Below are 72,089 nucleotides of genomic sequence, written 5' to 3'. Positions count from 1 at the left end.
ACTAGACTAGACTAGACTAAACTACACTGTACTACACTACACTACACTGTACTACACTACACTGTGCTACACTACACTACACTACATTACACTACACTACACTAGACCAGACTAGACTAGACTAGACTAGACTAGACTAGACTAGACTACACTACACTACACTACACTACACTACACTACACTACACTACACTGCACTGTACTACACTACACTACACAGCATTATACTTCTTATACAATACCACCTTCATTACCACCACAGGCATCTTTTAAATTGACCCAAGCAAAACAATTTGTGCACTATAAATTACTCACCAATAGTAAAATTCTCTAAACCGACCTCCAGGTACTATAAATGGTTGGTCGACATAAATCAATGAATACTGATCTTGGTTGTTTTTAACATCTTCTTTTATTTGTCTACCGAGTTGTTTCCATAGTGCATGTAAATCTGATGCAAACTTACGATAGTCTTCATCTACGATGTCGTCTAGAAAGGCAGGACTAATTTAAAACAAAATATGTCAAAATATTAATCATAAGACGTATAGCAGACGAATGGAGAGACGAACAGACAGACAGAGACAGATAGAGACAGACAGACAGACAGACAGACAGACAGACAGACAGACACAGAGGCAGGCAAACAAAAAACAAACACGGACAGACAGACAGACAGACAGACAGACAGACAGACAGACAGACAGACAGACAGACAGACAGACAGACAGACAGACAGACAGACAGACAGACACAGAGGCAGGCAAACAAAAAACAAACACGGACAGACAGACAGACAGACAGACAGACAGACAGACAGACAGACAGACAGACAGACTCGTGTTTAACGAAGTACTTTACCGAATTTAGTTATATTCGGCCGAGATTAAAACTTAACTTAATTTCGAAACGTTCAGTAAAGTAAAACAAAAAAAACAAAAAAACGAAACAAAAAACAACTAAAGAGTGTTATTGCAAATTTACTCATCTGTCCAGTCTGCGGGTTCCCAATCTTCGAATTCTTCTCCTGGTCCTTCGTAATGTTCCTCCACAAAGTCTGGCATTAAATCATCACCAAGTGGATCGTCTCCCAGTCTTTCATAGGCACTGTAAACACCCTCTGTGATAAAGAAGGTTACACAAATGATGACGTCACAACTGATATGTTGTTATAGTAACATCGTTGAATTCCTTAAATAACGAGAGTTCGGTTTACCGTGGCTAGTTGTGTAGTGGAGGTTAAATATAATGTGTAACTTCCGGATAATCAAGAAAATTACTATTACACGACTTTTGTTTAAATAACTTCCCTGTAATAAAATATAAATATTCATGCAGTCATTGTACAAGTAATTTACATACCTGGGTCATGTGCATCTTTTAAGTTCAAATCTACGTATGATTTAGAATCTGTGTAGATTTCGGCCATTTGTGCGTCGTGGAGTAAATCACCATAGCAATAGATTTTATCTTGAGCCCACCTGAAAAATATGATAAATGATATTGTCACTTGTATTGGAATAACCGAGGTTGTAAACAAAACGCTCAATCACAATCATGATTACTTATCGTGTTTAAAAAGTTTCACACATTTCGAATAAATTAAATGATTTTACATCGCCAATGTGATTACAATGATAACAAATTACAATTCTATGACCGGACACAATTTATTTACACATGTATTCCGTAATTTCTAACTTGCCTTCAGCCACAGGGGTGTGTAATATTTCATAGATTGTTGTTTTCCAGGTCTACAGACTAAGTATAACAACATTTTGATTAATATATATTCCTACATGTAAGGGGAAGAGACTAATATTTCTTCGTAGTATAGAGATTGATACATTTGTAGCAGCAAGATTCATACGATATTTTCCTAAGAAAACGACATTCTAAGCAATAAGAAAACAACAATCTATGAAATATTACACGCTCCTGTGCATTCAGCCACGCGCGCGCGACCCCCTCATGATATAATTACCTTGTCCGCCATTTGTAATTACGTCAATCATGGTTTGGGGCATGTGATTACTGTGATTACCAATCATGATTGTGATTGGTACTTATCACACGCGAAATCATGATTATGATTGTGAAAATCGAACTCGCCCCAGACATTTGCTTATTCTTGCCAGAGAGGGCGCTGTCAGCAAAATATTTAAAGGACGGGCGAAATTTTTGTGTATGTTACAGCTGAAATTTGGGTAGGTCGGGTAATGAAAAACAGGAAAAAATATAGGATCACCGTAAGCTAGTTATAGTATTTGTCTAAAAACATTAGTTACCGATGTAAACAAGGCCTAGCCCAGTATTTTGTATTCAATTCTTGGACGACCCCATCACTCCTATGGCCTTTATCAGACGGTATCACTTCGTCACATTCGGACTTCTCACATTTTGTTGATGGTTCCACAACGATGTTGACGTCTTCGTAAGATTCGTAGATTGGCAAAAAGACCATGATGAGCGATATCACCATGGCAACCAATAAACTGACTCGTTCGAGACTTCGCAGGTGCGCCATGAGAAGTCTACTATGCCTCAAGTATTGTAATGCGGAATATAGAGGATTTTGAAATCGCCGATTCCAATTGGCAGTTCTCAGTTCCGAAAAAAAAACGTTATCAACTTTCTCATTAAATTTTGATATCAAGTCATACAAAATGACTATTTCTATATGCCTCTATTCTATGCTAAGATGTTGACACTCTAAAACCATGAATGTTACGTCATCAATTGTGTCCACAAAAGACGTGTCGCGCGAGACTGCCGGTTGTTGTGTCTTCTCACGGAACTCAGTCGGTGCATAGGGTCTATCGTCGGTGATACTTCCACTCTCTCTCAAACCAGAGCTGTCTTCCCCGACACTGCAACGCGATGGTGCCGTAAAAGAGGCTGTAGTTCACGACAATGTATTTCCAGGCTGTAGTTTACGACAATGTATTTACATGGCGCACCAAACACGGAAGTAGGAAATATATATGTCGTTTGCTGGACAAAATACGATTGTTTTCAGAAAACAGAACATATACTTGCCACGAAGAGATTAGATGTCCAAATTCCTACAACGAATAGCAATAAAGTTGTTAAACTTTCTACCCAGTGTATCTCAACATCCATACATATCATTTACTCGGATATTACTGTCGTGGTCAAGCAATGCGGAAGAAGATACGAAGATAGTAGCTTCGCACATACAAACAGACACGGAGCGCTTACATATGTGTATCTATCAAACACATTCCACCCGAGTAGGCCTTCAGTTTCACGACTTATAGGCTTAACATCGATGTTATCTCCGGTTCTGCGACAAATGTTCCAACGTTTTCTCAATCCATAGTCCATAGACAACAAAAATCTCCTGTCCTTCTTCCGATGTGAAAGTGAACGCGAGATGACACCGTTGAGGGCGCCCATTATCAAATTCTGTGGACGGGGCACTCGTTTGGAGTAGTTCTTTTGTCAGAACAAAAAATCCACTTCAACGCCACTCAATCTGACTAAAACTTACGGCGGCCCAGAGATGACACAGGAACAATACATTTGTGGAAGAAATGATTAATTTTTTGAGAGCAAAATATTCAGTACAAGGATAAAAAATTTCTTTCATAGGACAAATCATTATTTTTTTGTTCAAAATAGAAATATCAAAGCAAAAAGTTCACATTTGTGAGACAAAACTTCCTTTTACAAAGCAGAAAATTTATTTGCATAACAAGATTTTTTACTTCATGAGCCCAAACAATTTTTTTTTTACAGATCCAAATTTTTTTTTGAGGCCAAAACTTTTTCCAGAGCAGAATTTCTTTTTGCATAGCAAGATTTTTACTTTGTGAGGCCAAAACTGTTATTTTTACAGATCAAAAAATTTCTTTTGAGGCCAAAACTTTTTTTCCAGATCAAAAATTTATTTGCATAACAGGATTTTTACTTTTTGAGGCCCAAACTTTTTTCCCCAAGACAACTAAATTTGATGGTATGAGTTATATTTAATTTCAATATGTGCAACTCTCTGCCTCTGAGGGTGCAATTTGGTTTGAACTGCCCAATTTATTCTGTTGAGGTTTATAATATTAACTATTTTGCATAGAAACTCTCTCTGGACATAAAAGAATTTTCAATTTTCACACGGCAAACTTATTTTATTGGCAGCGGAAGTGAAGTTATCCCACAATTCCTTGGACGATACCCACAGGCGCTCGTGAAGTTGCTAGATGACAGAGAACTACGGTAATGCAGTACTACGACAGTGTCAGGCTGAACAGTGAGCAACGAAGCTGATTGATGGACCCTGCATGCCTGTCACACCACCATTCGTGGACTGAGATAATATTAGTATGGCTGAGTCTGCTTACAGTATGCTATAGGAAATGCAGGGAGGTGCGTCAGCGCCAAGCTGTATCCCTACATATACCACAGTCAGTATCGTAATAGACACCGGCTGGAAAGATAAACACATCGCATACACGATAAGAATGTGTCCTCAGTCAAACACAGTCAGTAACTAGTGATCTAGGAAACCCTGGATGGTACCATAAGTCTACCAGTGAAAAGTTATGTGTCCCTGATCAGGACCGGAGACTGTAGTGATGTTATTACAACCTGATTTGACCTGTCATCAAAATGTTGTCAAAACTACTTATACCGCCTTCCCGTTTTAATATGACTACACGGCTGCGGCAGGGTAACGATCACAAGTTCTCAAATTCATTATCTTTCCAAAAATTACACTAGCACAGCGGGTGACGTCGACGCGTCGCTGTATCGTTCATCAATTTGATAGAGTTGTGATAACAGGTCAAATCAGACAGGCCTCTAAGGACATCGGCAGAAGTTTAACAATTATTTAATACATTACTTACAGACAGCAATATATATTCAGGGCACCTTCTATGTGTTTATAAAGTTGAATTAATAAAAAGAACTATTACGACAACATCATGAAAAATACAAAGTTATTTTAATTTCAGAGGACAGATCATTGGCAGACGGGATGACATACATATTTCCTGGGCCAGTTTTTAAAGCACAGTTTCGACTTTGAGCCCAAAATGTTGTGGATTTTTTGGGCTGGAGTCAGACTTTGCGGCAAGGGGTGCTTGGGGAGACATGGGGGGGGGGGGGATAAAACCCTGAGGGTTCAAAGGGGGCCATGAAAAAATTATGGTGTGAAGGGGGGGGGGCAAATATTTTGTTCATAATTTGAACCAAATTAAACCTCCTGAGCGGTTTATCGAGCAAATTAAATAATCTCTCTCTCTCTCTCTCTCTCTCTCTCTCTCTCTCTCTCTCTCTCTCTCTCTCTCTCTCTGACATGGAAGTATATCACTAACTTGATACTTCCATAATTTATCTAACTTGCGGGGGCCTAACGCATAGTCCTGCTTGCAGACGGTGTACAGTACGCAATGCTGACTATGTCCGATCCCTCAACACCAGAATCGAGTCCCAAATCATTCCGTGTGCAAGCAGGACTAGAGAATGCCTAACATGTACAAGATCGAGTCATGAGCCCATTATTAATTACTGCTGAAACACAAAATAACTAGTACTACAGTAATCGACTGGGTGATTCAAGTCTTATCTACACTTAAATCGTATTTGTTTCAAATTTTTATGTCAATAAGCTGCAGCTCAGATAAATGAACGAACATGACCGATAATGTGATATATACAAAATGTAAATTGTCGTATCTCATAATTATAACACCGACTTCCTATTTGGGCAACACCAGAAGTCTCTAAACACACAACCATAAAAAAACTGCCCAGGACATAGAATTTTTCCATCCTGGATAAACTGGTTTGATAGGGCACAGACAAGTTTCCTTGTCACGTGGTTAGGGTAATCAATCAGAGAGAAGATGTATATGTACAACCATCTATAAATAGCGACGAGAAAGGATATAATGTACCATTATCTGTACAGAAAGTTTAAACATATCTGTTAATAGATTACAAAGTAATACAAGTTAAGGATGTTGAAATAGTTCGCACTTTCAAATTTCTCGGTACGCTCCTTTCTAATGACTTGAAGTGGAAAGGCAATGAAAATCACATTGCCAAAAAAGCTCAACAACGCCTTTATTTCCTTCGGCGTCTGAAGGGTTTTGGTATTAGCAAAGTTATTTTAACGAAATTCTACTGGGCTGTTATTGAGAGTGTTCTTACATTTTATATTACAGTCTGGTATGGTAATACCACTCAAAGAGATCGTTTTAAACTTGATAGAATAGTTAGGACAGCAGCTAGGATTATTGGCGGAGAACTTCCACCAGTAGAGTCATTTTTTACAACCCGCACTACCAGGAAGTCAAAGTCTATCATTAGTGACATTAATCACACGGCTCACCCATTGTTTGACATGTTACCGTCCGGTACATGTTACAGGTCTTTCAAAACCAATCGTTTCAAAAACAGTTTTTATCCATCAGCTGTTCGTATTTTAAATGAGTCACAATGTTGTTGTACTCTCCTGTGTTTGACTGAATGTATTTATTTTAGTAATCTGTATATATTGTTGTTGTCATGATATTCTATCTTGAGTGCTTTTTCGCAGAACCATGACAAATTTCATTGTACATTACATGACAATAAAGTATTATTATTATTATTATTATTATTATTATTATTATTATTATTATTATTATTATTATTACATTCGTAGATCACAAAATAATTAAAGATACGATTGACTTCACGACACTTATCTTATCGTCTACAGCTTGGGACTGTCAGGTAGATTATTTATAACAGCTATACGTAATGACCAGATGCTTAAGTGGGTCAATAGATAAACCATTTGATATATGGATTACAAAGCAAACAATAACCAACTTGAGACATTTTATGTTTCGAATTTATGGCGTTGTTAAGCAAACAAGAACATGGCTACGTGTTATTTAACATGGCCATTATTTATATTGTACACCCAATATGTTAATCTCTAGCTTCATCACAAAGTCAGTTATGTTGCAGCTACATATTGTATTGTTTTTGCTAAGTTTTCGCCAAGGTTAACGTTCTGTGGTGCTAAATCCAAGTCATTATTTTAATGACCCGACTCTGATTGTAGCAGTATTAAAGTGTATTATTTTATATTACTTGGTATTAAATAACACGGATACATGCATTATCGAATGGTAACCGAGTGGTACGGCATTTCTGATAAGATTACATTTAATTACCATTTAAATGGTGTAATGGTGTATAGATAAGGAATCATGGCTTACCCGTAACATGGTGGCATATCTTTCAGTTCTTGAGATAGACTCTTCTCGTTGGCCAAGATAACAACAAGCAATACCACTAACGCGACATTGCTACGTCCCATGGTAATAGTTGGTCGGTTTGACAAAGATTCGAAGACAGTCTCTGGCGTTTAAGATACGATAAAGCACAGTGTCCTAATGCTTGTGATCTTCACGTATTCGGATTGTAACGCAGTACGAGTAGTGATGATTGTGCGCAATTCGTTGAATATTAACAAAAAAAATGGTGTCAGCAAAACGGCAATGATAACGGTCAGTACGCGTACGAATGACAGTGCATCACTACCATACCTCATGTATGTTGCGTATCTGAAAGCAAAAATGACCAAAATTTGACACAATTTATCACCTCTGAAGTTCTTCAACTTTAATTGGTTGAAAGAACACATGTTCTAATTTTTTCGGATTAGTTGATAGTGATGAGATTATGCCAGTTTTGGCATGGCAACAACGAGTCAAGTGATTTGGCAGGATTTCAAATTGTTTTGTTTATATATCTTGCGCTCTCTCGTCTGCACCGCTTCTAGATTTAGACACGTTTCTTTATCAAAACCAAGAAAAATGACGAACGGCAGATAAAAATCTATCATCCGCTAGTGGCCATTACCTATCTACGATCGCTGCGCGCGCCACATTTACAAGCGCCACCAACGACAATATAGGAATAATTTAGGAAGAAACTGGAAGTCTACAAGTGCACATACCTCAGACCACTAAATCTATTTAGTGGTCTGAGCCATCACATACCATTACATGTGGCGATTAGCGGCACATTTATCTAGGCAAATTATTCCTAAAAAGTCACCATTTTTAATCTCTAATGTGCAATAATTAGATGGTACTAGATAGAACGTATTCAAACATAGGGCTCAAAAAACATTTGTTGTAGCTTTTTTACGTAACGCGTACGCGTACGGGAGCATTAGAGAATAAAGAGTTTCGGCTACACTTTCAACGTGTACGCGCACGTGTGACGTAGGGGATTTTGTGCTACTACGTCGCAATTTTGACCTACTTCTCTGCGTACTGACAAGTTTCGCGGGCGTTTCGAACGTGGCGACGGCTGTTTACACGTAAGTAAACAACGTGAAATTTCTTTTAAAAAATGTTTGTAAAATTATCATTAATATAATAAAAAATTTTGATGCTTTTAGTAAGGTTGACCCTTCACAACATAATACAACTCAGTAATTTTGTTTTCCTTGATAAAATATTTAAAATGCAGCCTTGAATCTGTGGCTGCCTTCACGTAACTGATTTTGCACAGAAATCACGATGCATGATGATGACTGTCGCTGCAATCGTCAAGATAATACAGGGTGATTTTATTGTGAACATACGAGATTATTCAAATAAATATATCGCCAGGGTTAACGTTTTGTGGTGCTAAATCCATGTTATTATTTTAATGACCCGACTCTGATTGTACCAGTATTAAAGTGTATTATTTTATATTACTTGGTATTAAACAACACGGATACATGCATTATCGAGTGGTAACCGAGTGGTACGGCATTTCTGATAAGATTACATTTAATTACCATTTAAATGGTGTAATGGTGTATAGATAAGGAATCATGGCTTACCCGTAACATGGTGGCATATCTTTCAGTTCTTGAGATAGACTCTTCTCGTTGGCCAAGATAACAACAAACAATATGCAATACCACTAACGCGACATTACTACGTCCCATGGTAATAGTTGGTCGGTTTGACAAAAATCTGAAGATAGTCTCTATCTCTGGCATTTTAGATAGAATAGAGTACAATATCTTCTAAAGCATATGGACTTCACGTATTCAGATTGTAACGCAGTACACCCTATCTAGCGATTGTGCGCAATTTGTTGTACATTCATTGCTAGTCTAGTTCCCATACAGTATCTGTCGTCACCGCTCATTAAATATTCATTTGGTACAGCTGTTTTGACGATGTCCAATGTGGTTGTACGTGGTTATAGGTTAGAAACCACGTGCTCAGTCATGCAGTCTGGTCGTCCAGACTAATTCATTGCGGGTCTGAAAGCAAACATGACCAAAATTCGACACCACTTATCACCGGTGTCTCTAGTTCTTCAATAGTGATGAAATTATTTGGCAGTTTTGGCATAACAACAACCAGACAAGTGATTTGGCAGGATTTCCAATTGCCTGGTTTATGTATCTTGCGATCTGTATCGTCTAAGAATCTTGATGAACGACAGATAAAAAGCTATCGTCCACTAGTGGCCATTATTAAATCTACGATCGCTTCCTCACATCTAGAAGCGCCACCAACGATAACCTAAAACATTCAAAAATGTATGCAAATACCCCTAGCAACCATGACTACGCCCATAGTAACAGCCAAATGGTGTATTTCACAAAGATAACAACAGGGATTCGTAGACAAGTGAACAAACATTCAAAAATGTATATGCAAATATGCCAAGCAACAAGACCACGCCCATGGAACAGCCAAATGATCATGTATATTATAAAGATAACAACAGGGTTTAATAGACAAAGGAATAAACATTGAAAAATGTATGCAAATATACCTGGCAACAAGACCACACATGGATCTGACACTGAGCATGTAATTTGTGTCCAACACTGAGCATGTAATTTGTGTCCAACACTGAGCATCTATTTTGAGTCTGACACTGAGCATCTAATTTGTGTCCGACACTGAGCATCTATTTCGAGTCTGACACTGAGCATCTAATTTGTGTCCGACACTGAGCATTTATTTTGAGTCTGACAATGAGCATCTAATTTGTGTCCAACACTGAGCAACTTATTTGAGTATGACACTGAGCATCTAATATATGTCCGACACTGAGCGACTTATCTATGTCCTACACTGAGCATCTAATTTGAGTCTTACACTGAGCATCTAATTTGTGTCTGACCCTGAGCATCTATTTTGTATCTGACACTGCGCATCTAATTTGAGTCTGACACTGAGCATCTAATTTGTGTCCGACACTGAGCATCTAATTTGAGTCTGACACTGACCAACTTATTTGAATCTGACACTAAGCAACTTATTTATGTCCGGCACTGAGCATCTAATTTGTGTCCAACACTGAGCATCTAATTTGAGTCGGACACTGAGAATCTAATTTTTGTCCAACACTGAGCAACTTATTTGAGTCTGACACTGAGCATATATTTAGAATCCGACACTGAGCATCTAATTTGTGTCTGACACAGCATCTAATTTGTGTCAAAGTTGTAGCGAAACATGTCACAGTAGTTTTACTGCCCACTAGGGTACAGTGGCATAATCGGCTTCACAGGGTTTCAAAGTCGAGAGAAGACATCCCTTCCCCTTGCCGAGATTTTGCGATATCAATATTACAAATAATCATAATAACGGCGTAGTATAAAGTTTCAGTTTATTTGTATGTTTTGTCAACCATATCCATATTTATGACGTGTCAAATGGCTAGCATGTCATCGCATATGGACGAAGAACCATTGGTAATATTGGCCACACAGAAGCCGACAGATAGACACATGCACCAGACACACACATACATACATACATACAGACAGACACACACACACAACACATGGAGTCACACACTCACACACATGCTGTGATAACTTGCCTGGTGATACCGCTTAGGTGGCGACATTCAAATATCAGAGAGCCGACAGAAATACAAACCTTATCAAACTTGGCATTCTAATCCATTTCAATAAGTCAATACACTAGTAAATATTTTTTTCAAAACATTTTATTTTGGTTCTGAATGAATTCAACAATTGATGAAACTGTACAATTTGAAGTTCATCTCCACAATAAAGTCCCTATTATTCACACAATTCCCCCATAATCCTGTACAGTACCATATTTGTGGTCAAGACTGAGCACAGTAAAAATTCAGTCACAAAATATTACAGAGTAGTAAAAGTTACAACCCAGTGTGTGCAACCAGCCACACATGACATCACTGAGTGACTTACGACCTTTGACATACACATATTAACATATAGGTACATTAGCATATCTGTTGTCATTTGACCTTTAAAATACATATATTAACATATATTGGCCTACGTGTTGCCATTGGACCATTGACATAATATTAGTATACATTACCATATATGTTGCCATTGGGCCTTTTTGACATAATATAATATTAAGATACATTACCATATACATTGCCATTAGCCATTTGACATACACATATTAACATATATTAGCATATCTAACATAAGTATAACTATCAAAGGTCCAATGGCAACAACACACATATTAACACAAATTAGCATAGCTGTTGCCACTGGACCGTTGACATACACAATAATATATATTAGCATATGCATTGCCATTGGACCTAATATATGATAATTTATGTATATCAAAGGTCCAATGGCAAAAGGACACATACATTAACATATATTAGCGTAGCTATTGCCACTGGCCATTGACATACACATTACATTACCCTATAAGTTGCCATTATACAAACAATTATACTAAGTTAGTTTGACAATATTTCATTTGTATCATAGCTTGGTCTCTTCATCATAATAAAAACACTGGACTAAATTGGATGTACAATTGAACGTAGACATTTTATGACCTAATAAAAAATTATCTTTTCTCCAACACATTCAAATTTTTAACCAATAAATATACATGATGTGCAGTAATTTTAATAAATATTTTGAAATACTAACATGTCACTTCTACAGTAGTCTAGTTCCTGACATGACCGTATTATACGTACACAATGTACTTCATCACTATCCCAGTCTAGTCAAGGTCCTGACAAAAGGCGTTAATTATGGTTCAGCCCCAAGGTGAGCGAAGTACACACGGCGCATGTCAGTAGTAATCCACAGGTGTCGTCATCACTCATTAATGTTCATTTGGTACAGCTGTATTGATGATATCCAATGTTCAACCAGGACTCAACCACCAATCCATTTAAATTAAAATCAGGTGGGATGTTTATATGAACGCTGTAGGAGGGAGCACAGAAATCTGTGCGATCAGTCAGGACCTTGACTAGACTGGGATAGTGATAAAGTACATTGTAGTACGTAATACAGTCCCTGTCAGGAACTAGACTACTTCTACAGGTGTGTAGGTTTATTTTGCTTTAGAAGCCCTCTCCATTCTAATTTGGAGCCAGTATGTATTGTGTATGATCACAGGAGGGTCTATGGTATGATTTCATTCCAAAGTATATGTGGTTTCATTTCAGAAATGTTTACGATACCGAGTGGAAATTAAAACAGATATATATATACAAGTAATAATAATTTCACTGATAAAACTTTACTAGAAAGAAAATTTCCCTTGAAGTGAAGTGAAGTGAAGATGAGAATTGTGTATATATTTGTGACATTTTTTGTACTTATCTTGATAAGGTGAAATGAGAAGTATATTACATTCACAAGTGCTAATGTACAAAATGACTGCAAGCCACACACTAACATAGCTGCTGTAAAGAAAATGGCTGCCAACATAAAAACGCATTTACTTCTGACATGTTACGACATCTCCACATATAGGATATCTGTCGACACAACTAGAGCCCAAGAAATTCATTATTGTCCAGTTGTTCTCCTATAGCTACTGGCTATGACATTAATTGTGCACCTATGTACACTATACAGAGAATACATAATGCTAGCCTAGAGTCAAGTCACATAGCAATTTTGATGATAGTCTCCCCTCTCACATACCTACAACAATGTTCAATCAACTGTAGCTCTTAGTCTGTCCCAAGTTGTGCTGCAACTACCTACTAGCAAGTTTCTCTATTGATCACAGTGTTTTCTTTCACTCCTTGATGTATAATTAGTGTACATTTCACCAGTGGTGTTTAACTTAAGTTTTAAGTAGAGTCTTCAGCATAGTGACACTGTGGGATATCTAACCTGATATACCAAACAAAGTTGCAATGTTGTATTGTGTTCTAGTTGCTAATTTAACATCGAATGTTGGAGTTGTTTGTTTAAACACAGAGCTGCCCTATATAAAGAGGATTATGGCTAATCTATGCAAATGCGGGAAATTCAAACTGCTGTACAGAGTACTAGCTTCTGGGTCTTGTTTTCAGCATTTTTTCTGTGCTCTGAGAAACACACAGGTCATGTATCATGTACAAATTGTTTGTGAATGTTGTAGGATGGTAACCTGATACACAAAATCAAATTAGTTGAAAAGCAATCTGTTTCATAGAATGAAAAAAAAATTTCAAAATGAGACAAATTCTCCTGCAAACAGCTGTTTAGATTGTGTGTCACTCAGGATTATTCAAATATGCGGTATTTGCATGTGAACAACCCAGATAGGGAATGTTTATATTTTTGGTGATTACTTGCCAGTGAGTCATCACATGTTCTCCACCCCTAAACATACAGTCAGTCATATGCAAAATAGGGTGCCAGGCCCAGGCAGTCGTACCTTTAATAGTCTGAGTGAAATGAGAGTGTGCATGCGAGTCATATTATCTAGGTAGTGACTAACCAGCCTTAGTCGTATCAACAATTTGTTTACAATTAAACATCAGGGAGTGAAAGATTACACTGTGATCAATAGAGAAACTTGCTGCTAATAGGTAGTTTCAGCAAAACTTGAGACAGACTAAGAGATACAGTTGGTCGAACATTCTTGTAACATTTTCCTAATGGTTTATTTTAGCTTTTAATGAAGCTTTGGCTAGAAAGCAGGTGAAAAATCTTAGTGGGTTTGTAAGTTTACCAGCAGTGAATTGACGTCGATAACATGTGATTAAAAGCAAGTCAGCGATTGGAGTAGTTAATTATAAACATATTATAGACGTCACTGTGTCTAATTGTAGGTTTGAATACACACCAGTTACGGAAATGTTAGTCGAGACGGGAGACTAAAGTGAAAATCCCACGAGACTTGACTCTGGGTTAGAATAATGACAAATTGTGAAATATACATGTATGTACATATATACCCAATTACAAATAGTATTAAAAGTGAAGTATAAAGTGATATACCGAGGCTAAACAGTTGCCAAGAAGTTTGAGATAAATTAGACTCTTCCCTGTTGCAATTTTATTACTACACAACTCCTCATAGAAGACATACTCCTCACCTATTGGTACATTTACATATGTGTGTTCTGTTGTGCAGTGTGGCGACTCAAAATCGTTTCCATGGTAAGCAGTGAATTTAACATATCTTCATTGAAATCTTTTAATTCAAAACATCAGGTTGAAAAAAGATAATTTGATATTACTTCTTACCAAGACATTAATATCAAACCGTAACTGGAAAATCTCAAATACTCTCAAATGTAATCTTTCAAATAAGAAATCTCCTGTAATTGACTAAATACAAATCTACATATACCCTGTTGAGGTGCAATACATAGAAAGTACAAAATATGCCAAATATTTTTAAAATATTACTGTAGTATATTGTACTGTATCCATGCTGATTGATATTTGGCTATACTGTGACAGAAACCCTGTGAAACATATTTTTATATACCAGTGTGGTTTCCTCAGAGTATTTGCTCATTTGATTGTGTTTTCTTCGCCATCCTTTCATAAGTGAATTAAAGTACAAATACCCCACCCCTACCCTGAAATTACAAATACCCCATCCCTACCCTGAAAGTGTAAATACCTCACACCCACCCTGTACCCACACTGGCACTCGTGTCACTGGGTTCTGTTGTAATTACATGTTTATATGAAATAATAAATTTGACAAAAATAAAATTGTGCATTCACTTACTGTACATTATTACATATGTACCAGAGATTACTGCATGGCAATACAGAATACATTATTCCATACCTGCATGCAAATATTATGCAAATGAGGGCATGGTCGTTCATTGTACAAAAAAGCTATCACCCATTATCTGTTTCAGACAAACGTACAGAACTCCATTCCGCATGAGTTCCAGTGTGGGTACTCTGGGGTATTCATGCTTGTGCTTGCAGTGTTTTCTGCTGCACTTTCACTCACTAAAACTCATGAATATTAACGGCTGTAGAGAACACTGCAAGCTCTCATGCAAATAACCAAAGTACACCACACTTACAGTGTACACTCACATATCATAGGGTTCCGTCATAGTACAAATCAGAACATGTATGGAGAGGAGCGCAATGCATCTTGGAACTGACAACAGGTCTATTGATATGACTCCCAAGCAAAGGAACACTTTTGGTAATGTGCATAGTTTTGGGGTACTTTCGAAAATACATCATCTATGAAGTATCCAACAATGACCTTATAGTATCAATACTATCTTTTACTGTGATTTGAGGAGTCACATTTTTTCCTGTTTGGATCAATTTCAAAATCCCCAGTATTCCTTGGATGACTTCACACCATCACATCTCTCTCAGAGTCTTACTTGTACCATTATCTCTTTGCTATGAAGTATGGACATCACATATTCTCATTGAATGAACTTGACTTCACATGTTACCATAACCTGTTGAAGTAAAAGAAATGTGCATTATGAAAGTTTATATTTGGTAATACCTATACGTAAGAAATATAATATTTGACGGTGATCACTTGTAAAGGTTGTCTATGGTCAAATTTCCAATTCCAACACACTGCACGATACGTCGCTTATGTTGGTATGTTTACGCAAATGCAAATAGACGGAACCGCTTCAGATCTGAATCGCAAAGTTGGGCAGACTTTTCTGCTAAATTACGCCTTACCTGGCAAAATATCGGACATTTCCTAATGCCAACATTAATTACAGAGCCTTCAAGACCCAAGAAGTGTTCAGAGGTACCCCAATTCCGTCAAAATCGACAAATGTAGCAAGGCATACAGCATTTTGAAATGGGCAGTACGCTGACGCCTCGCTTACAATTCATTTGAGTTAAACATTGGAACGAAAAAAAGCACGAAAACAGAGGATTCATTACCGACCAGTGACTCAAAAATGTTTCGAAAATTGTTCAAATTGCAACATAATTGACTTAAATCACTTGCCTTTCAAACCTTGTAGGAAGTATTACTTCTTGTCGTTCTGGTTCTTTTAGGTGATACCACTTCTTTTGTGCAACCTCTGATAGGATATTTATTGGCACCATTACTGGGTGAAGAAATACTTTTCTTTCCTCTCTCAGAATTTAGGCTTTTCCTGCTTTTATCCATCCCTGTCCTTTTTGCTTTGATGTCTGTATGTTTGGGAGATGAAATGCACATTTTCCGTCGAAGTGTTCTTGTATTTTTGACATCTATTTCATCCTCAGTTTTTTCATCAGAAGTGTTTCTTATTTTAGTATTTTCTGAATTTGAGTCTTTTTGTTGGGATCTCCTTCCTTTGGTTTCGGTTGAAGTTTCACAGGAATTGTGTTGTTCAACAATACTTTTTTTCTCACTATCTTGCCTCTTATTTTGGCTACAACTTGACATATCTTGCAGATCTGTTACCTGGATACCGTCCTCTGGCATGTCTAATTTTCTCACTTTGACAGGAAACTCATCTCTTTCAGTATTAGAACATCTTTTTTGCACAGATACTCCTTTTATGTTCAACTGTCCCATATTTGATTCGCTGGAGTTGATACAACGACGTGTTGTTCTTTGGCGTTGATTCATTTCACTATCACCTTCACATTGCACTGGTAGTAGTCCACTTTTCTTCCCTTTGGCAACTTCTGGAGGACTCTTCACAGCTTTCATATTATCATTCTTTTCGTTAACACAATCAGCACCGGTACTTTTCTGATGATTTCCATCCCTATTTTCTTTCCTAGCCTTCTTCTGTTCTGGAGATTTTTGACTTGATTCTTGATGTCGTTTCACCCCACTTCTTGTTGTTCTCTTCAATGCTCTTCCATCAAGACTCTCATCACCACTAACATTTGGTTCACTCCTTTTTTTACCCATCACTTTGGTACCACTTCTTGTAACTCTGATACAGTACTCATCATCACTACAGTCATCTTCATCTGGGGTTGCAATCATCTTTGAAACTTCTGACTCATTTTTATCCTTAGTTGACTTGGATTGATGCAATGGTGACTGAGATACACTACATGTACTTCTAGTTGCTCTTTTTGTGAATGTACCTTCATTTTCATCATCTGCATCTTCAACATTTTGCCTACTCTCTTGCAACACCTCATTTTCTTTCACTCCATTGCGTGTCACCCTTTCTGGCCTTTCACAGTCCCTTACCTTACTATCAGCTGCTGTTTTCTTTGACACATATCTATGTGATACGTTTGGTATTACTATACCCCGATTACCTTTTCCTTGTATACTACCCTCTTCATCAGTATCATTGTTCTTATTTCCACTAACTACCTTCTTCTGTGTTTGGTCTTGCCTACAGGTAGATATCTGGATAACCCTGACACCGCTACGTGTTATTCTAATTGCAGCACGGTCACCACTGCAGTCACTATCAGGACCATCCTTGCCTTCATCTTTATTTCTCTCTTTATCACTATCATGTCTCTTTTTATCAATTCTAGTCTGTGATTGACGTTCTCTTTGCAGTAACTCAGACATTTTCCTCCTTTCTTGGGCTTTTGTTCTGTTTGATGTTGATGTTATTTCATCTTCGCTGTCACTGCTATCACCCATACTTTGTCTCAGTTTTCTTCTTTGTGCCCTCTTTTCTCGCTCACTCAATTTTACCTTAGTAGCTGGTGTCTCATCTGTACTACTGCTACCCATCCTCCTCTCATTACTGCTTTTCTGTCTCTCCTTGTCATACTTCCTCTGATTTCTGGAATTTTCTTTGATCATTTTTGGACTGTTTATTTTGAGATATTTTGAGCCGTCTCGCATCTTCTCTTCTGCAACTTTCTTTGACTTTCGTTCTTGATACACATAGAGCGAAAGATTTCGCACATCCTCATCTTCCTTGTGAGTGCTTACATTCCCTGTTGTTACATCTCCTTCTCGATCCAAGGCTTCACCTCCTGACCTGGTCCTTGTTTTGTGTTTATAAGATTGATTTGACTTTCTGAGCTTTGGTGTGTGTTGTTCAGAACCACCCTCTTCACAGCTTGAGTCACGCATTCTCTTTTTTGTTTGTGATGTTTGTTTCTTGTATACTTCTATCATTTTTCCACTAGATGTTTTCTTAGATAACTTATTTGCAGGTTTTGAAATCTCCCCTCTGTATCCCGTCTTTTGATTGCATGTACCCTTAAGAGTGCTTTGTTTGCTGATGGTATGACTTTTCTTTCCAGACTTCTGAGCTTCCCTGCTTGTACTAATGACTGCCATAGCTTCATTCTGTTGCCCCGACAATAGATTCTTGATAGCAGACCATGTCCCTTCTTTGGCGTCAGCTTGGGAACTTGACCCAGCTGAATTAGCCAGTTCATCCAGACCAATACCAGTTCTCTTGGTTATAATAAAGTTAATGATTTCAACATGATGTAACTTGTCCTTCAAGGACGCATATGGATTACAGATGACTTGACAGTGAGGTGAGATTTCCTGGCTCAGTTGCTGAGTAAGTTTACCCTCTCTAACTAAATGTTGAATCTTACGTATCATATCTAAGGTCACAACTATAGACCGATCCAGCATTGAGGCATCTGGTGGTGCATTTGGTGGTTGTTGATTAGATCGTTGGGTAGACAGATGATGTTGTTGAAGCAATGCTAATTGTTTCTCAGCTTCACTTTTTAAGTCTAGTATATCAGTTGTACCCGTATTTTGCGGTAGTTTATCAGTACTTTTCGTCTGTTGGGTTTGCATGACTCCCTTAGTGTTATTACCTGCAGTGATAGCAGCACCCCTTTTGTTGCTGGTTTTACTAGTTGCAGTAACAGTGGCACCTTTTCTGTAACTGGCAGAGTTAGCTACAGAGACAGCAGCTAACGGGACGGACTCTTTCCTCATTTCCTCCAAACTGTAATATGTCCATGGTTTTCTTCGTCTAAGGACAGTCTTTGCCTGCATTAGCATGGTACTGTCCAAGAAGAAAGACAGAATAGCAGCATGAGACTTGGTGATGAATGCTTGCGTCATGTTTTCGATATCTTCCAAAGGCATTAATGGAAATGGTATCTGGTCCCGTTGTTCTTTGGACTTTCCATACTCTGGGAATAGAGGTAATCCAAGTGAACTTGTCAGGAACATACCTGGAATCACCAATGGCTTTTGCTTGTGTTGGTTAATAATTGCTGGTAGGGAAGGAGCCTTTGGCATGGGTCCAGGCGTTACTGTTCTGTGGTCAATTGTGGAAAATGGTTTACTATTTGGAATTTCGTCATCATCATCTTCTTCTTCTTCTTCATCATCATATTCCTCATCATCTTCCTCAGAGCCATCATTATCATCATCACTATCATCTTGTTCCTCAAGCATTGCTAAGAACTCCTCCTCTTCTTCATCATCTAAGGAAGAGTCTGAATCCCCACCTTCTTCAATCTCATCTTCATTCTGACATGACAACTGCTTCTTCCTGACATGAGCATTTGGATTTTGGTACAATTTTCCAGGTTTCAAACGAGAAGGGAATCCTTTCATATGCACTGGTATTGTACCCTTCACTAGGCCCTCTGAGGCTTTCTGCCTATGACTGCCTTCACTTTGCTTATGTTGAATTTGGCTACCACTTTTTTGAGACTGATATGGCTGTTTGAATTGTTTCATTTGATACACACCTTTCTGAGGTTGACCTGATTCTTTTGAGTACTGCATTTGCTTTACAACCTTCCGAGATTCGCTAATGTCTTTTGATCTCTGTACTTGGTTATCAATCTGGGATTTACTAGTATTTCCCGATTGATGCACCTGGTTCATATTTTTTGGCGTCTTATTTGTTTGCGTATGTGGTATAACAATGTTAGACTGTTGAGTATTTCGGTGATCAGGTTGCTTCAAATCTAAATGTGAATACTTGTGTTTGAAAATAATTGGATGCACAAGACGTGTATGGTGAATCAAATCTTCTTCTGATGTACATGTTGCATCACACATTTTACAAATGTGGCCATGATACTGTTGTTTATGGCGTTCTAAGTCGCACTTCGAAGAGGCTGCATATTTACAAACATGACAGCGACAATGGTACCAGTTGTCTTTAATTTCCTTCTTGTGATGAGCTAACTCATAGGTTGACTTGAAATGACTATGACAATATGGGCATGTAAATCCCCAGTAGTATTTCTTGTTTGCGTTATCATCAACATCTCCGGATTGATTTCCACCTTGCGTAACATTAGGGATGACAATTTTCTTAGTACCTATTCCTTTCCCATAATTTTTCTCTATCCCATCACGATAAAAAGTTGACCCATCACGATAAAAAGTTGGACTTAGAGCAGGGGAATCTTTGTTAGTAGAATCTGCTTTTCTGACCTTTGATGTCTTTTTCTTTCCCTTCTTCCCCTGCCCTGGCTCACTTTGATCAATCCTTGTTAATTTGATAACTGGGTTTGAATGACCTTCTGGTATACTCACGCTATTCACCGTAGGATTCATATGACTCTGTGGTACACTATGTAGGAGACTTGTTGATGTTGTGACTTGAGACCCCTTCTGTGGATGCATGACCATTTTATGAGTATTGTAGTCTGCCTGTGAGGTGGAGATAAATTTACAAAACTCACAGATAAAAACAGCTTTCTGTTGAAATCCAAACTCTTTGCAGGTAGATTTAGGCAGTCTGTGTTGATCAAATCTGTGCTGCGCAAGATCAGTGATGACAGTTGTGACAAAAGTACACACTTCACATCCATAGACGACTTGAAGGGTCCCTGATGTCTGTGACGACGGAAGCCCCTTTGGTGCATGTTCAGTTTGTCTATGCCCCTCCAACTCAGACATTTTGACAGCTATATACTCGCAACTATCACAGCCATAGACAACACGATGTTGACAACTGATAAGATGATGAGTAAAGGCACTCTTTTGTGTGAATCTTACATAATTACACTTAATACAGGACCAGTATTTTTTACCATGTGAATCACTCTTTGGTTTCAATTGCAGCATAAATTGCTCACTAGATGTCAAATTTGTTGGTTGCGAGACAGCAACTCTCTCACTGCGATGCCCACTCATGTGATGCATGTAAGAAGTAATGCCATCACAAGTATAAGAACAAACTTCACATAAATATACATTGTCTTTCATTTTGTTGTCTTTGCTGTCTTCATCTTTGCTGTTTTTGTTACTAGAGCTCTCTTCTTCTAGTGTCTTTGTCTCTTTACGGCTCAAGTCCTTTGTTTGCTTCCTATCACCTTGCAAATCTTTCGTATTCTTCGTCTGCGCACGGACATTAATTTCCTTGTTCTCTCGGACATTAATTTCTTTGTCCTCGGTAGATTTTGATTGTTTTAAGTCCTGCTTGTTTTTCTGCTCATGGATTTGAAGATGTAATTTTAAAGTGGCTTCCTTTTGGAAGGATTTGCCACACTCTGAACATGTATACTTATTGAGATTATGAGATGTTAGTCTATGTGTCTCAAGTCCAGCTGGTTGTGTGGCTGTGAAATTACAATGTTCACATTCATACGGCTTCTCTCCTGTATGACTGCGTACATGATACACCAAAACTTGTTCATATTTAAAACCTGCATTGCATATAGCACACATGTATGGTTTAAACTTGTAACTGCGTCTCTTGCTAGATGTCTTGCCAAACATACTTCTCTTAGAAGAAAGAGACACAGCCTTCTTTCTTGACTGAAATCCATATGAAGTCTTTTTCCCATTCCTTGGTGATGCTGACCTTTGATATTTCCCCGATTTTTGACCATGAGGTTCCTTATCATTTGTGATTGACTTTTGACCATAACGTTCCTTATCATTTGTGGTTGATTTTTGACCATGAGGTTCCTTATCATTTGTGGTTGATTTTTGACCATGAGGTTCCTTATCATTTGTGGTTGACTTTTGACCATGAGGTTCTTTATCATTTGTGGTTGATTTTTGACCATGAGGTTCTTTATCATCTGTGGTTGACTTTTGACCATGAGGTTCTTTATCATTTGTAGTTGACTTTTGACCATGAGGTTCCTTATCATTTGTGGTTGATTTTTGACCATGAGGTTCCTTATCATTTGTGGTTGACTTTTGACCATGAGGTTCCTTATCATTTGTGGTTGATTTTTGACCATGAGGTTCTTTATCATCTGTGGTTGACTTTTGACCATGAGGTTCCTTATCATTTGTGGTTGATTTTTGACCATGACGTTCCTTATCATTTGTGGTTGATTTTTGACCATGAGGTTCCTTATCATTTGTGGTTTGATTCTCCACGCAATTTTTTTCCTCAGTTGGCAAACATTTTGCAGACTCTGACTTTCTGTCAGATGGTTCCTTTTCTGTACAGGCAGCCTCAGAATCTTTCCCGCTGTTTGACATTGTGACAGTATATATCTTTGTAAGCTTCTTTTTATCAAAAGATCATGTATAGCAATACTTTAGAACTTTCTCTCATCTGAAAAAAAAATAGAAAATGACCTACTGGTAAGTCAAGTACTGCTATTGCTAGGCAGCGAGCATACATACTTATTTATTCCTCAGGAATTTTAAACACAGAACTGTCCTATATAAAGAGGATTATGGCTAATCTATGCAAATGCGGGAAATTCAAACTGCTGTACAGAGCACTAGCTTCTGGGTCTTGTTTTCAACATTTTTTCTGTGCTCTGAGAAACACACAGGTCATGAATCATGTACACATTGTTTGTGAATGTTGTAGGATGGTAATTTGATACACTAATTAGTTGAAAATCAATCAGTTTGTATCATAGAATGTAAAAACCTTTCAAAATGAGACAGATTCTCCTGCAAACAGCTGTTTAGATTGTGTGTCGCTCAGGACTATTCAAATATGCGACATTTGCATGTGAACAACCAAGATAGGGAACGTTTATATTTTGGTAATTACTTGCCAGTGAGTTACAACAAGTTCTCCACCACTAAAACATACAGTCAGTCATATGCAAAATAGGGTGCCAAGCACCAGGCAGTTATGCCTTTAAAAATTAAATGCCAATATTTCAATCCCAGATTCTTGCATTTGTGTTATCTTATCAGTGGAACCTTAAGGATTACATGTGATCTGTCTTTCGTTCTTGACTAACTTTGCAGCTGTGTCAGACAACTGTTTTTCACAACTAAATTGTAATCCTAATTCAAACTGAGTCTTTGTAAAGAGTTTACTTCCAAGAAATTGAGGTTTCTGAAAAATATGGAAATGGATTTTAAACCACAAAATACTGGTCAAGCATTTAAACTTTCTATGTCCAACATTCTGGCATACACAGAAAACATCCTATTCTTGGTGAACACTTAAAGTAATGATATTTAGGCTCGAAATGCCAACCTGTTCCAGATATGCACTTGCAGTTTTGCACAGGTACTTTTCAGGAATACTTGTCCACATGGACGGGGTAGTATTATGTGGCATTTTACTTTCAAGTGTTTTCTTGCTTGTTTATGACATACAACCACACAACGTGTGAAGCTTTCAACACTGGACCATAAAACACATACTCTGGAACACGCCATATTTCTGATTGAGACAGACTTTCATTCTTGAATTTGTCTCGTTGACTTATGAATTTTATTTTGTATTTCAAGCCCTGAATGTGATTGTATACTCATAAGAATTAGTTGAAATACTCTCTCTCTGCTTTGTAGCGATTCATAAAGATTTGAAATGATACTGGTGAGTATATCAGATGAATTTTAGTAGTACACTTCTCAGATTTTTTCATGAATTCAAATTTAATACTTGTACCCATCATTATACAAATTTACCCCTTTTAACCTACATTGTATTGGCCACAAAAGTTCTAAATGTATATAGATTTAAGAGTTCAATACAAAAGTTCACCATGGATACGTTTGGACAGATAGAAACACAGCCAAACCCCATATCTCTCATATTGAATTCTAACAGACTTAGATGTCTTAACATCGGTTGGTTTGACTACTGGTAATATCAAAATTGTTACTCAGGGGTGCAAATATGGATGAAGGCACAAGTGTCAGTATCAGTGGGCTCTGTAATAACAGTGAAATTTGTTGTGAGTCACGATGATAAAAACTGGCATTTCCTTTGAGTCACCATATAGTAAGAGATAGGGGAACACCAAATTTTGGTGCATCACTAGAGATTGAGTGCATCAGTAGCATATCAAATTGGCTTAGAGGGCACACTGGTTAGTATGTTTGAGAGGAAAATAGTAGCAAACGGGGTTGAAAAAATTCTTTTGATCAACACAGTGGGGTTTTATCTAGAGACTATACGTGGAGCACTTTTAAAACTATTTGAAAATAATTTCAGTGTCGGGGCAACTATTTTGAAAGTCTACATGGATGATATGAACTTTTACTAGATAATGACAGCCTGTACTATTTTGGGGCATGCTAACATATCAAACCATGAAAGAGTTCTATAAAGATACAGAGCTCGAAATTAATGGTAGTTCCATGTCCACAGACTACCAATTCTTCTCATGGCGCTACCATAATTTGCAGCTTGGTAGCCTACTCAGGCTAGCACTGATTAATTATGTTTTGATTTAATTAAAGGATGGCAGATTTACAGACATAAAAGTATTTTAATAACACACATATTTCCAATAGAGGAACGCTGTTTTCAGTTCAGGATTATGGGACTATTGTCACCATCCTTTGGCTACCACTTTCTGAAATTGGTAGCGCACTGGAACTACCAAAGTGAAATGTTAATTTCGAGGCCTGAGATATTGTAGATATTGTAAGAATCATTTGACTAGTCAAGATGAGCAACACCATACATTACCTGTTAATGTCTGATGAATGGATCATCTGCTTGGCCATAAGTCAATGCAACTTTTTACAAATATGTTTCACAAGAAATTTCTTAGATAAAAGTCATTACTGTCAACACACCTGTGGAGGAGAAATTCAAAAAAGTTCAGCTTTTCACATTTATTCATTCACTTACAATTGAAAAACAATTGAAAAGATAGCCCATCCCAACAAAATATATCTGATTTTGCATTTAAGCCCTGTCAGGAAATGTTTCCCAAGTTACTGGATAAAACTGTATATCTGTTACACCCAATCCATGAAACTGCCCAATTCATGAAATGTGCAATGTAACTTTGCCCAGTTCATGAAATGATCAACCTTATGCAAATGAGAGTATAGATTACAACTTTACTATGTTTCCTACTGCCAAAAAATAATGTGAAAAAACTGCATTAACTAAGTTTATACTTGTAACTCAATAAATGCAAAACACTAAGAAGTTTGTGAAAAGTTTGTTATCATTTGCACAATAACAAACTTTTTGCACTTTTTTTTTTTTTTACAATTTATTGAGTTACAACCAAGGACTTGGTCCATCGCTGTTTGACTTCATTTTGTATGTAGGAAAACATAACAGGTTATTTTATTAGTTAAAATCTCAAATAAATGCCAAATTCTCATCACTATCATGGCCACCAGTGTGCCCTCGAATGATTGCCAAATTTTGTTGTTGTGGGTCAGAATGATAAAACCTGGGATTTCTTGTGAGGCACTACAAAGTAAGAGTTTGGAGCACACCAAATTTTGGTGCATCACTAGAAATTGTGTACATCAGTGGTGCATCAAATTGGCTCAGAGAGGGCACACTGATGGTCACTATAAAAATGTAATCTTACAATAAATAATAAATACCGTTTGTATATAAATTCCACAGTCCCATAGCAACAACATATACACTATACTTTAGGCAGTAGAAACACTATATGGCCATGCACGCTCTTCAAAATGAGAAGAAACTATATATGTTTCACACAGGAAACAACTTCAACATGATGTACAGTCTGTGTAGTCCCTCAATTGACCTTCACGGCTTTCACCCCCACAAAATAATGGTATATCCCAACTACACTGGCGGTTTGATTTCCCTCAATTCCCAAAAAAATCTTTTCCGAACTCAGTCGTGATGCCCTCTCAGAGATCCCACGACCTCACTACAGATGTTGAGCACTTTATATTTTCGGACAAACACAATATCGATGGTGGAATAAACCAAATTATCTGGCGTAGGGTTGACCGCCATGTTGGAAATTGCAACGATGACGACGACTGTTTCATTTGTACACAGGGGTGTGTATACCATTTCCTTTTCCACTAGAAATTATAACATTGGCAACGGTTTGCCATACCATTTATTCTTTAAAAGGGGAATACATGTTATATTGTCTAAAAATGCAACATTTCAGGACTTATCCACATCTTTAAACTAAACAGACCACCTTGCCTTCACATGTCGATTACATGAATGTCCTAACTCCCACCCTTTTTCAGTCATGGAATCGCCCTTACCAAACAGGCGATCGCGATCAGACCGAAACTTGCTATAAAATTTCACAAAATCTCATATTTGGGTAATATTTGTTGTCGTACACGAGGAAGGGATTACCACATGACAAGACAAAACAACATGTCACGTATTTTTCAATGTCTTTTTTAAAATTTCCGCCAAATGGGACAGCCAGAGCGAAGAAAGTTTTCCGGATACAGGCATTTCATTTGCTACGATACACGAAGCTCGTTGAGACAGCGCTAAAACCGGTTATACCATGAGCAAAATTATATACTAATAGATAAAATAACATCGAGATGATAAATTTACCTCGAATAAAACTTCAACTTGCATACAATATTATGATGTTGTCAATCGAATCGCAGAAGTTGTATACGACGACAGCGTCCCTGGTTCCTGGGTGATCATCGTCTCTCTAGCTCAGCAGATTGATGATATATGCAAATTTAGGACCCTCTAACTAACCCTAAAGTGTTCCGAGACGGCGTTTACAGTTCGCGACATATGAGCGATGCTAGAATTTGAAGGATTTTACTTCAAATTTTCAAATATAATCCACATATTATACGTAATCGATTGCTCTTATAGTCTTAAGACTACGAAATGTAAACCATACAGTACTGGTAATTAGAACTTCAACAGACAAACCAGATAGAATTATAAATTAGATGATGTGTTGTTAGAGGGCGCTATTTCCGTCACTAGTGTGACGGCCAAAAGTTGACAGTAGGATATTTGTGAGCGTTTAGTTCACCCCCCCCCCCAACCCCGGCCCTGAGGCTACTCGCCCTAATCGGCTATACGTATATGTGCAGTGCTATGTGATTTGTTTCCTAGCTCTTTGGTCTGGCATTTAATGGGCCGGGCTTTGCTTGTTTCCGAATTGAAGACTCTAACATAGGTAATGTCGATGATGACATTTATTCTATCGTGATTGGTATGTTTTGAAAGTTGATCCGAAATTCTGTTCAATTTGCCACCCTTTATATCCATTCAGACAAACCTTCTGACCGACAGATCTACATTAACTCATAGCCCATGACATTTATTCTATAGTGATTGGTATGTTTTGAAAGTTGATCCGAAATTCTGTTCACTTTGCCCAAAGGGTCACGTATTATTGCTTAGATTGCCATTTTCTTAGGAAAATATCGTACGAATCCTGTTGCTACAAATGTATCAATCTCTATACTAGTAGAAATATTATTATTTTCTCCTTACAGGTAGGAATATATAGTCAAAAGATTGTTATATTTAGTGTGTAGACCTAGAAAACAACAATCTATGAAATATTACACACCTGTATGTATGTATATATATATATATATATATATATATATGTGTGTGTGTGTGTGTGTGTGTGTGTGTGTGTGTGTGTGTGTGTGTGTGTGTCATACCTTTGCTGAGTCGTCGACAACATAGAGGTTATGTCTTTGCCCCTTCAATGACCCAATCCGGAATAAAGTTTGGAGGTGGGAAACATGGCGCACCAGACCGGCCGGGGTCCACTCTACATTATTTTTGATGTATTGGTATAATAAATTATCAGCTGATTTTCCATCCAGCTGATATCATCATATTGGGTATTATTTACATATCCGTCTTAATATCCAATGAAATGCGATGTCGGATGGATGGATGGATGGATGGATGGATGGATGGATATGGATGCATGGTGGGCCAGTTTAGTCGGTTGGTTGGTTGATTGGTACGGTTGATTAACTGTGTACTAAGTATAGAATACCATTGACATAATTATACGATATCGTAGACACCGTCAATTGTTTTCTTGGTTATTTTCTTATTTCTCAACATTCTCACGTAAAGACAACTTCAGTTTCTAGAAACACAGTAATTAAAGTTCAACTACGTCAATCTGCCGATTACTATCTAACTGGGGTCATCAGTTTATGACTTCCCAACGTTTCCCTTACCTAACAGATGCGTTACTTGATGACATATCTTTCTTTCCCAACTCTAAAACCACTGGCACGTACAGGTACTTTATTCATAGAGGGCTCTGCTCTATTTATAGGTTTGATATCAGGTCATGACAGGACAACATCCTGTTTATACATTTTGTATATTAATTGTTGTGCAGCCATAATGTCTTCTGTTCTTAACCTAGAAATAAAAGACGAAATTACAAATTGTTGAGTATTTATTGCAACCATTCTGATAATCATTAAAGTTATAAAATGTGGCATGTTTTTTTGTAGTCTCTCTCTCTCTATCTCTCTCTCTCTCTCTCTCTCTCTCTCTCTCTCTCTCTCTCTCTCTCTCTCTCTCTCTCTCTCTGTCTCTCTGTCTCTCTCTGTCTCTCTCTCTGTCTCTCTCTCTCTCTCTCTCTCTCTCTCTCTCTCTCTCTCTCTCTCTCTCTCTCTCTCTCTCTCTCTCTCTCTCTCTCTCTCTCTCTCTCTCTCTCTCTCTGTAAAAGAACACAAAGAATACTTTCGTTTTCTCTTAGACTTAGACAACCAACAGACCAAGGTTTCGTACACTATGAACTGATCATGATGCATAGGTCTACGAGGTACACAAAAGTACGCTTTCACATACGGTATCAACTCAAAGATCAAAGGTTGTTTGTGACATTAATTATACAGTGTCCTCATTTCCTGCCAACTTAATCAAAATACAAACAACTGACGACATACCCAGCAAATGAGCATGAAGCAAAATGAAAACATTATCGACAAACGAAGATAATTGGATGAGATGTTTTATAAATAACAGTGGAGGGGTTGATATCAGATAGTCTATGACAAGATAGATCAGATACCATTAAGGCAGATACTGTTACTGACTGGCGTACGCGTATCGGTGACAGAGCGTAATACCATTTTCGTATTGGAAACAAGACATTCTGCTTTCGAAAATGTCTCTTCAAGTGCTAGTGCTAGTTGCACTATTTGTAAATCTCGGTGAGTACTTTCCCATTGGGGATATAACTATAAGGTTTTTTTTTAATTTCAACTTTCGAAAACGTCATCAAAGCGTACTTGTGTACAAGTCAGCGGGCTTATTAACTCGTCAAAATTATTGCTTGAATGTTCGTCAACAAATCGCCATTTCTCATAGATAATGCTGCGGATAGCTCCCACTAACCTCGTACTATCATGCTGTGTTATTTACAACGTACGATCACACATATATACCTCTGACTAAACCGTGATTATCAAACCGTTGTGAAATAGTATGTAGATGAGCTGTGGGTCACCTCTGATCATTGGTAGTAATAAAGGCATGATCGGTAGGCGTCGATCTATGCGTTATATGACACCAATTAATGTATAAAACGACATTATATTTGCCTGGAACACAATACGAACAATGTTCAGCTTTATTGGTAAATTGACAAATTTGTGGAGTCATAATGGTTGAATGACTGTATAGGACCTGGAATATGCCGCAAGTTGTCGGTTCAAGCTTTGTTATGCACTGGTACTGCCATTGGTTCTGGTCCAACTATCCTAGTAAACCCAGTTGCGTAAATAGAGGTCGCACAAACTTCAATGATTCTCCATCTAAATTAGATGGTACTCTACCCTGATAGTATTCCTTGAGCGAAACGAGTGCACCGTCTGCAAGCATGACTACCGTGATATTGACTCTTCAGAATCGCAAGTATCACAATTTACGACCTGTTCTCTTGGTCGCAGTCCAATGGATGTTTCGTATCTCGTCGGCCATCTAGGTCCGTGGAATCGTAAAAAGGGGATACTTTTTCAGATCACCCTCCGAGAGTATGGGTAGGATGCCCCTTTTCTACTCTCTCTCGGAAGAAACTTCCCCGACGATGGCCCGGGGAGAAAGGTCCCGTATTGCAAAACCGTGTGCAGTGTATGGATTAGGTGTCCTTGAAGGTAAAACCTCCCGGATTTCGGAAAGAGGCCTAGGGGGATTTTGCAGTGATTTTCTCCCAGATTCACAAGCATTGTGTGTGTCTCATCAATCACCCAAATGCTAAGCTCTTATGACAAAGAGTGTAGTTACTCGGATATGTGGTCACTATTGATTGGGAACTGGTGGTATTGTGCGAAAGAAACGTTCGCTTCTTTTCTTTCATATATATATATATTAAATGGAACATCGTACCTCTCTGTACTTAAACGGGTCGATATCCATATTTACTTCCTCACTTTTGACGTGCCTAGACAACTTAGTAGAGATAAGTATAACCCGGTTATCGGTAGATGAACTCCGCTTAAACTTTTCATATTTGGAGTGTCCAAATACGAATGCGGATGATGGACCGACGATCGATGATAACGTGCAAGCGTAGGCGTCGTGCATTCCTCCATCAATTCGTTACTCTTAGCCCCCAATTCGTCATTTCGCCGGAACTCGATGGCACGTACCCCTTCAAGTCGTTACACGTCTTTACGTCCGAACTCTATGGGCGTTTACTTTAAACTTTGACAACCAAAAAGGTGACAAAATAGGGTGTTTTCGCTCATGACTTGCTTTAAATTTGTGTCGATGTCACGTATAGAAGGAATGGATCGGACGGAAATTATCACGGATTCATTGAGTTTCAGTGATCGGCCGCGTAGATCAGATTTCTGAGAAAGTATGACAGAAGTGTAAAATATATAAATGCCGCCATCCTTTCCCACTACAAAAAAACGTGTCTGTTCATTATACATAATCAGGTATATATGTTCAATGTTCATGGAAAAGTACGTATGTTGGATTTTACAGACAAATTAGTTTGATATGATAGATGCAGAGGAGTAATTACAGTACATTATAATCGTCTAATGAATGTTGCTATGGAAACGTTTTCACCATGAATTTTGTAATGCAGGTACGAGAGCTTGTTTTAATTGACTTTTAATTATTGGTGGTGGAAAGAAAAGAGGAATATTGTACGTTTTGTTCTTCAGGTGCCGCTGAGGGCGCTCCTATTGTCGTTGATGTTGGTATAAGGTACATCACTCGAGAGGTACAAACAGCACACCAAGTAGAGACTGGTGTATACAGAGCAACAACGTGTGGTGCATATCAAAACAATGCAGTCAATGTTACTGTCCTACTAAACAACAACCCAAGCTGGTTTCCTCCTGCTGGTGTGGTCTATTTCTATGTTGTCGACGACTCAGCAAAGGTATGACACACACACACACACATATACATACATACATACATACATACATACATACATACATACATACATACATACACACATACACACACACGCATGCACGCACGCACGCACACACACACACACACATACATACATACATACATACATACATACATACATACATACATACATACATACACAATATCTGGTTATGTTTCTTTATTTTCATCACAGAATGAGACCGAGGCTTTATGTCATAACCATCCGTCTGGTGAACCGGTGACACCATACTGTGTTATTCCTAAATGGACCTCAAAATCTGACCTGTATGTTATGACGAGAGCCGGAGAGGTTGAAGCTGTCAGTTTTACAATAAACGTACAGTTCCAGTCCAATAAAGAGGTAATTTGACAAATACATTCTACCTGTGTCAACTTATAAATCTTATGATTGTTTATTTATGTGTAGAATTCAATTTTGAATTCGTTAAAAATCCAATTCAGATTGAGGTGCATGCTTTTCGAAATGAAATACAATTTGATGCGAATGCAAGGTGAAAATTTTAATACATTGAGAATTTTCTAAAAGTGTGTTTTCTCTTTCTCCCACTCTGTCTGTCTGTCTGTCTGTCTCTCTCTCTCTCTTTCTCTCTCTCTCTCTCTCTCTCTCTCTCTCTCTCTCTCTCTCTCTCTCTCTCTCTCTCTCTCTCTCTCTCTCTCTCTCTCTCTCTCTCTCTCTCTCTCTCTCTCTCTCTCAGTCTCATCAAATAAAGCCGACCCGACTTCCAAGAAATCCACACGTGAAGTTTCCTTTCCGCCAGGCTGTCGAGTATAATCTAACACAGATTGTCCACCTTATGGAAAACCAATATCTGCAATATCTTCACGAAGCGCTTCTCGAGTTCTCCATTTGCCCCAACACCCAGACTACGCTACGCTACAGCATCGAAAGTACAGTGTTTGGTGTGGATACACTCAGCTCCTACACTCAATATATCTGCAACAAACTTCCATGTGACGTTGACGGTAGAAATGTGGTCAAGTACAACGGTAATGAGTTACCAACTAATACAGCCGAGTTGACGACCGTCATTGGAGAATGGAAGAAGCTCTACGTACTGGTGGTTTGCTGGGGTGGTAACTACGACGACACTATAGGCAATTATGTTGGCGCTTTCCAGTATAGCGCTACCCTCAGTGGAAATCCGTAGTCGGAAGATATAACCTGCCGCTGGTCTTGAATGTTTTACAACAAAAGTGTGAATAATAATAATTGCCGTTTGTAAAACTTTGCATTTTTGATGACTTGATATATTGACTGACGCGTATCTCGTGATGAATGGTCAACATTATTGTGATAATATGTGAGATTTGTGTCGGTAATTTCTGATGATTAAGCAGTTTTTACTGTGGTGTAAAAATAGCTTTCCATATCAAATAGAAGATAAAATCCGTTAAGATTCGCAGTTGCTAAGTTACAAGCTTAAGTCAGGCTGCTATTAAAGCTATGTTCAGTATGTTGAGTGTGTGTACAAGTGTTTGTAAATGTTAGCTATTATTTCCGAAATACAATTGCAACGTCCTTTGATGTTCAGGGACTGAGCTTAGAGGTAAGAGCTAGTCCTTTAAACCGACTGGGATATATTTGTGTTAGCGTTTCTTTGCTTATTTCTTCTTTCCCCAAATTTAACATCGAAATAAAAATTGACCGTTTTTAAAGGAAAACTAAATTATGAAATATCTTTATAGCTACCATATATTCTTGAAATGACGTCATCACTTTTGCTTATCAATAATGTGTTGTAGAAATGCTACTATTTACTGGTATCAAACTTAAGAAGATTTGAACTCAGAATATTTCAATCTCCTATACTTTTTTTAATTTGCGTTTTAAACACTCAACTATGAAAAGAAACATTGACTTCGTCAACGGAACCTTTTTGGTTTTTTTTTCCATAACGCCATTTCTATTATACTTCAAAGAAAGTAGCTGTTAATAATGTCCTACTATCGAAAATATTTATCAATAGTTTCAATCATCCAGGTACTAAAATGAGTACATGTAATTACAATCTATTGACTTTCTATTGTTATGGCAACATTTTCACGTTCTGTCCTGGACGCTTCTCATAGGTGGTTGATGACACGTGACAGAGTTGAACTGTCATGTGATATCACTTATTTGTGTTGAGACAGGCTTTGATGGAGGGTCCTATTGACTTGGTCTTGGGTCCAATTGTAATTGATGCCGCCGGGTCCAATTGTCCAGCTTCCCGAGTTTGCTTGACAAATATAACATTGCATTTCCATCAATCATCATCATTAAAAAATAAACACGTACGTACATGTCAGTGAAATAATGCACATGGTCCTTCATCATCTTTCCCAGATAGTTGTTTTCATTTGACTTTAATAGTAATACACTGTCATTGATCAAAAAAATCTGAATTTTTCCGGACAATCGTTTGGCAGTCACTGTCTGTCACCTCAGTGTCTGAAAGATATAATAAAACTCTGAGAAATGAAGCCTGAGCTGGTGATCGTACCATGGACCGGGGTCATGGGACCACCGGTAGCCCTAAACCAACTCAATCTCTGCTTTGGATCAAAATACTAGCAGTCACCTGCTAGCTACCCTAGATCATTAGATGACCTCCTCCGAGCTCCTGGTCTGCAGCGATGACCTGTAAACTCAGCAGTAAAGTCAGGTCAAATAAATTCGAGCATGCGCAGATATGACACAATCAGCTGTTGATCAGGTACGAAGGTTGCGAGGTACTCGTAAACGTACTGAACGTGTAACGTGCATGTCTTACACAGTTTCGAGTATTTCGGTGCTTGCAAAGTAAAAGTCCTACTAATGTTTGGTTCGTGACTACAACAACCCATTTCTACCACTGTTTTACAAGGCATTTGACACGCAGAAACGATTTCACGATGTATCTACCACTTCTGATCAACTTTGCCATGTCTGTGGCGGGTTTCGTTCTCACACTTGTCGTTATGCCCAGCTTTTACCAGCTTTTCCTGGACGCCAATATGTTTGGACGGGACTTGAACAAGACCTCCAAGGAAAAAGTGTAAGTTTACGCTCTTTGATTCTCAAACATTTGGTTTTTTTTAGCAGCCGTAGTAAATCAGATGTCGTGAGTATGACGACTTCCGGGTTTTGTATGCAAAATTTCGATACAATGATGTGCATGATGTGTCGTGTTTGTAGTAGTGTGACCTTTTAATGACCCAACGTTGCATCAGCATTTCGAGATAGTTACCATGGTTGCAAGTCTAATGTACAGTAGTGTAGAATTATTTTGAACTAATGTGCCCTCGTCAGCACAACCGATGTGAAACGTTTCTTAATTAAAGGCCAAAATTTCAATCCCAGGTTCTCACATTAGTATTATCTTATCAGTGGAATCACAAAGGTTACATTGGACCATCTGTTACATCTCTGGCAGACAACCTGTGTGCCCTCTAACGATAGCCAAATTTTGTTATTTGGAGTCAACATGATATAAACTGATATTTCTTGTGAGTCACCACATACTATAGTAGTAAGAAATAGGGGAACACCAAATTTTGGTGCACCACTAGTATAGTAATTGTGTTTGTCAAAGAGACGTCAAATTGACTTAGAGGGCGCACTACAGACAACGGATTTTCACATCTAGATTCCTAATCTGAACTACACCTTTAATAAACAATTCAATTTATTTTAGTTAATTAATTTATTTATTTATTTATTTATGTATTAATTAACTAATTAATTCAGATCAATTTGCAACACAAGTTCTCTTTAGTGTCTAAGTGGATGGTATGCACCCCCCCCCCCCCATGATCTATGGTACATGCAATAACAGAGAAGTGTTGCACAAAGCTAAATAATGTGTAAAAAGTTTGTTATTGTACGTACAATTATACAAACATTTGATGTATTTATTATGCCTTTGCAATGTATTGAGTTACAAATAAGGACTTGGTCAATGTTGTTTCACATAGATTTTTCAAGTTGGAAACCATGATAAAATTGATTTATAAATTAAAAATCCAAAATACATAACAAATCTTCATCCACATGGCCACTTTAAAATGGTAATCTTTCTTTCTAATGTAGTTATATTTTGTATCTTTCTTTTCTAGACCTGAAGCTCTTGGTGTTATCTGTGGTGCCATCTATCTTATTATCATGTTTCTCTTTATACCAGTTCCATTCATGGAAATCTTTCTACAAGAAAAATGGGCCGAATTCCCTCACCACGAGGTAAGATACTAAGTGACTAGGTTACATTGCATTCAATGTGTTTGTTGTTATCTGTTGCAATGTAATTTTACACACTCTCATTCATGTCATGACGTTTTTCCAACTGTCTTTCGATGTGGATGGACTACATGAAAAGTCATATTTGAGTTTGTCTTTCCACCGGGGTAAATCATAAGCAGAGGATATGTAAATGTGGTCAAGTGAGTATGAGACGAAGTTCCACCTTTGACTTAATTTACCCACGGTGATCTCTCCCCTGGGGGTTGTAGACAGTCAAATGTGGTACTGTGTCTCGTACTACCCCTGGACAGAGATGTTGGTCAGGTGGGTCACAGGTAGGGTGAAGGTGGGGTAAAAGTGGGTAAATAAGACTTTTTGTGTAGTTATATGGAAGAATGGACATACAGATGTACAACAGAAGAAAAGTAGTCTTTTATGGTACTGTTACATGTACATGTATGTTACTGCATCTTCTCTTGTGTCCACTAGTGTGTACTGCTTTCCCTAGTAAGATATTATTACATGGTTTGAAAATCATTCACCCAATAAGCATTGTCATAGTTAGGCAGTGATTTCATATGTCATCAGACTTTGATTATTAAAATGTGTCATTATGTACATGAACATGCATACATGCAAACGATGTACACAGGGTTAAACACAGAACTGTCCTATATAAAGAGGATTATGGCTGATCTATGCAAATGTGGGAAATTCAAACTGCTGTACAGAGCACTAGCTTCTTGGTCTTGTTTTCAGCATTTTTTCTGTGTTCCAAGAAACACACAGGTTATGTATCATGTACAACATGTTTGTGAATGTCGTAGGATGGAAACTTGATACACAAATTAGTTGAAAATCAATCAGTTTGTTTCATAGAATGTAAAAATCTTTCAAAATGAGACAAATCTCCTTCAAACAGCTGTTTAGATTGTGTGTCACTCTGGATTATTCAAATATGCGGCATTTGCATGTGAAAACCCCAGATAGGGAATGTTTATATTTTGGTGATTACTTGCCAGTGAGTCATCACAAGTTCTCCACCCCCAAACATACAGCCAGTCATATGCAAAATAGGGTCCCAGGCGCAGGCAGTTCTGTGTTTAACATTAACAAAAGTGTGATATCAGACTATCATTATTCAAATGAGTCAGTATGTAAATTAGCATGTGCAAACATGATGTACACTGGTTTAAAGTGTGATGAATTACATGTAATTTTCATGTAATAATGTCAATTTTATTTTTTTCAGTTTGTCAAATTTATTTGTGCACTGCTGTCAATCTGTTGCATGATATTTTTGGGATTTGCTGACGATGCTCTCAACTTGAAATGGCGTCATAAACTATTGTTACCAACCATGGCATCATTACCTCTACTGATGGTATACCTAGTCAGCTTTGGTAATACTGTGATTATGGTGCCAAAACCACTGAGATTCCTACTTGGACTTGACATTGATCTGAGTAAGTAATGATAATATGACAGAACCCCTTGACACACAAGTGCAAGTGTGGGGTACTCGGGATAATTGCACAAGTACTTGCGTTGTTCTCTGAGCCCATACTTTCATGAGTGTAGTGAGTGAAAGTGCAGCAGAAAACAGTGCAAGAACGAGTGCTTGAGTTCCCACACTGAAACTGGTTCTGTGATTATTACATATGTTTGTCTGAAACCAAAGTAATAATTGGATTGTCTTTGACAGTTAGTCCATAATATATCTCTTACCACTGCATAGACTAAGATCTTTTCAAGGACTGTAAGATATATTGTGTTGCTCTGCCTTCACCGGCCTGCTCTATCCTGCTCTCTCAGTGAAAGGGTTTGGCCGATGTGTGAGGGCACCCCGTCACAACGTACCTTACACACTAATCACTGCAGTTTGCATTCAAAGCCACCCAGTGCTGGCTTGGTTTGATTAACAAGTAACCAGGTCTGTGTGTAAGAATATGATAATCAGTTTGACCTTTCCAAACAGCAGATGGCAGAAAGTTTGAATATTTTGATCACTGCGGCTGTGAAATGAGTGATTTGACAGATAACAAAAAGTTTTCACACCCCACAAGAAAATTTTATTATTTAAAGTAAAGACAGCCCCTTTGAAAAGTATATCACCTGATTCAAATTCAAAGAAATTGTGCTATGCGTTCAGTGTTTCCTGCTGCACTTTCACTGGCATTCTTCTGTAAAGTACAACTTCAGTGAACACTACAAACACTCCTGTAAATACCCAGAGTACACTACACTAGCACTCGTGTATCATTGGACTCTGCCATATTTCTCTTTGAAAATGTTACTTTACTATGCAACCACCTGGAAATAAGTTAAAATTTCCTAAAATATAAATGACACCCTTGATTACATCATAACAGTTTTATCTTTCATATGAACATTTCTACTCGGAGTCAAACAATTTTTTAAAGTTAATCCCAAGTTTTTGCTGATGTCTCAGTTTGCATTGTCATATTGGTGTACGATGCTAACATTGTAACAAGATATTGGCAAAAATTTAGTATTCACTTAAAAAAATATATTTACTTTTGAGCAGAAATTTTCAATCTCACAAGAATATTCATCCTGTAATCTTCTCTTTATTGTTCTAGAGACAAAACATTTGCAATGAATTGATTAAAAGTGGGGAGTTTTTTTGGGACAAATTTAACATAACAAATGTATGATAATTATCATTTATTTCATCCAATCAGATATCCTCTACTATCTGTACATGGGTATGCTAGCAGTCTTCTGTACCAATGCCATCAATATTCTGGCTGGCATAAATGGAATAGAATCAGGACAGTCATTGGTCATTGCTGTTTCCATAGTAATATTTAATATTGTAGAGTTATCAAGAGGCTATGGTCGGGATGATCATTTGTTATCACTCTATATAATGATGCCATTTGTAGGAGTGTGTGCAGCATTACTCTATTATAATTGGTGAGTAGATTTGTTTTATTTCAACCTACACACAAAATGTCCCCACGAGCATAATGCACGTGGAATAGTGGGGGATTTGGAAATTAGTCTTATAAAATTTGTCAAATGCCCCCCACTCCTGGGGCAAGACATTCTGGAAAATCCCCACCTAAAACAAGTAAAACTCCCAACATTTCCCCCACCCCAATGGGTGGGGCATTCAAAAATTCTGACTGACACACAACCACTCTTTTACGTCCGTGAAAATGACTAGGGAGGTCAATATGAGGCAATTGCCCCACCCCCTCGGGCATTGTTTCATGGCAAACACGGTCTAATCCCCCACATTTGTCCCATATCTCCCGAGGTGGAGTCCCATTACATTGACTCATGCATAACTTACAATACTAACTTACATGTACTATATGGTGTAACTTCGCTGTTGCAAAATCAATGTTTACAGCATAACTCAAAAAAACTGTAATACATAGTGACTCCATCCCACTATTATCAGGTACAAGCTTTCTTTGTAAGACATTGACCTTTGACTTGGACCTTGACCTTCAGGGTCAATTATCAAAATCCAGCCATTTCTTGCCTATTACGGACACTTTGTCATATTTATTTGTTGCCAATTTCTTATAAATCATGTCCACAGGTAATATAGGAGAAGAAAAAATATACACAAGGTTACTTTTTAGTGCTCATATCAATTTTTACTGAATGGTAGCCATAGTTAGGAGTATCAAATTAATATTACTGCATAACTCAAAAACTTGAATACATAGAACATCCATTCAAGTGTCTAACCACATATAACCTTGAGTATTGAGGGGAACTGTGTCTCCTACAAAGACTTGTTTACGCTGTATGCAGTTTCCAATTGCAAAGAGTCAATATGTTTGAAGCACTTCAAATATTTTATCATAGTGGAGAGACTCTCGTTAATGTTTATCATTCTTCACACCATGGAGGCTCCCATTACATACTTCCATGTTCAGGCATATGGTGTCTGACTTTGCTGAACTGGTTTTACTTGAACTACAAAGGTCAACCCAATTCACACCTTCTAAATCCCCCTTTGTCTTACACTATCCAATACTGATAAGACTTCAGCAGCAACTCAGACAAGGAGTTGGTTATAACCCGCTACACAAACTTTAATATTAGCTCCAGTAGAGGACTGCTAATCCTGTACATGTCAAACACCGAGTCAACATTTTGACAGCTAAAGGGTATAAAATTGCATAACCCAAGATCTGTAGCAATACATTTGAGACACACTATCACTGTTTCTAGGCTAGGTGAAATTGGCCATAAGGTGTTATCTTTAACACATACATATAATGCTTGATATTATCATTTATCTTACAGGTATCCATCCAGAGTATTCGTTGGTGATACATTCTGTTATTTTGCTGGAATGACCTTTGCCGTTGTCGGAATTTTGGGACATTTCAGTAAAACCATGTTGCTGTTTTTCATTCCACAAGTCATCAACTTTGTCTATTCAATACCACAACTATTTCATTTTGTGCCTTGTCCAAGACATAGACTACCTAAGTAAGTATAGAAATTTCAAATAAGACTACCTAAGTAAGTATAGGGATTAAAAATCTAGCTTTAGAAATAGCTTACAGCTAACCCAGCTTGACCCCATCATTTTACATTGTGAATGATAACAATTCGAGGGTTCAGTCATCGATAGGATGAAATACATACATAACTGGAAAATATGTACACACAAGTCTGTTTACTGCAAGGAATTCTATACAACCAATGAAAAGTCGATACCTCTTTAGGTTTACAGTTTAATCACTTGTACTCCTCAAGCTCTACTAAATGTTGTTTCAAAGATTTATAATAATATATCACTTTTATTTTCAGATATGATCCCAAGACAGACAAGCTAGGAATGAGCTATTCAAGATTTAAAAAAGAAGAATTAAAATTTCTTGGCTGGGTAGCATTGAAAATATTTAGCATATTTGGTCTCGTGGATTTCAGGGAAGACATTGGTGAGGACGGCCAATACATGGAGTGCAATAATCTTACTATTATTAATTTTGTTATAAAACTTATTGGTCCAACACATGAAAGACGTTTGACAATATACTTGTTGATTATACAGGTGAGAGACATTTTTAGATTTTTCTATTGCAGTAGTTGTTAATTTGGTTTGAAAGTGGCCATATGCATGAGGTTTGGGTATTTATTTTGGATTTTAGATTTGTAAAACAATTTTATTATGGCGTCCTACCTGAAAATCAATGTGAAACAACATAGACCAAGTCTGTGTTTGTGAATCAATACATTGCGAAAGGTAAAAAACGTGTAAATGAGTTTGTTATTGTACATACAATAACAAGCATTTTACATATTTATTAATCTTTTGCAATTTATTGAGGTACAAACATGGACTTGGCATATGTTGTTTTACATTGATTTTTTCAAGTAAGACACAATAATAAAATTGTTTTACAAATCTAAAATCCAAAATAAATACCCAATCCTCATGCATATGGCCACTTTAAAGATATTGGAATTATGATGTAACTTTATTGTCACTGGAAATCTTGGATTGCAATGCATTCCATTCAATCTGTATTATTTCTTTTCTCTCTGCAGGTCATTGGAAGTTGCTTAGCCTTCTTTATCAGATTCCAGTTAGCCAGTATGTTTTATGATGTTGTCCACTAACCATGGCAACTGTTATCATGGTATCAAAATAGATGAAACTAGACATTGAAGCAGGGTGTTTTTAGATGTAAATTTTCCACAAAGCGTCTGGTAATATTCAGACCTTATTAGCAATATTTCATTGATAAGAACATAGCAATACCCCCTAGTTTATTGATAATTACAGTATATAAGGAAACAATTAAAAGCCGTGCTTGCTGCGACTGAAATGTTGTTTTAAACTATTTTGTTAGCTGTAATGACATACCCATCATATCATATACACTCAACAGTATTGAATCACCTGCAGGTAACTGTATCTGTGCAGCAGTACACAGAATATGGTACAATATATTCAATTAAATTGATTTCTGGGTCCTAAAATCACCACCCTAATGCAATCATGACTTCAACTTGTTACTCTACTACTATTGGATAAAACGGACCAGGAGTAATCTTTCATATGGAAAAGTTTTGATAGATTTGAAGAACTTCAATTTCAGGCACAATAGCTGCATTCTACGTAAAACCTACTCTAGCTGCAACTGGACCATTTTTTATGAAATAATTTAGTTTGATATAATGATTTACTCGTAATATCAGACACTCTGAACAATATTGAATCACCTCTGGATAAATGTATTTGTGTTTCTGTACACATATGGTTCTATAAATTGCACCCTAAAATCATCAACCCCAACATGACCACAATCTCAAACCATTTACTGTACTACTAATGGATAAAATCATCCTTAAATTAACATGTATAATGTCCAAGTATTGGTATTTGGACAATTTTCAGTGAATATATGGTTGATGACTAATCAAAAAAATAATACTCCCGTTGCAGCGAGTGCAGGTTTAACATTAGCTAGATGTGCATTATTGCACCAGGAAGGGAGTAGGTGCAGCTCTTGCAGGTTTCACAGAGACATGATATTAATGACTGTGGGTGGCTTTGTTTGAATTTGAAATTTCATCTCAGAACCTCATTATGCTAGACATGAGAAGAGATTCACAGCCACGGATAGCCTCTCGACCTAACTCTTGTTGTACGGAACGGTCGATGGATAGAGCGCCCTCTACGTCTTTCTGCTATGTGTTAGAAAAAAAATATTAGAACGTTTTAACATATCATACTGTCACCTATTTAATTAAAAATAGTTTGTCAGAATCATGGCTTTCAATATTATTTTAAAATTTGCTTTTTTTTTCAAAGAATAAAAATGAATTCCTATTTGCAATGCATTTGAACAAGCTGATGTAAAATTATTTAGATCAAATTCATGAAAAATAAATAAAAGTACTATCAATATAAATGTACGTATTTCAACTCCCAAGCATATTATTCATATGTATGTATGTATGTATGTATGTATGTATGTATGTATGTATGTGTGTGTGTGTATGTATGTATGTACACGTGTGTGTGTATGTATGTATGTATGTATACGTGTGTATGTATGTACACGTGTGTGTGTGTATGTATACGTGTGTGTATGTATGTACACGTGTGTGTGTATGTATGTATGTATGTATGTATGTATACGTGTGTATGTATGTATATGTGTGTATGTACACGTGTGTGTGTATGTATGTATGTATGTATGTATGTATATGTGTGTATGTATACGTGTGTGTGTGTGTGTGTGTGTGTGTTTTCATACGTACATCTACTGGTATATAATAACAGCAATCGAGGTTTCAGCTAACTATTAGCTGTAATATAGTGCAAAAGAAATTCATTTATTTGTGCTACATTCTCCTTTAGGTCTAAACAGAAAAATAGGTGGGTGTAGATTTTTAAATAATTGTTGTTTTTTTTATAATGTGTGAGTGTCTCGTTCAGGAAGTTGCGTTTTCGGTTGTAATGTTTTCCACGTGGTTTCGTAGTTCCCCAGCAATCTGATTAAAATCTGATGTAACGACATGATAGACATATAGAGGTAAATAATGACATATAGCCGCTTTTACCACATCCGATTTTAATCAGATTTGGTTACCCAGCAGAGGGGTGAAGCCCTCAACGGCAAGAGGCTGGTTAACCCGAGACTATATGGTCTATTATTGGTTTATAGACAACGCCCACAACGGCTGATCTGTCAGTCCATCGCAGATAAGGAAATGTAACAACCACTAGTACTTACCAATTACATTTTGCCAGGAGTGCGATTGTAGATCCTTGCCTATAATGTTGGTAAGATCATTCGACGAAAACGACGGAAATTATTCATGAATATTTACAATCAGTTTTACTTGGGGGGTCTGTGGTTTTTTGTTATTAAAGACTTGGATCGGATTAGAATTAAACATTTTAGATGGGAGAAAAAGTTGGTTCAGTGATAAGACAAAGAGATGCTGCGTTGGATCGAAACTCCAATTTCTGGGTTCAAACACTCGTAGTCAATCTACCTGGGAACAGTTATTATAAGCATTTTTTCAAAGGTTTCGCCTGTACGTATACTTTAAACTTTCGATTCCATCATTTTAAAAAACAACTGTTCAGTAAGGATGTTGCGCAAATGTACGTGCCAACGAAATTGTCTAAATTAATTCAAACGTTGTTTTTTTTAAATATATTTTAATTCCTGACTGGACGAAAGACTGAAATAAATTTACCTGGTCGGAAATCTAAAAAGTATTATTTTCACTCTCTAGTTCAGGTAGTGGAAAAAAAGTTTTATATTATAAATTTATTGCAAGAATGTCAGTGAAAGTGCAGCAGAAAACACTGAACGCATAGCACAATTTCTTTGAATTTGAATCAGGTGATATACTTTTCAAAGGGGCTGTGGCTTTAGTTTAAATAATAAAAAAATTGTTGTGGGGTGTGAAAACTCTTTGTTATCTGTCAGATCACTCATTTCACAGCCACAGTGATCAAAATATTCAAACTCTCTGCCATCTGCTGTTTGGAAAGGTCAAACTGATTATCATATTCTTACACACAGACCTGGTTACTTGTTAATCAAACCAAGCCAGCACTGGGTGGCTTTAAATGCAAACTGCATTGATTAGTCTGTAAGGTACGTTGTGACGGGGCGCCCTCACACATCGGCCAAACCCTTTCACTGAGAGAACTGGATAGAGCAGGCCGGTGAAGGCAGAGCAACACAAAGTATCTTACAGTCCTTGAAAAGATCTTAGTCTATGCAGTGGTAAGAGATATATTATGGACTAACTGTCAAAGACAATCCAATTATTACTTACTTCGCAGTTTCAGGCAAACATATTGTAATAATCACAGAATCAGTTTCAGTGTGGGTACTCAAGCACTCGTTCTTGCAGTGTTTTCTGCTGCACTTTAGTTTTACTCACTACGCTTATTAAAGTATGGGGAGAGAGAACAATGCAAGCGGCACTTGTGCAAATCCCCCGAGTACGATGTATGTATGTATGTATGTATGTATGTATGTATGTATGTATGTATGTATGTATGTATGTATGTGTGTATGTGTGTGTGTATGTATGTATGTATGTATGTATGTATGTATGTATGTATGTATGTATGTATGTATGTATGTGAACTTCAAGTAAATGTACTGTATCACATATAAGTATTATTCAAAAATATTTTTTAATTCATTTCCTCATGCATGTTAAGTACAGTGAGTGTTGTATGTTTATTTTATTTATATATTTATTCATTTATCTATTTGTTTATTTGTAATGTGGTCACTGGGTTTCTTGTGATATATTCAATCAAACAAAACATAAAACAAAAACAAACAAAAAATTGCAGTAAGCAACAAATCTTTGACTAACATGGAATGCACACAGTACAATCGAAAGTTTATTCACATGCTAAAAGTAGCGAATCCAGGATAAAATGTGATCCTGATCTGTAACAAGTACTGTACACATAAATTCTTCTCTTCAGACTTTACCGTATTTCTTATCTCCTTTGAATTCTGTTGGCACACAAAAATCACGGTGTCAACAGGCCACTTGAATGACCTTTTGTGTGACCCCGTATTTTACATCCGTATTCTTTCTGTCAGCAATTATGTTACCCCAAAAACAATAAACAACCCTGGAACGAGGTGCTACATTTTGTCGGATACTAAGATAACCTACTCTTTATTCAAAATCCTTCCCCAAAACAAACGAAAATGCCCGGATGTGCAAATCAGAGGTGACACAACAGCTCATTAAAGTACCCCATTTGTCATAATTGATGTCACAAATTGACATTTCTCTTTTCTTTATGTTACATTCTGAATTCTAATGTTACAGTGGCATTTTATTATTTATCCATCTATCTTTATCTTTGACTCAGATTTTCTTTTTTTCAGCTCAGTCCACCAAGGTTCAGGTGGATCGATATTTAAAGGAATGATATCTTTCGTGCCATAGTAAATAAATCGAGACATTTCACCAAAAGCTGAATCAAGTTCTCTAATGTTTTGTAGGTTAAACTCTCGGATATAATTTCCGTCCTTTTGTCGGGGTGCTCCTATCCAACTCCAGAGTTTCAACGAGTCTTTCCAGATATGAAAAGTGTAGTGTCCGTTCTGCCAATCAAATTTTCTGTAAAACAGAGTTTTCCAGTTAATATTGTCCGGTCGATGCATGCTGTAGTTTTCGATGTGAATCAAGTGAGGGAATTTCTCAGCCAAGTTGTGATGATCTACGATGGCGTTGCAATTATAACAATAGTCTCTGTATGTCTCTTCATAACTTTTGTAGAATTCTTTCAAAAATTGGGAGTCTTTGCTCGCCATCATCACAGCACCACTAAGCAGATAGCCGTCTTCACGACCAGCGACGTAGTCGTACTTTCGTAAAGGGTCTAGAGGGTTGACCACGAATATGTCCGTGTCGAAGTAAACGCCCCCTTCTCGAAGAAGTATTCGTAGTCTTGCAATATCTGACATATGCTCAGGCCAATTTTTGTTCAGTGGCTTACCACCGACCTCTGTAGGACCTTTCATGTACTTCACTTCTAGTTGTGGTATTAGTGAGACCTGGTTCCAATACTCACCTTCAGGTTCGCAATCGGTGTAAAAGAATATTTTATCAGGTTTCATGACTTGGTAGACGCTGGCCAGACTAAGCATATGGATCACAGTGAAAGGACGACAGTTAAACCAGACGAAATGGGCTGTATTTGGAATTACGTAGTCATCGTGGGGCTGTAAAGTCCCGTTTATCCAACCTGTACCTCCAAGTATGACATTGTCAAAACCAAACCAGGCAACGAAAAATTTGTATCGCATGTCAAGACTGTAGTCATAGAATACGAACGTTGATACACAGAATATAAGACTCCACAGTGCACATAATTTCATAACTTTTATATTCTTTCTCATTTTGCCTGTTGGATAGATAACAGAAGAAATATAAAAATATTAAAGCGGTCATATGGATAAGGATTGGGTATTATATTTTGATTATAAATCTATGTAACAATTGTATCATGGCTTCCGACTTGAACAATCAATATGAAACAACAAAAATTACAAAAGATTAATAAATGTGTAATTAAAATCTTTGTTATTATACGTACAATAACAGACATTTTACACATTTAAAAATAACCGAAGCTTTTTTCAATGTATCAAGTTACAAACACAGACTTGGTCTATGTTGTGTCATGTTAATCATGTTTTTAGTTTCTTCACACACACACATACACACACACACACACACACACACACACGCACACACACACACATACATACATATATACACACATACATACATACACACATACACACACATACACATACACACATACACACACATACATACACACATACACACATACACACACATACACACACATACACTCACGCACGCACGCACGCACGCAGACAGACAGACAGACAGACAGACAGATATGCATACTTACATACATACATACATACATACATACATACATACATACATACATACATACAGACAGACAGAAAGACAGACAGACAGACAGACAGACAGACAGACAGACAGACAGACACACACACACACACACACACAGGCAGGCAGACAGGCAGGCATACATGCATACATACATACATACATACATACATACATACATACATACATACATACATACATACATACATACATACATAAACAATATTAGATGCTTATTTTGAAGTCGGAGCTGAAAATTTGGTAGGTTGGGTCACGAGAAAAAATTGGTATATACAATCCGAACTCATGAATGTTGTTAATGAATAACCCGCCTACCTTTCCTTTCTTATATGACGTCATAAATTAACATAAAATGACTTACAACAGAAAGACCGGCCTTTGCATATAATAATTTATTAGTACTAAAGCAAATATAATAAATTTTCCGTTTGGTGGTACCGAGTCAATGCCTGTAAACATTTGAAAGTTAAAACATGAAGCAAAACAACCTTGCAGTTGTTTTACAGCGTTTTAAAGGCATATCTAAGCTAGGGAAACTTTTTTTCAAATAACTATGTATCTTGACCAACTCTACCCAAGCAATTGATTTTTAGACATTTTTGGCATTTTTGTGGCTCTAGACAGGTTATATATACTCTATATTTTAACGTCGATGGTAACGAAACGAGTTTGCGGTATTTCAGGTACACCTCGTGACCTCGTCTCATATATGTACTGACATTGTCAGAAATCGCCTCACCCTAATGTAGTCTATTTATTCAAGGTCCCCACACGCTTTGAATATCGTATCACTTAATATCGTTGAAACTTTCCTAATGTATCTTTAGATAAGAATTAAGACATGGCAGACATTTAATAGAATCGCGTATATGTGGTTATCATTCTGTTGATAACAATCTTATTTGACCAATTCAAGTTAACGTCACCGTATGTCGTTTTAGAACAACCGGGCGAGTCACTGTGAAATTTCCACTCTCACTCATTAGGAACGAGCGTCGTCAGAAAGTTGTGAAAACCCAAAAATTTTAAGTTACAATGTCAAACAAACAGAATGGTAAAGTGTGAATACAATAACATTGTGATAACTCAAAATATAAAATATAATTATAAAACTTACCATGAATTCGGAGACAGATTCGAAAGCGGTTTTATTTCTGTTGAAGGTCACACACAGCACTCCCCTCTTTGTCAAACTAAAAAAAGACTGCAAAGCTCTCAAAGGGTAGCAATATGGCGGGCTCTTTCAATTCTTCGCCCTCAAATTAAAGTGTGATAATTATACTCGGAAATTACCAATGAATGTAATAAACTACTGTTTTAAGACTTTGGTGTGACCTTATGTCCGGTGTACCGTGTTGACCCATTACATGTGACCGTATAAGGAGATCTAGAAACGCACTGTTCCTATTGCGCACCACCACTGTAAACTAACCGAAAATGTGTATCACTAGTTGAGTGCAAAAGATACACAACTTTTTTTTTTTCGAATTAGGCTTAATGTCAAAACTTACCATCAGTATGTGACCCGTATTCATAGATTTTCGTTAGTGTTAGGGATAAATAATCAACAAACAAACCTGATATTTCAAACCATTCCAATTTCCAGTAAGCTTGACGGTGTACACATTTAGGCACATAGTAGTTGTGTTCATACACACTGGGTTAGGGAGCCATGGCTTGGTCCAAATTTCAGACTACTATAGAACATATTCCATATGGTCTGAGTCCCAATCAAAGCGTGACAAATGTACAGAATTCTGGAAATTCTATCAACTATTAATTGTTCGTCTAGATATTGATGTCAAATTTAAAACAACAACTTAATCAACTTAAAGTCATGAATGCCACACACACATAATAAAAATGGGGGGGGGGGGGTGGAGGCGGGGGAGGGGGAAGTATCAAATAACATTATCTCTCAGAAATGTAGTGTTCCAAAACCCCCAATCACGAGTTTAATGAATCCTGGTTAACACGTACAGCAATTCAATTATATGTAATATTCAAATCTGGAGGAATAACACACATGGGGGGGGGGGGGGGGGGGTTACCCCCAAATTTTCAGACGGGGATGTGCGGCCCAGATCTACCTATCTATATATAATCCAAAACAAAAAACATAGTTAGTAATTTCCAGTCACCATCATCTGGTCAATTACCGTTTCCCATGTTATTGACCCCACAATTTGAGAATTTTTAGACGAAAAGTCACCTCAGTGATTTTTTGGTGTGAAATGTTACCAAGTTGGGCTACACATACCCATATAGATTGTACCTTTTCTATGGGTGTATCCCTCCCCGGGGGATACACAATCATAACCTACTTTACAATTCAAAGGCATGCTCGAAATTCATTCCCAACTCCTACTTCAGGTCGCAATAACACGTATGGAATAAACATTTTCTCCTGTCAGTTTTTTTTCAGTTTTTATTTTTTTTGGGGGAGGGGGTGGGGGTTGACGTTGGTTAGCTAAGTTATTCAACCCTTTAGTCGGGACATACAGATATTGATCCAACAAGATTTGATATCCACTGGACGATGTTATTGCAATGTAAACTCGTAAGATACGTGTTACATCCTGGAATATCCCAAAGCATACTGTCTTTAAAGATGCACTATCTGTAACTAGAGTATCATTTTTCGATCAGACAACCAAGAATGTATTCACTTCTTTAAAAAGTTATAAAATAAATACCAGTCATTTGACATTGAACATCTTAATTAATTGCAGGTTAAGTTTATCCATGTGGTGCATACAGTAACAGGTTGAAATCGTGTCCGCGTAGGGACAACTGATTGGACGGGTATTGACCCCAAATACATTTGATGTGATTTATTGTACTATGTTAAGAGTACACAAATTCAGTGTTTACCCACAAGTGATTCATTTATTGATCAGGATGTACGATATCACGAGTAAGTTACTGTACGTAACAAAACAGTTCCAAACAGTGTTTCAGCTGTAGCTAACCACAGAGCATGGTTAGACCCTATATGCTTGTACAGTTAGGGTTAGGGCTAAACCTAACCCTAACCCTAACTGGTTCTATAGTAGCCCTCACAAAACACGCCAAAACATCCTGAACTGCGATTGCGCATGTCATGACAAGTTAAGTAGGACAAATATGATGTTTGTTTTTGTTCGCAACATGGCTATTTATTAAAGAATATCATATAATATCATTATCAAAAATCAAAGGGTAACACTAATAATGTTCATTTTTTAAATATAGATTTTTAAAGATGGAAGAAAATTTGATTTTTGGTCGGAATGATGGCGGAACAATGTAAGCTTGTCAAAGTGATTGAATGCAATGTTTTCCCTAGGACCAGAAGTGTTTATTACTACACAACAGCCTTGATATTTTATGAGAATTCACATTTATAGCAGATATACCATGGATACGATGGCGATCCTAATATTAACTCATAAAGGCATATAGTAACCCACAGTCCTGAGGTTAAAGGTTACATTGCACCCAATAACCGTCTATATAGATATCAGTGTTCCACAGCTAAACAAATTCACCGTCTAGAGTATGTATGCATGTACGTATGCATGTACATGTGTATGTATGTATGTATGTATGTATGTACGTACGTACGTACGTACGTACGTACGTATGTATGAATGAATGAATGCACGCATTCATGCATCATGTCCCTCTCCCCTCTCCCTCCCCTCTCTCTCTCCCTCCCCCTCTCTCTAAGCTCTCTCTCTCTCTAAGCTCTCTCTCTCTATCTCTTTCTTTCTATCTTTCTCTCTCTCTCAAGCAGTACTTACAAATTTAAATTACAGTTGTACGATAAATTTGCTGAGTGAGAGAAAATGCGAATGCTTAAATTTGACATGTAGAATGAGAACAGATTATGACAGCATAGGTCCGAGTGAAGTTTAACATATAAAAGTACTCCTGGCAATAGCACTAGACGCCAAATAAGACACATTTCCATATTGTGGTCATCGTAGCGCTTCACCTGGTGTGCATTACGCCCAAACCGGGCTTCTAGATAACCACTGTTCGTCAATACTATTACTAGTACTATAAAAATGTCAAATTGTACTAATTAGTGAAAGCCAGTAAAAAGTTTATAGTTTTTTAGTGAAATGATGTCAACATATTCCTTACAAAAGAGTGAAATACAAGATCAAAACATTTGAAGATTTATTAGAGGGGGGAATAAAGATAAAGGGACTGGTGATGGTGCTTGTCTAAGTAGCATATTTCTAGATCTGTTAATACGAGTCGCGTCGATGCTTCTAAAGTTTATTTTGTTGTATTGCTACCTGTATGCTTCTAACGTGTTCAAATAATTATGCGTTGAAAATTGCATGGTACAGTGACGTCTGATTGTTTCAATACTTTAAAAGTTGAGTTTTGTTGTTGTTGTTGTTGTTGTTGTTGCTGTTGTTTATGACAAGCATCTAACATTATTGAAGAGACGCATACTGTATACCTACGTTAAAAACAACTACGAACCGCCAACAAACACTACAGAATGATCTACAAAGGTGAGCCGTCAACATATCCCCATGTTATTACATTATTATGCTGGAATGGTGTGGGAGCATCCCCCCGGGGGGAAAAGAATACCAGTGGTCATCAGCTTTGTGCAGCCAATGTTCAATCCTGTTCCCATTTTGACCAGAAATAAATGCGTAGTCCATTATAGACAAGATAGGTTTTAAAAAGATCACATTTCAGGCGATGTTAAAACGAATATGTAATAATCCCCAATATAAGGATATCCGCGGAATTGGGATGGGGAATCAGCAGATTCGTTTAGTTCAGCTTGAAAACAAACGAACCCCATTTCAAACCAAAGGCCGATTAGGGTATTTAGTACCCCAGGGGCCGGGGTGAACTAAACGAATACAAGTATATACTACTGCCACTACGGGATTCATTTGGCCGACACATACATACACACACACATACATACATACATACATACATACATAAATACATACATACATTGATGCATATACATACACACATACATAATACTTACATACATACACACATACATACATACATACATACAGTACATACATACATACATACATACATACATACATGTACATACATGCATACGTACACATGCATCATACGCCCTTGAATAAATAAATAAATAAATAAATAAATAAATAAACAAACAAATACGTAAACAAATATACACAATGTAAGTTTATGAACATCCATCCTGCCTTTGAAATAAAAACAATATAAATAATCTAAAAGTTACTTAGGTTTGAGATATTTTTATTGCACAAAGATATATAACTGCAATTAGTATATCTCGTATCTCTCCTTAAACAATAAATTATGTACAACGCTTGAATCCAAACATTGTGTTGCTGGTGTGTGTGTGTGTGTGTGTGTGTGTGTGTGTGTGTGTGTGTGTGTGTGTGTGTGTGTGTGTGTGTGTGTGTGACTAAAAAATCAAAAACCGTCTGACCGATTGCCATGATATTTGGCAGGTCTAATGGGTGTCTAGTTGGATAATTGTTCAAATCAAAATGATCTAGCCACCGGTGAGTAATTTTTGGTCAAAAATCTTTAATTCCAAAACTACTGAGCAGATTGGGCTGAAATTTAATGGGGATGCTTCTGGGGGTGTATAGAAGAAGAAATATTAAGCATATTATGATCTCATCAGTTATATGCAAATTAGGTGTAAAATGTGAATTTTGGTCAAAAACTTGTATATCAAAAAGTACTTGGTCAATGAGACTGAAACTTGGTAAGACTTGGTAACTTGTTTCTGGAAGTGTTATTCTGCAGATTTTCATCAAAAGATTTTGAGACAATTGGCCCTAGCAACCATGACCACACCATGTGCCTAGCACAAGATCACACCCATAGCAACAGCTAAATAATCATGTATATTGCAAAGATTACGACAGGGATTAATAGATAAATGAATAAACATTCAAAAAATGTATGGAAATGTGCCTAGCAACAAGACCACGCCCATAGGAACAGACAAATGATCACATATATTGCAAAGATAACAGGGATTAATAGGCAAATGAACAAACATTCAAAAAATGTATACAAATATGTCTAGCAACATGACCACACCCATAGGAACAGCCAAATGATCGTGTATAATACAAAGATAACAAGAGGGTTGGATAGGCAACTGGATAATCATATGCATTCAACAAATGAACACCTATACCTAGCATGGATCATGGATGTGGGTAAACATTTTTTTAAAACTATGCAGTTGTGCTACAACGCTATTGGCGCTATTTATTTAAAACAAAAAGATGAGAAATTCTTTGTCATCTTGACCTTCACACATGTCTGTTTCCTTTGCCAAGTGATATCTACATATTTCATCAATGTATCACAGAAGGGGTGGTCTTATTGACAATTCATTTGTTTTTGGGTCGAATCAATATTTTTCAAAGATTAAAAAATCAAATCAAATCTAATCAAATCAAATCCAGACTTCCCTACCTAATACCTACCAACCCTATTTTCTGAGGCTGTTTTATCAGAAACACACAATTTTGATTTTGTTTGGCTTTTTTTATACAGTATTATGCTGCAAGTACTTATAACTTTTCTTTTTTCTGCTACATTTTTCTGGAAATAAAAAACACAAAAAATGATTATTGTAAAAAGAAGTGTACACTATATATACAGTAAATCTATTTTGACAGTCTAAGGAAATGCTTAGTTTTACATAAGTATGGCTTTAGCATTCAAGCTGCAGTATTAACAATTTGTCCTTACCATTTATAATTTTAGGATATGAAAATAACAAAAATATTATGATCATAGTACTTGGAAAAGAATTGTTTTGTAAATTTTGGTTTCTAATCAGTACAGAAAGTTAAACAGTCATAAATTGTTATTACACAGGCATCATACCATTATGAAAGCATTACTGAGAGTAAAGAGAATTGAAATTTGAAAACATAAAATAATTATGAATAACTATAAAATATTATTTACCATGATCTATATTTGGAATTATAATCATGGTGAGGACAGGTCAGCTAAAACAGGGTTCTCCTGAGGCGTTTAAAATGCTTACTTACTCAGTGAGAGTGAAATTTTTAAAAACTAAATTATATTATTTTTATCCTACATTTTAATTATTCCTTTGGGAACTGGATTCTATTAATCTTACAAGGATGACACATTTGGAGAGTTGAATGGGAACTGGATTCTATTAATCTTACAAGGATGACACATTTGGAGAGTTGAATGGGACTCAAAGTGTCAAGTACATTTCATCAGACTTGTACCTTTGTCAAAGACAAATAAAATTAAAAACAGTACTGTACTTGATAAAAATTTACATCTCCAGACTGTATACGTACTCATCCATAAAATAAGAGATCCTGCACTTTTAATACTTTCTATGGTGACTATTTTTTAATGTATTTTTAAACCAGGGGAATGTTTTAACAATATATACTCAGATATGGATCAATTTACTATTGCAAGTGTTTTACTTTTGATGAGATTGTTTCAGAATACAATGTATTCATTTTCAGTGTCCTATGTAATGAAAGACAAAATTTGTTGCTTTGGGTCCATATGATGTGAACAGGTTTTATATGTGTGAGTTATGACATAAAGGGATCTGATACAAAACGACAAAATTTTGGTTTTATATTGTGTGAGTCATGACATAACGGGATCCGATACAAAAACACCAAAGTTTGTTGGGTTACAATAAATTACTGTGTGTCAGTAGGCACATCAAATTGACTTAGAGTGCATACTGTTCATTTTAAAACCCATGTTAGATTGAAACTGGTGTTCTACTCATGTATATGCAGGTACGCTTGAAATTATAAAACTGGATGAACAATTCAAAGTAATATTTCACTTATAACTTAAAGGGTCCATATATGATGATATTGACTGGAGGGTGGATTGATTTGCAGAGTGTATTTGTAAAGTGTAGAAATTATGGTTGGAATAATTTACCATTTGAGAACAGAACATACAGGGCTTGAATTTCACTTCCACTTTGTAGCCAGATTTAATCAAGTACCCAGTGTTTCAACTACCATTTTCTATTGAATATCCATTGGTCTAGTAGAGAATCACCTATGTATATTTGGTAGTGGAGATATGTTGAATAGTCTATGTGTGCTCTTGGCTACTGCTAATTAAGTCCTGTACATGTATATGGATATGTACAGCTGCACTGTTATTGTTAGAGAACATCAGTTTGATGTGACCTTCATTTGATTTGAACTGTCTCAGTGAAATGGGAACAATCTATTCAGGACCTGTTGAACCATATGTTTTTATTCATGAGTGGGACACCAGTTCTGTTTTTAATTGTAGTATTTTATTCAATGTAGTAGTAAGAAGGCCTTGAACAGCACAGCCTGGTAGTTTAATATGGTAATGATGTACACTTCTGTCTGTGGGCACTCAGAACCACTGTATAGTGGAATGTTATCTAGAATATTTAGGGTATGACCATAATCAAACAATTTTTATGTTACACTACTTGATAGTCTTCCAAAACAATGTGGCAATCAATCAATCAAGCAATCAATCAATTCAAATTTCTTTCATCAGTCTGAAAACCGTCTTTCAAATATACATTGTATCCTATATCCATGGTCAGTTTAATTTCAGAGGCATTTATGATTTGACACAGTTGAAATATTAGATCATTGATTTATTTAGATTTAAAAGTCTTCCAATGTCCACAAACCAATTTCATTACATATTTTATACTTTGTAACATTCACAAAACTTACAAAACTTTTAATGATCACATTTTAGCAACTGCAGCGGTTCTTTTGAATGTCAAAGCAGTTACCAATTATCTCCTGGGTTTGATACACTCTACTCGCCATCTGTCCACATTGTATCAATGAACAGTCTGGCATCATTTGAAATTCCTCAGGCACGCAGATGCCGGTTTATGTCTGGCTTTGTGATCCTTTGTGTGCATATACACTGTATACATGGCCCCAATCTAATTAAAATCTGATGTGGTGAAAGCGGCTTGATGCCTAATTACCTCTATATATCCATCGTTTTGTGTTGTTTGTTTTGTTCCAAGTGATCGCTGCCTTCCCACATCTGAACCTGTGTAATAGACAATCGTGTTTGAATCTAGGGGTTTGAAAGAGGTAAATAAAGGCATCTAGCTGCTTTCACCACATCAGAGTTTAATCAGATTGACATGGCCCTTCACAGCTTCTAGTCAAATAGAGGTCAACCTTCAGTACTAGCACACACACTCAGTCTTACACCTCCCCCCTCCCCCCCCCCCCCACCTACCAGTATTTGCTTTTCATTCTACATATTACATATATACAAGTTGTCAATATGTGAAATAAAGGTATTTTATATAAATAATTGCCAATATGAATGAGAGAAAGTTTAATTCCACACTAAATAATACTAGCTTAAGTTAAGACCTTCACTTGGTTGATCTTAACAAGTACATGTAGGTCTTCCAATTAATTTTACAATACACAATTTCATAGCCATATCAAGCCTTTCACTAGATACATGACCTGAGGTGCTCATTGATAAATTGATATTTCAACAATTGAGTTACACATTTGAATGCAAATAGATACCATGAATTGGATTTAAATGTTCAAAAATCTCACATACTTTAGGCTGTGCTGTTTTAGTCTTTCATTTTATGAGAATATACTAATTTACACCAATTCAAAACAGAATTATGGTAATTGTTAATGAAGTGTTTATTTTGTTGTTTATGGCACATCATTGGGGCCTTTATGCGCCATAGTTATTGTTGTTGTTGTTGTTGTTGTTTACACTTGAGGTTTGACGAGGTTATAATCATAAGCAGCTTGGAGCCAACATAAATGTTTTTTTTTGAGATCTAGACCTACCTAGACTTTCCAAATTTGAATACAAATGGTGTTATATTGTATGTTAAATTTTCTAATCATGTAAGTTTATACTTGTTGCTATTTTTATCAAGATGTCAAATTATTCAGATGGCTATCTTCAGGTTTTTATATTTTTGTATATTTAATCAAGAAAATGTTTGCAAATAAAACTGTCACTCACAGTGTCAGAAAAAGAACAAATGTTCTGTTGTGTTGAAGTGTATTAATGTTTGAATACATGTTGGATTGCGTTATTTTCACTACTTTATTGGAAATCTAACTCTGAAACTAGCACTGGATTGTTCTCTAAATAAATGTATTTTTGTCATAAATTGTACCACCCGTAACACATGCAAAAGTTTATTCCATGTTTTTGCTAAGGGCTGTAAGTCGGTAAAATGTACCTGGGTTCCCCAGTCCCCTGTAATACTTGGGTTGACGATTAAAATAAATTTATCTAAAAATTTTGTCATACATTGTACCACCCATAACACATTCACATGTTTATCCATGTTTTTGCCAAGAGCTGTAAATTGGTGAAATGTACCTGGGTTCCCCAGTCACATTTAATTTGTACTCAGGTTGACTACCAAAATTGAAGTACAAGACATTGGACTGTCACAATTCCTGACACCTCTCTTGATCCCCCTCTTTTATTATTAGGTCTTGAACCTCCGTACAATAAACATTGTCTCAAAAAAAAAGATCTCCATCTCATAGGTAAAAAAAAAGAATGAAAAAAATTAGAGATATCCCAGCAAATAAACGCAATTTATACATTTGTTACAAGTCTCTGTACAAAGTTCATGTAAGTTCAAAATTTTGATCAGACTTACTGGCAAGTTAGTGGTGTATACTGATGTCCTTATGGACCATGAAGGGGTAATCAGGTAAAAATAAGAATGTTTGCTTTTTGAGGTACATTGTAAAGTAACACCCCTCATATATCAATTCAGTTGTCAAGAAAGTCAGTTGAGAACAATAGATGGATCAACAGAAATCTGTCAAGTTTGTCAAAACTAACAGTACATGTAATGGTAATGTTAGTGAAGGTATGACCCAAGCCAGTGAGTGAGTGGGAGTAACCATAGAAATGACCCACTGTTAAGAAATTAATGCATATACACTGTACTGGAACTAAATAAAGTCGTTAAATAATTTACCTACCATTGTATTAAAGTCAACCACTACACATTTAATGTGAAGAAAACTATATTGTACATGTATATGAGGATTGGAATTTAGTTCATTCTGCCATCGGTAGCTGGAACTTATGGGGCACATAGGGTCCTGTTTTAGTATGAATGAAATTCATGTATATGCACTGCAGTTAGCATCGATTCTGAAAATTGCCACTGGTGTTTGCTTTTTTGTGGTAAATTAATTTCATGAATATTTCAGAATGATTGGAAGAATTAGACAGAAGACTTGAATGTACTGTACATGGGGTGTGACTTGGCTTTAAAAGTTGAACATCAACAGGGAGAGTAAAAGTTTATACTAATTCCCTCCTGCCCTTTCATATTATCTCGAGAACAGTACCAGTTAGAAGTAATTAAAACACCCTGAATTCATGGCTAAAATAAGTAACACAAAGCTGTATATCATGTACTCTGAAACATCCCTGTATATTCCAATTGTGAATATCGCCATTGAAGAGTCACTACTGTCATGGAGAAGAAAACTAATAATCATCAAGTAGTATATTCGTACAAAATGAGCCAGGTAAGATATGTTCCTTATGTGAAAAATCAGGACATATACCATACATAGCACTTCCATACATTGTATATGCAGGGAAGATATGCAAAAACGAAGATTCATAAGCAAACAGCATAAAGAAAGCATCAAGCTAAGTTTGCATCTCAATGAGAGGTTATATGCCTACGGTAGGCTAGATGAAACACCATATGTCATTACTGCACAGAGAAAAAAAGACCTCAAAAATGCATCCAAATTTAGCCAACTTCACTGTCAGACTACTGTGAGTCAACCCATGATTGCATGTTTCCTTTCGTTTATTTGAGTACACATAACAAAACCCTGGGGAATTGTTAATGGTACAAAACATAAAAGGAAAATAATAACAAAAATAATAAACTATCTTAAAAAAGCATTACATAACATAATAAAACTAATGAACTACACAAGCTATTCAATGTAAAGAAAGAGAAAAATAATGTCTGCTAATTAGACAGATTTATGGAGATGTATATTTTATTATGTATTACAATGTTACAGCTCAAGAAATCCAGACCGACATACAACTGCTGACACCAGACCATGAACGAACAGAACCTACTTACAAACAGGGACAGTAAACAAACTAAATTGGATTAATAACACTTGGCTCAGCATGTTGGAAGTACAAGACTTGTATCACATTCCAATTATTTGATAACAACACAATTTTACAATTTTATGGTAATTTCTAATATTTAGTATTTCATGTTCACAAACAGATTTCCAGTTCCCCTGGCAATTCACGTACATGTAAAGAGGCCATAAAACTGTTCTTTTTGTCAAACCATGGTATGTAATACAAGTCTCTGCTGTTCCAACATGCTGAGCCAAGTGATATTAAGCCAATTCATTTGTTTACTTTCCCTGTTTGTAACAGGTTCCAGGTGTCCACAGTCTGGTGTCAGTAGTTGTAGCTATTGTACTGTCAGTCAACATCAATAAAACCATATTATTAGAGTGCTGTTAATTATATAAAGCCAGATTTTTGCCATTTTTGACAATAAAACCCATGAGTATAATTATCTAGGATCATGAATGTTAATTGTGTATTATGTTTTGAATGTGAATAGTTTGTTTGTATAACATTATAAATAAACAACATTTTTTACCAATATTTCACAATCCAATCCAAAATTCAGTGAAAGTGACATTTTAATGTGTGCAAATCTGCAAGTATGATGTAGAGAATTAATTTTAAAATGATACATTATTTGCAAAGGGTCCAGTTAAGTTAGTGGAAAGAATACCATAAATGGCTCTGATCATACAGAGAGTGACAGAAGATGGTTCACCCACTGCAAAAGTGATGGAAAGGATTACTTTCACAAACAACCAAAAAATGTCAACATATGGATTTATGGATGGAAAAAATTGACTGACAATGACACTTACCATATTAGTACACCTTCACTTGAAAGTTATAAGCATGCACATCACATCAGATAAGGCCTAAAAAATTAATTGTTTGGTTCCGGTTACCCTACACCATCTACTTTTACGTGCTAACCCTAAACTTTTTTTTAACGTATATATTGAGAAAAACATAATAAAATTGTGATAATTGTGAAGTCTCGCAATAAATTAGTGCATGCGGAAACTGACAGCATCTTAAAAAGACAATATAAAACTGTTCTTCTAATCTGTAATGGCTGTGCATCTGATTGGAAGAAACCAATAACAATTTAGAGACCATTTGGAAAACAACAGAAAACATAACTACCTGAACTAGACACTCACATATGAAAAAATACCGCAAATGGCGTTGTAGCACACCTGTACAGTTTTTAAAAATGTTTATCCATATGCTTGTATGAATTCCTGATATTATTTTTGCAATATATGTGATCATTTGGCTGTTGCTATGGGTGTGGTCTCGTTGCTAGGCAAATTTACATACATTTTTTTGAATATTGTGCAATTGCCTACCAGATGATGCTGTTGAGTAAAATATTCTGTTGCTAAGGGCGTGGTCATGGTTGCTAGGGCCAATTCTGTCAAGAAAATCTGCAGAATAACACTTCTAGAAACATCTCACCAAGTTTCAGTCTCACTGACCAAGTACTTTTTGAGATATAAATTTTTGACCAAAATTCACAATTTTTAAACCTAATTTGCATATTACTGATGAGATCATTATATGCTATAAACATTTCTTCATCTATACACCCACTGATGCATCCCCATTAAATTTCAGCCCAATCTGCTGAGTAGTTTTGAAATTATATGTTTTTTACCAAAAAGACATATTTTTAGCCCTAATTTGCATATCACTAAGGGAATCACCATGTCATGTCATGAACAAATCTTAATTTACTCACATCTAAGAATGTTCCCACCAAATTCCATGCCAATCTGCCCAGTACTTTGGAGTTTAAGTTTTTTGACCAAAAATCACATTTTTTGACCCAAAACCCACATCTCTGATGCAGTCATTTTCATTTGAACAATTTCCCAACTAAACACCAGAAGTAACATGATCACCAAATATCAAAGCAATCGGTCCAGCAGTTTTTGACTTTAAGTTGTTTACACACACACACACACACACGCACGCACGCACGCACGCACACAGACAGACAGACAGACAGACAGACAGACAGACAGACACTTTGCCATATAGCACTACTGAACCAGTTGTGCTAAAAATCGATGCTTAGCAAACAAATGCGGGGGGGGGGGGGGGAATTAACTATACATACCCCTTGTTTTTTGGTTTGTTCGTTGAGTGCTTTTAACCAGCATGCAGCAGTGTACAAAATCGGGCGTTTGACTTTGGTGCATATACAGCCAGGCCATTGCCGAATATAACCCAATCGCAGCTCTCCGTTGGTTTGCAATCCTGCCGTATGGACTTTTGCCGCTGTATATGCCCGTCGCTCAACGTCCCCGATGCAAGGGCCGCCTGTAATTCGCTTGGTGACAATTTTAGTTACCCATGGTGTGACGACAACGATGACAACCGTCAGAGCAAACCATCCCACTAGAAATGCATCTAAAACATCAAATTTACCAGCTCGTATATTTGATGTATTGATGTATTTGGTCACACCATCTTTCTGGTGATCACGGCGCTTTTTCCACAATAATGTTCCCAGCTTTTCCAAAAGATAATCCCATGATAGTCCGTTGCATCTGAGCATGCTCAGTGTGGATTGCAAGTTCCCTATTTACACTTGACAGGTATGAATTACTCTACAAGTAATATGTACATTGTAATTTGTATACTATGAATTTCACACCTTGACAACAAATATTAATTATTATGCTGGGTTCTGTATGATAAGAAAGAGAGGTCCCATCTCAAGCCTCTATAAAAGAGATTGTTTGAGTGTTGCAAACATATATAGAATACAATTCTGAAGTGATGGAACCAAATGTTAGGAGAAAGAAAACAAACTGTATGTAGTGTACTTAGAAAAAAAGAAAGAAAGTTATACTTTTAATGGGGTAATGATGCTCACAGTACCTCAGCATATGGCCTTGGTATAGACATATACACAAGATATTTATTTTCTTATATCCCTTTGACCTTTTTATTTGTGTCAGGCATTTTGTGTACACCTTTGATATATATCTAACTCCTTATTTTATTGGGTTTTTCTTTCTGTGTTGATCGATGCCTTCGAGCGGGCAAATCAATTTCTCAAGAGCGCCCTCTAGCAGGTGTGATAATTTAGTTTGTTTTCTTTGATGTTCAATTTTTGACAATGCAAGTGATTGAATTGTGGTCGACAAGATTTGTTTCTTTCTAGCCTGTACACCATACTTGACTACTTCCACTTCTGTGAGTTCTGACAGTTATCTCCTCTTCTAAAGTATTGGAAGGAAATCTATGATGGTATGTAATTTGTAAACCATGTCTAGGGTTTTTTCACATGTGGGTTATTAGTGATCAGCAACACTGTCTATAGTTGCCAGTTACACTTACAGACCAGACTCGGGGGGTGGAGGGTATTTGGTCTAGTATAGCTCTTATTTTATCATTGTTTGCATATTATACAGTGGTCTGAAGTAAAATTTCCATTTTATAGAGAAATTATGATGATTTGTGACTGTTGGGGGAGAACATTGTGATGTCATGATGGGTTAAGGTTAAGGCCAGCTTAGCTGTTATTTCATCATGAACTAGACTAAGTACTATATCTCTCTAGTAGTTGTCAAACGTGGCAGTTTGTTGGGGTACACTAATTTTAAGAAACTATATTCAATATTTTACATTATTTGCAAACTTTGTAACACTGAGGAGTGCAGGGCTCAAAATAAACTTTTTTCTTCGGTAGTCCTAGTGGGCTACCAATTTCAGAAATTAGTAGCCAAGGATTGTGACCTGTAGTCCCATATTCCTGAACTGAAAACAAAGTTCCTCTATTCATAATCATTATATCTTTGAATAGCCAGTATATCAATTTTAACATCTCAGGCATGGTAAAAGTATGTTTTTAACTTGTTGTTTGCCATGCGAGAACGGTTTCCTTTTGTAGTGAACCCATCTAACCAGTATGAAAATACAACCATTGATTAAAGTGATGTTTATGATCTAATAGATGATAGTTTTAAGTTTGACTGCTAAAATGGACTCAAATCAAGTTGTTACTATATACATGGAATCCATGCCACTAAAAATTATTGAGGGGTAGACACAGGTTAACTTTAGGAACACAGTTAACCTTAAGTACTACCATATATCATTGTAAGGAATGTAGTGCATTGTGTGAAATTAATGAATCTAAATTTATTTTCCTTCTGAAAATAAGTTATATCCATCTCAAGGTCTAAAACGACAAGCTTCGCTATCAAAACATGAATACTGCATTGCTAGCTATGTTGAAGGAAGCCATTGTGAACAATAGGTGGCCTTTGATAACCTTGTGTTCATTAACATTTGAATACATACTTAGGGAGTTCTTCCATCAGACAAGTGGTAACTGATAGTGTGAAGTTGGGTTGAAAGGTTAGACTTGTTGTTGCTTACACTCTTGTTTATGAGTCTGACCAGAATACATTAATTTCAAGGACAAACCTTTCACTTCCAGGTCAGTTGTGTGATTAACAACTTTCAGGGCCTGGCCAGTTAGACTTTATTGGAGGGTGTCATTTTTCATTGTCAATGGTGCTGTATTATCAGATATTACAAAACATTATAAATCACTTTTCAAAAAAGGATTAATTAACATTTTCTTAATTTGTAAAAGAAAATGCTGAAGGAGATCAGTCTAAATTTTAATACAATTAAATTAATTGTTTATTAAAAATCACATTAAATTTTCTGTTTTTAATATAGCAGGGTCTATAATTTAATAATTCACTTATGAAATTGATATCTAATTTTCACTTTGACCAGTGCTGCTAAGAAAGTGATTCAAAATTTGACTTTCACTTCAGTATCAATAAGAATTACTTTCTGTATTAACATAAATAGTCAGGTTTCAATGTCACGTAAAATACGCCGAAAAAAATAATTAAAAATGAACATTATAATTTATTTATACCTTGATTTTATACATTTGCCTTGAACATCAATGTTGAATGTTGAAAAAATTTGGGAACGGAAAATGCTCAGAAGTGTTGTCACTTTGCTGTTACCTCATGGCGCGACGTCTTCTTTAATTTTCACTTGGACTACCTATTATTACTGAACTGAGGAAGACACACACCAAATCATACATAAACTTACCGTATATATTGTTACACTGAATTTTCTGAGTGGAACTGTCTGAAATTAATAATGGTACTAATTTTACAGTTTTTACCACATGTGCAATAATTGTGAGAATGTTTGTGTTACACATTTACTATTCCTTTGAGCTAAAAAGCCATTTCTTTGGTGGTGACTGAATTCTAATTTCAGTAATTAATTCCACCTCAATCATAATTTTCTATAGGGGCCTTGACAACCACCTTTTGTTAGTTTACAATGTTTGAGATATCTCAAGGGGCTATAAAAGACAGGTGTATTGTTCTCAAGTTGTTTATGACATGTGTGACCCACAAATGAAAAATAGAGAGCCAACTTAGTAATTTACTTAGTCAAATTACAAGCAAGTAAATTTATGTCGTGTATGTATATGTCAGTCTATATCCTCAAGGACAGTGGATTGATTGTTGTAGACCTAATTTCAATTCACATAAATAATAAATTGTGATATGTGAGACTAGTTTGTAGTTTTTAGTCTATTTTACTGTTTTCCATTTTTTGACGTATTAATCAATGAAATCTTTCACGTTACATCTTTCACTTGTTGAAAATATTATGTAGAATTTCTATACATTTGATGGGGTTGAGGTAGGGAGTGGATGGTTTTATTTATTATTAATGACATGATAATTTATTATATGTTTTCTTGTGAAGTTTAAACTGTTTACTTTCCAACACAACCAACTGTTGGAAAGCTGTGCCTGAAGCTTTCATCCTCTCACTAAGGACTTCATCAACAGACTGAAGTAATTAACATGTCTGCTGATGAAGTCCTTAGTGAGAGAAGGAAAGATTCAGGTACAGTATCCATGTCTGCAAAATTCTCATAAATAATTGTAATGATGTTTAATGAGTCACTCTCATTGAATTGTATACTTTACCATTGTACTATATTCTGTATACCTTACTATATGTAGAAGGCCATGAAAAATAAAAAACTCAACATTGCCTTTTAAATTTTATACCTATTTATTTATAATGTAACAAGGTAATATATTTATGCAAACAAATAATATTTCAGATTTGGTTTCAGGTATAAATATAAGGTAACAATACTAACATACAAAATTACATTGATGGATGTATTTTTGGTGCAGATGTATATTAGGCATACTAATTTAGGGGAGGGTGGGAAAAAATAAAATTGTCTACAATTGATGCGACCATGACATACCACAAAAAGATATTGATTTAATGAATTAATATATTTTTATTATTGAGAGGATAAAAATTGTGAATGTATATAACCTTGGTGAGTGAGACCTCCCTAGGTGCTATGAAAAAAGCTTCATTTGAATTTGAAACAACTGATTATGTGTGACTGTAAAAGTGTAAACATACATAAAATATACACATTATTGTTGTTTTATTCATACTTGATACAGGGATAGAGTTAAACATGATTCAATAATTGGTATATCTTGATTATTGAGAGGATAAATATTGAGATGTATAGCCTTGGTGAGTGAGACCTCTGTGCTATAAAAAATGCTTCATTTGAAATAACTGATTATGTATGACTGTGTAAACATAAATAAAATAATATTGTTTTATTTGTACAGGGATACAGTTATACATGATTCAGTAATTGATATATCTTGATTATTGAGAGGATAAAAATTGTGAATGTATAGCCTGGGTGAGTGAGACCTCGCTAGGTGTTATAAAAAATGCCTTGTTTGAAATAACTGATTATGTGTAACTGTACAAGTGTAAACATACATAAAATATACACATATATGTTTTGTTTGTTCCTGTATATGTTTTTACTTGTCTTTTTTAGTAGCATATGTATTGTAATCTTTTTGTTAGTGTTGCTCCTAACAATCTTAGTGAGCCCCTGACACAAAAGGTATGCAATAAATAAATAAATAAATAAATAAATACACACAAATTACTGTTGTTTTATTTGTACAGGGATACAGTTATACTTGATTCAGTAATTGATATATCTTGATTATTGAGAGGATAAAAATTGTGAATGTATAGCCTTGGTGAGTGAGACCTCGCTAGGTGCTATAAAAAATGCTTCATTTGAAATAACTGATTATGTATAACTGTACAAGTGTAAACATGTATACATAAAATAATATTGTTTTATTTGTACAGGGATACAGTTATAGATGAATCAATAATTGACATATCTTGATTATTGAGAGAATATAAATTGTGAAAATATAGCCTTGGTGAGTGAGATTATAAATATTTATGTTTTGATGTAAATTAGTATATATGCTTGATTAGTAGATATTGTCCTCAATGCTAATTGCTATGAATAATGAAAGTCAATTATGGCCTTTCATTAAAAATAACTGATGACATCTGACTATACAAGTGTAAACAGACAGTATACATATAATTGTTAGTTCATTTGTACAAGGGATAGGAGTTATATCAATGAAAGGATAAAATTAGGACAGTATATAGCTTTGGTGATTGAATGAAATTCAACATGTTTATGTGTGTTGTCACTCAAAATGTTTAGGTGTGGTGTGAGTTATAGTGTATATCCTTGACTGCAATTGTTGACCTCTCTGCTGGGTGAAATTACAACTATACTCTGATCCAACTTGTGGACTTTTATTGCAAACAAACAAACAAACAGTGACATCTGACTGCAAGTGCAAACAAAGTCTACAAAATATTAGTGGATATAATCATTTAGGGTACATTTGTAGAGTATGTAATCCCTGATTTAATAATCATGATATATTTTGTTCACTTTGAGGTAAACAATTATGAAAATCTGTGTTTGTGAGTGAGTGAAATTCAAAATGTACTACAAAAGTGCATTTGTGTGGAGTTGTAATAATAGCCTTGACATACTGTACATAAACACATTACTGTCATTCTGTGATGACCTTAGTCAGGTCACCTGTGAGGTCACCATAGTGACTTCAGAAGGGAGTACTGCCCTCAAACTTTCACTTTGGGAAAAACCTTATCAACATAATAAACCAGGGGCTGAGAAGGGGAATCCACTATGCTTTCCCTCATTACCATATTATTTTCAGTTATTTATAGTACGCAGTGAAAGAGAATCAGCTGACACTGAGTTCTTATAAGGCAAACAATTTAGGTTGCCAAGGCAACCTTCACTGGGTTTTTCCATCACAGTAGTTCAGACATTTTGCCTCCACTGTATGCAGTGAATGCCCTTGACACAGTTTCACTAATGTGTAAAGTCAAAAATAGAAAAGGATGTAGAAAACCTTTCAAAACATGTCAAAAGAGTTTAGACTAGCTGGGTTTTTCCATCATTTTGATACTCATTAAGAGAAGGAAACTGTTCTTACTTACACTGTAAATGTTGACTGAATTTCACTTACTCTATAAGGAAGTTAGAATTTCTACTGCAGTGAAATAAGAATTTCTGCTGCAGTGACCATCTTTTTCCTAGACAAAAATAATTTAGATTAAAATAATTTGAAAATATCTTTTAGCCTCAGCCTAGAGGCTAAATTATATTGGTGTTACTATTGATGTGGAGAACTTCTTGAGATAGTAATACCAGGACAAGGTTCTTGGTTATTTTAGCCACGAATTCAGGGTGTTTTAATTACTTCTAACTGGTACTGTTCTCGAGATAATATGAAAGGGCAGGAGGGAATTAGTATGAACTTTTACTCTCCCTGTTGATGTTCAACTTTTAAAGCCAAGTCACGTCACCACATGTACAGTACATTCAAGTCTTCTGTCTAATTCTTCCAATTATTCTGAAATATTCATAAAAAATAATTTACCACAAAAAAATGCAAACACCAGTGGCAATTTTCAGAATCAATGCTAACTGCAGTGCATGTACATGTAATTTCATTCATACTAAAATAGGACCATATGTGCCTCATGAGTTCCATCAGCTACTGATGGCAGAATGAACTAAATTCCAATCCTCATATACATGTACAATATAATTATCTTCACATTAAATGTGTAGTGGTTGACTTTAATACAATGGTAGGTAAATTTTTTAACGACTTTATTTAGTTCCAGTACAGTGTACATGCATTAATTTTTTAAAAGTGGGTCATTTCTATGGTTACTCCCACTCACTGGCTTGGGTCATACCTTCACTAACATTACCATTACATGTACTGTTAGTTTTGACAAACTGTTGATCTCTGTTGATCCATCCATTGTTCTCAATTGAATTTCTTGACAATTGAATTGATATATGAGGGTTGTTACTCTACAATGTACCTCAATAGGCAAACATTCTTATTTTTACCTGATTGCCGCCCTTCATGGTTCTCAAGGACATCAGTATACACCGTAACTGGCCAGTAAGTCTGATAAAAATGTTGAACTTACATGAACTTTGTACAGAGACTTGTAACAAATGTATAAATTGCGTTTATTTGTTGGGATATCCCTAATTTTTTTCATTCCTTTTTTACCTATGAGGTGGAGATCTTTTTTTTTTTTTTTTTTTTTTTTGAGATAGACAGTGTTTTGAGATAGACAATTGTACAGAGGTTTGGGACCTAATAATAAAAGAGGGGGATCAAGAGAGGTGTCAGGAATTGTGACAGTCCATGTCTTGTACTTCAATTTTGGTAGTCAACCTGAGTACACATTAAAAGGTGACTGGTAAACCCAGGTACATTTCACCAACTTACAGCCCTTAACAGAAACATGGATAAAACTTGTGAATGTGTTATGGGTGGTACAATGTATGACAAACATTTTTAAATAAATTAATTTTAATCGTCAACCCGAGTATTACAGGGGGCTGGGGAACCCAGGTACATTTTACCAATTACAGCCCTTAGCAAAAACATGGATAAACCTTTGCATGTGTTAAGGGTGGCACAATGTATGACAAAAATAAATTTATTTAGAGAACAATCCAGTGCTAGTTTCAGAGTTAGATTTCCAATAAAGTAGTGCAAGTAACACATTCCAACATGTATTCAAACAATACACTCCAACACAACAGAACATTTTTTTCTTTTTCTGACACTGTAAGTGACAGTTTTATTTGCAAGCATTTTCTTAAATCTAAATAAATCAATGAGTTAATATTTCAACTGTGTCAAATCATAAATGCCTCTGAAATTAAACTGACCATGGATATAGGATACAATGTATATTTGAAAGACGGTTTTCAGACTGATGAAAGAAATATGAATTGATTCATTGCTTGATTGATTGATTGATTGATTGCCACATTGTTTTGGAAGACTATCAAGTAGTGTAACATATAAATTGGTTGCTTGATACCCTAAATATTCTAGATAGCATTCCACACAACAGTACTAAACAAGCTGTTTCTGAGTGCCCACAGACAGAAGTGTACATCATTACCATATTAAACTACCAGGCTGTGCTGTTCAAGGCCTTCTTACAACTACATTGAATAAAATACTACAATTAAAAACAGAACTGGTGTCCCACTCATGAATAAAAACAAATGGTTCAACAGGTCCTGAATAGATTGTTCCCATTTCACTGAGACAGTTCATATCAAAGAAGGTCACATCAAACTGATGTTGTTCTCTAACAATAACAGTGCTGTACATATCCATATACATGTACAGGACTTAGAATTAGCAGTAGCCAAGGGCACATGTACTCTATTAAACATTTTTCCACAACCAAATATACATAGGTGATTCTCTACTAGACCAATGGATATTCAATAGAAAATGGTAGTTGAAACACTGGGAACTTGATTAAATCTGACTATAAAGTAGAAGTGAAACTCAAGCCATGTATGTTCTGTTCACAAATGGTCAATTATTCCAACAATAATTTCTACACTTTACAAATACACTCTGCAAATCAATCCACACTCCAGTCAAAATCATCATATATGGACCCTTTAAGTTATAAGTGACATACTTTGAATTGTTCGTCCAGTTTGATAATTTCAAGCGTACCTGCATATCCATGAGTAGAACACCAGTTTCAATCTAACATGGGTTTTAAAATGAACAGTGTGCACTCTAAGCCAATTTGATGTGCCTGCTGACACACAGGAACTTCTTGTGACACCAAAAATTGTGTTGTTTTTGTATCAGATCCCTTTATGTCATGACTCACACAATATAAAACCTATTCACATCATTTTGACCCAAAACAACAAATTTTGTCTTTTATTACATAGGACACTGAAAATGAATACATTGTATTTAGCTGACTTGTCCTCACCATGATTATAATTCCAAATATAGATCATGGTAAATAATATTTTATATTTATTCATAATTATTTTATGTTTTCAAATTTCAATTCTCGTTACTCTCAGTAATGACTTTCACAATGGTATGATGCCTATGTAATAATAATTCATGACTGTTTAACTTTCTGTACTGAGTAGAAACCAAAATTTACAATTTCCAAGTAATATGATCATAATATTTTGTTATTTCTCTATCCTAAAATTATAAATGGTAAGGACAAGTTATTGGTACTGCAGCTTGAATGCTAAAGCCATACTTATGTAAGCATTTCATTAGACTGTCAAAATAGATTTACTGTATATATAGTATATACTTCTTTTTAAAATAAATCATTTTTTGTGTTTTTTATTTCCAGAAAAATGTAGCAGAAAAAAGAAAAGTTATAAGTACTAGGCTTGCAGCATAATACCGTATAAATAAGGCAAAACAAAATCAAAATTGTGTGTTTCTGATAAAACGGCCTCAGAAAATAGGGTAGGTAGGTCTGGATTTAATTAGATTTGATTTTTAAATTTTTGAAAAATATTGATTCGACCCAAAAACAAACGAATTGTCAGTAAGACTACCCCTTCTGTGATATTTTGATGAAATATGTAGATATCACTTGGCAAAGGAAACAGACATGCGTGAAGGTGAAGAGGACAAAGAATTTCTCATCTTTTTGTTTTAAATAAATAATGCCAATGGCATTGTAGCACAACTGTACAGTTTTTAAAAAAATGTTTACCCACATGCTGATCCATGCTAGGCATAGGTGTTCATTTGTTGAATGCATCTGATTATCCAGTTGGTGAGTTGCCTATCCAACCCTGTTGTTAACTTTGCAATATACACGATCATTTGGCTGTTGCTGTGGGTGTGGTTATGTTGCTAGACATATTTGCATACATTTTTTGAATGTTTGTTCATTTGTCTATCAATCCATGTTAGCTTTGCAATATATGTGATCATTTGGCTGTTGCTATGGCATGGTCTTGTTGCTAGGCACATTTGCATACATTGTTTGAATGTTTATTCATTTGCCTATTAATCTTTTGTTATCTTTGCAATATATGTGATCATTTGGCTGTTGATGAAATATATTCCTCTTGTTCTTGCAAAAGACACTCTATTCTCACAGCATATTTGCAGTTAATTTTACATGTTACATTTTCAGTAGTTTTAAGTGTATCTGGTAAATTGCTAACCAAAATCCATTGCTTCACATGTATAAAGCTATTTAAACAGGAATCATGTTAA

The 72,089-nt window shown here is 36.2% G+C and overlaps 3 protein-coding genes across 4 annotated transcripts in view; 1 reads left to right on the top strand and 2 right to left on the bottom strand.

The window, feature by feature from the left end:
* The window catches only part of LOC144440055 (trehalase-like), a 10,318-nt gene extending 6,928 nt beyond the window's left edge, over nucleotides 1–3,390 (bottom strand). Inside the window, exons 1-4 of one of the 2 annotated variants that reach the window (XM_078129294.1) lie at nucleotides 3,222–3,390; nucleotides 1,362–1,480; nucleotides 984–1,119; nucleotides 315–503 (exon numbers count right to left, since the gene is read on the bottom strand). In XM_078129294.1, coding sequence (XP_077985420.1) covers nucleotides 315–503; nucleotides 984–1,119; nucleotides 1,362–1,480; nucleotides 3,222–3,244 — 467 coding nt within the window. In that variant the 5' untranslated portion in view covers nucleotides 3,245–3,390. Of the gene's footprint in view, nucleotides 1–314; nucleotides 504–983; nucleotides 1,120–1,361; nucleotides 1,481–2,287 lie in introns of both variants that reach the window. The other variant, XM_078129293.1, reaches the window with a different exon arrangement.
* A 30,976-nt stretch (nucleotides 3,391–34,366) lies between these two features.
* LOC144440170 (UDP-N-acetylglucosamine--dolichyl-phosphate N-acetylglucosaminephosphotransferase-like) lies at nucleotides 34,367–42,656 on the top strand. The gene is made up of 7 exons (XM_078129451.1): nucleotides 34,367–34,702; nucleotides 35,763–35,883; nucleotides 37,136–37,349; nucleotides 38,589–38,823; nucleotides 40,177–40,365; nucleotides 40,690–40,933; nucleotides 41,431–42,656. The coding sequence occupies exons 1-7, from the start codon at nucleotides 34,560–34,562 to the stop codon at nucleotides 41,500–41,502; spliced, it is 1,218 nt and encodes a 405-aa protein (XP_077985577.1). The 5' UTR covers nucleotides 34,367–34,559; the 3' UTR covers nucleotides 41,503–42,656.
* Nucleotides 42,657–45,099: 2,443 nt separating this feature from the next.
* Nucleotides 45,100–48,818, bottom strand: LOC144440206 (uncharacterized). Its single transcript, XM_078129510.1, has 2 exons — nucleotides 48,479–48,818; nucleotides 45,100–46,798 (listed from the first exon to the last, which is right to left on the bottom strand). Exon 2 carries the CDS (start codon nucleotides 46,791–46,793, stop codon nucleotides 45,732–45,734), a length of 1,062 nt encoding a protein of 353 aa, XP_077985636.1. The 5' UTR covers nucleotides 46,794–46,798; nucleotides 48,479–48,818; the 3' UTR covers nucleotides 45,100–45,731.
* Nucleotides 48,819–72,089: the final 23,271 nt, after the last annotated feature.

Source organism: Glandiceps talaboti, chromosome 9 (genome assembly GCF_964340395.1).
Source record: "Glandiceps talaboti chromosome 9, keGlaTala1.1, whole genome shotgun sequence".
In the NCBI taxonomy this organism is placed as follows: Eukaryota; Metazoa; Hemichordata; class Enteropneusta; family Spengelidae; genus Glandiceps; species Glandiceps talaboti.
The sequence above is the reverse complement of the archived record's forward strand: the minus strand, read 5'-3'. Positions and strand labels throughout refer to the sequence as shown.

Excerpts from the sequence above, each read along its gene's own strand:
- LOC144440206 (XM_078129510.1), bottom strand. The coding sequence starts at position 46,793 with ATGAGAAAGAATATAAAAGTTATGAAATTATGTGCACTGTGGAGTCTT.
- LOC144440170 (XM_078129451.1), top strand. The coding sequence starts at position 34,560 with ATGTATCTACCACTTCTGATCAACTTTGCCATGTCTGTGGCGGGTTTC. Across the intron at positions 34,703-35,762 it reads AAGACCTCCAAGGAAAAAGT|ACCTGAAGCTCTTGGTGTTA; the intron begins GTAAGTTTACGC and ends TTTCTTTTCTAG. Across the intron at positions 38,824-40,176 it reads GCATTACTCTATTATAATTG|GTATCCATCCAGAGTATTCG; the intron begins GTGAGTAGATTT and ends TTTATCTTACAG.